The sequence below is a fragment of the Erigeron canadensis genome, chromosome 4, assembly GCF_010389155.1.
Source record: "Erigeron canadensis isolate Cc75 chromosome 4, C_canadensis_v1, whole genome shotgun sequence".
Classification (NCBI taxonomy): domain Eukaryota; kingdom Viridiplantae; phylum Streptophyta; class Magnoliopsida; order Asterales; family Asteraceae; genus Erigeron; species Erigeron canadensis.
The window spans coordinates 28,727,248-28,798,850 of NC_057764.1; the positions used below are offsets into that span (position 1 = coordinate 28,727,248).

Sequence of the window (71,603 nt, forward strand, 5' to 3'; positions counted from 1 at the left end):
AGACAACATATATATTGTTAACTGGTTGGTGGTAAAAAACAATATCCAGCTAGCTATGAATGAAGTATGAACATGCATAACTTGTAGTCTTGTAACTATTTTTCATTTTATGGTATTTTTTTTTTTCTTTTGACTTGGTAAAGAATCTTCTATAATACGGAGTAAAATCTATTCTCTCTGTCAGCTCGTGGATTGGACAAAACCAAACCACAAACAACTGTGTATTGTTTTAATTAAAGATATATTCCAACGTAACATTCATGGTGCAATCTATGAGACTATCATCATCCACTAGAATTTAAATATAGAAATGTACAACAACTAATAGTTGATTTTTTTCATCAGTTCAAACGTTACGCTTATGATGTTTATATATATATATAACTAAAGTTTAATCATAACAATATTCGTGCACATATGATAAAAGAATCTAAACCTCCACATAATTATTCGTGTACATATGATAAAAGAATCTAAACCTCCACATAATTGTATAAGAGATGTAATTTATGCCTTCACACAATTATAAACTTCAAAATTACACATAAGTTATTCAGAAAACAATCAAACAATAATTTTCATGTAAAGATTAATCATCGGTTGGACTTGATTTGAAAAGTTATCAAAGGTTCTCGCAAAAAAAAATTCTCAATATAACTTTTCAATATATATATATATGATTATATTAATATATTATATTAATTATTGGTTTATCTCTAATATGCTAGCTCATTTTCATTTTTAATATTACAAGAACATCTACTCGTATTTTTTTAACAGCTTCAGATATTAATTATGTATCTAACCAAGAAAATTTACGCGTTAATATCAACTATAAATGTATAGCATTTCCATGCACTTCCAATTCATCTATCAACTATTCATTTACATAGTATAAACAAAACAGTTTCTTAAATGGCTTATTACACAAATCATTTTGCTACAATCTTTTTCTTGCTCTTTCTTTCCTCGTTTACTATTAATAATACACCATGCAATGCAAAGTTATCTTCTACATACTACGACTCCACATGTCCGAATGCATTACGTACAATCAGGACCACAATCCGGACAGCCATTTCTCGTGAGCGTCGCATGGCAGCTTCCCTCCTTCGACTCCATTTCCATGACTGCTTTGTTCAGGTACTAAAATTAATCTAAACAAGTAATAGCTTCAAATGCAAAATTATTTAGTCCTTTTTTTTTTCGACATTTTTAAAGCATATACTAATTAAATTTTGTTGGATGGTGACTAGGGTTGTGATGCATCTATCTTGTTAGATGATAGTCCATCAATAGTAAGCGAAAAGAACGCATTGCCAAACAAGGGTTCGGCTAGAGGTTATGAAGTGATAGAGGCTGCTAAGTCTAAAGTTGAGAAACTATGTCCTGGAGTTGTATCGTGTGCAGACATACTAACCGTGGCTGCTCGTGATGCATCTGAAATGGTTGGTGGTCCATCGTGGTCGGTGAAGTTAGGAAGAAGAGATTCAACCACAGCTAGCCTTGTTTTAGCAAATACCGGCGCTTTACCTAGTTTTAAAGCTCCTCTAGAATCACTTATTTCATCCTTCAAAGATCATGGACTTAGTGCAAGGGACATGGTTGCATTATCAGGTATGTATATAGGAGTATATATCTAGCTATATGACTATATGTACAATTTAAGTATTGATCATGTCTCAATTTCTATAAAATTGATATATAAAAAGATGCTAATTAAAAAGATATAACCATTTGTAAGATCTTTTAACCTTGGGAGAATCCACCTGGGTTCGAGTCCCACTTCTCACATCTATGGGGTAGATTAATAGGGGTCTTTTGAAAGTCCTGGTTAATTTCTAGGTATGCGTGTAATTTAGGATTGAAGTAGGATAAAATGCCGTTAAAAAAAAGATATATATGGCCATATATGAATTAATTAGCTCAATATTCATTACATGTATGGATCATGCTAAAGTATACTAATCATATAATTATATGACACTTTACCTATATGTTAATATTGGTGAATATAATTTACAATGCAGGAGCTCATACTATTGGACAAGCGCAATGCTCATTATTTCGCGACAGGATATACAACAACGGGTCAGATATACATTCTGGATTTGCTAGTATGCGTAGACGTCGTTGTCCTATAAACGAAGGGAACAACAATCTGGCAGCATTAGATTTGGTGACACCGAATTCATTTGACAACAACTACTTCAAGAACTTGATACAGAAAAAGGGTCTTCTTGAATCGGATCAAGTTCTTTTCAGTGGTGGATCAACAGACAGCATTGTGAAGGAATATAGTAAGAATCCTTATAAATTCAAGTCGGATTTCGCAGCTGCAATGGTGAAGATGAGTGAGATCACGCCATTACTTGGCGATAAAGGAGTCATTCGAAAGATCTGTAGTGCTATTCCATAAGCTACCTTGAATTGAATATATGTGAATTCTTTCCTTTAAAAAAAATTATTTAGTAAACACATACATGTTTTATTCATTCAGTTAATTCTTCTCAAGTGTATACAGAGAATATATATTATATATGGAGGTTAGGTATAGTAAAATAACTATTAATGTAAAACATGTAAGACATAATCTGGACCATTAGATCATTTAATTAATTAAATTATTATTTATTAGTTTAAAACTGAATTTCGTTCACTAAAAAGTAAAATAAAAGGATATAATAGGTATTGTGCATAATATTTAAAATCACATTTGTTTATGCAACTTGATTCACGGCAAGCAAAAAACTAAATTAGATATATTAGATTCAACTAATCTGGATTCTGGATATATTCTTCTTCGATCTTTAATCGTGGATGCTCATTATGATAGATTTTGATACACAATATTCCTGGATAATATAATTTGATATATATTGATGCACTGAAACAAAAAATTACAAACTAAAATTGGATTAAATTTTGATGCACAATACTCCTAGATGATATAACTTGACATAGATTGATGCACTGCAACACAAAAACTACATACTAAAATTGCATTTACAGTAATATAAATATGCTAAAACTTGATGCACTGCAACACAAATTTACAAACTAAAATTGGAATTTCATTGATATAAATATCTAAAACTTGATGCACAAAAGCACGGAATACAATTAACACAATACTTGATGCACAACAAAATACTAGTCATAAAAATAATTTAAAAACTAATAAAATCATACCTTCTAATAACAACATTCCACAAAAACCAAACCTTTTACAATAACAATTTTCTTGCGATATTCATTATACTAAAGAAAATGAAAAATGCCGTTTGATGTTTCCAAAAAAAAGGTTAATGAGAAATCGAAAACGGGATCTTGTCGTAGCAAAATGTATTTATTTTACACCGGAGAACAAAAGCATGATGGTTGTTTTATATCACAACTGGCGGTTGAAATGGCCGGACAAATCGATAAACATATGAAGCATGACAAACGGTGACCATAAATCTTGTTGAACGCGTAACTGAATCGCAATCGAAGATTTTATTCGCGGTCGCCGTTGTCGATCATCAACAATCGACTTCTTTTATGTGTGAATTTTCAAGCCACCGCAAACACCATGTTTGTTTAAGCATAAGTCTACACCCGTGTAGGTATAACATTTATCCTTAAGTACTGGGGGTTAATCCTTGATCTATAAGGTGTAATGGGGGAGATTAGATTGTTGCTACTTTGGTTGGCGGTTCCCAAATGGTGACCACAAGATGTGACGCCACAAGCCAAAGTAGGCTAAGGATTGTGTGAGAGAGAGTAAAGAGAGGGAAGAGAGAGAAGTCCTCTAGCTTGGTGCTCATTGTCATCTATTTATAGGGAGTAGATTCTAGGGTTTGATGATTTTGGGTCATGGGCTTTCCATCCTTAGGCCTAAATCAAGCCCATGACTTATCATGGATGAGGTCATGTTCAGGTCTCAAGGTTTCAGGAGCCTCCACAGCTTAGGTCCGGAGGCTACGGCAGGAGCTTCCGCAGCTTAGGTTCAGAGGCTACATCAGGAGCCTCAATGGAGGAGGGTCCGGAGGCTATGTCAGGAGCCTCAATGTAGGAGGGTCCGGAGGCTATATCCGGAGCCTCTCAAGAGCAACCATGCTCAAGTCCGGAGGCTACGTCTGGGCTGGAGTCTAGTAGCATCCATAAGGTAGAAGAAAGATTGTTATCCCAAAGCTATTAGGGAGATGTACATCATCAAGCCTCCCAGCCTAGCGTTGCATTGCAAGTAATGGAGCGTTAGGCTAGTGTTCAAATCTTGAGGCTTTGTTGGGAGCCTCCATGGAGGAGGTTTCGGAGCCTATGCCAGGAGCCTCAATGTATGATGGTCCGGAGGCTATTTCAGGAGCCTTTATGGATCAATCCGAAGGCTATATCCGGAGCCTCTCAGGAGCAACCATGCTCAAGTCCGGAGGCTACGTCTCGGCTGGAGCCTAGTAGCCTCCATATGGTAGAAGAAAGATTATTATCCCAAAGCTATTAGGGAGATGCTACATCATCAATGTTTAAAGGCCAATGGTCTTTGACCTTTTTATTTTTATGGTTACCATGAAATCGAATTAGATGGAGTGTCGGGTGAGATTGTGAGAAACAGATTTTAGTCATGAGTTTGATGATGACATGAAATTGAAAGAGAATGAAAAAGGGGGCTAAGAATTTTTATGGATAAAAAGGGTAGGTGTGAGCTATAGATGAGAGATAGTATATGTATGATACCCTAAACACCCTTAGAATTATTTTAAACGCTCACAACACGTGTCAAGCTCATATTTTATCTTATTTATCTTAGGTTAATACTTGTTTTATTGTACCCCTCTCCTATATATATATATATATATATAGGTTAGGTATAGTAAAATAAATATTAATGTAAAACATGTAAGACATAATCTGGACCATTAGATCATTTAATTAATTAAATTATTATTTATTAGTTTAAAACTGAATTTCGTTCACTAAAAAGTAAAATAAAGGGATATAATAGGTATTGTGCATAATATTTAAAATCACATTTGTTTATGCAGCTTAATTCATGGCAAGCAAAAAACTAAATTAGATATATTGGATTCAACTAATCTGGATTCTGGATATATTCTTCTTCGATCTTTAATCGTGGATACTCATTATGATAGATTTTGATGCACAATATTCCTGGATAATATAATTTGATATATATTGATGCACTGAAACAAAAAATTACAAACTAAAATTGGATTAAATTTTGATGCACAATACTCCTAGATGATATAACTTGACATAGATTGATGCACTGCAACACAAAAACTACATACTAAAATTGCATTTAAAGTAATATAAATATGCTAAAACTTGATGCACTGCAACACAAATTTACAAACTAAAATTGGAATTTCATTGATATAAATATCTAAAACTTGATGCACAAAAGCACGAAATACAATTGACACAATACTTGATGCACAACAAAATACTAGTCATAAAAATAATTTAAAAACTCATAAAATCATACCTTCTAATAACAACATTCCACAAAAACCAAACCTTTTACAATAACAATTTTCTTGCGATATTCATTATACTAAAGAAAATGAAAAATGCCGTTTGATGTTTCAAAAAAAAAGGTTAATGATTAATCGAAAACGGGATCTTGTCGTAGCAAAATGTATTTATTTTACACCGGAGAACAAAAGCATGATGGTTGTTTTATATCACAACTGGCGGTTGAAATGGCCGGAAAAATCGATAAACATATGAAGCATGGCAAACGGTGACCATAAATCTCGTTGAACGCATAACTGAATCGCAATCGAAGATTTTATTTGCGGTCGCCGTTGTCGATCATCAACAATCGACTTCTTTTATGTGTGAATTTTTAAGCCACCGCAAACACCATGTTTAAAGGCCATCGGTCTTTGACCCTTTTATTTCTATGGTTACCATGAAATCGGATTAGATGGAGTGTCGGGTGAGATTGTGAGAAACAGATTTTAGTCATGAGTTAGATGATGACAGGAAATTGGAAGAGATTGAAAAAGGAGGCTAAGAATTTTTACGGATAAAAAGGGTAGGTTTGAGCTATAGATGAGAGATAGTAATATGTGTGATATCCTAAACACCCTTAGAATTATTTTAAATGCTCACAACACTTGTCAAGCTCATATTATATCTTATTTATCTTAGGTTAATACTTGTTTTATTGTACCCCTCTCCTATATATATATATATATATAGAGAGAGAGAGAGGTTAGGTATAGTAAAATAATTATTAATGTAAAACATGTAAGACATAATCTGGACCATTAGATCATTTAATTAAGTAAATTATTATTTATTAGTTTAAAACTGAATTTCGTTCACTAAAAAGTAAAATAAAGGGATATAATAGGTATTGTGCATAATATTTAAAATCACATTGTTTATGCAGCTTAATTCACGGCAAACAAAAAGCTAAATTAGATATATATTAGATTCAACTAATCTGGATTCTGGATATATTCTTCTTCGATTTTTAATCGTGGATACTCATTATGATAGATTTTGATACACAATATTCCTGGATAATATAATTTGATATATATTGATGCACTGAAACAAAAAATTACAAACTAAAATTGGATTAAATTTTGATGCACAATACTCCTAGATGATATAACTTGACATAGATTGATGCACCGCAACACAAAAACTACATACTAAAATTGCATTTACAGTAATATAAATATGCTAAAACTTGATGCACTGCAACACAAATTTACAAACTAAAATTGGAATTTCATTGATATAAATTTTTAAAACTTGATGCACAAAAGCACGAAATACGATTAACACAATACTTGATGCACAACAAAATACTAGTCATAAAAATAATTTAAAAACTAATAAAATCATATCTTCTAATAACAACATTCCACAAAAACCAAACCTTTTACAATAACAATTTTCTTGCGATATTCATTGTACTAAAGAAAATGAAAAATGCCGTTTGATGTTTCCAAAAAAAAGGTTAATGAGAAATCGAAAACGGGATCTTGTCGTCGCAAAATGTATTTATTTTACACCGGAGAACAAAAGCATGATGGTTGTTTTATATCACAACTGGCGGTTGAAATGGCCGGACAAATTGATAAACATATGAAGCATGGCAAACGGTGACCATAAATCTCGTTGAACGTGTAACTGAATCGCAATCGAAGATTTTATTCGCGGTCACCGTTGTCGATCATCAACAATCGACTTCTTTTATGTATGAATTTTTAAGCCACCGCAAACACCATGTTTAAAGGCCAATGGTCTTTGACCTTTTTATTTTTATGGTTACCATGAAATCGAATTAGATGGAGTGTCAGGTGAGATTGTGAGAAACAGATTTTAATCATGAGTTAGATGATGACAGGAAATTAAAAGAGAATGAAAAGGGGAGCTAAGAAGTTTTACGGATAAAAAGGGTAGGTGTGAGTTATAGATGAGGGATAGTAATATGTGTGATACCCTAAACACCCTTAGAATTATTTTAAATGCTCACAACACGTGTCAAGCTCATATTATATCTTATTTATCTTAGGTTAATACTTGTTTTATTGTACCCCTCTCCTATTATATTTATCGAATTACGTTTTATGGAGTAGTATTATATATATGTATCTATAAATGATAACCATGGATTTATTCAACCTTCGTAAGCTTTGAACATCTCTTAAGCATTTGAACATTTAAAGTTCAAAGTACCACCACACTGTGTGGAGGAGTTATGGTGGCCATGACAATCCCACAATTTATATAAAACTCTGTATTTTTAATACTATTTTTATGTTTTTATTCAATTTTAAGGTAATTAACAACCCTACACTAATATAATTGAATTTTGAGGTATAATTTACACTTATTAGTATCATGAGAACTGTTCGACAACACCTAAGTAAAAATCCTGGCTCCACCACTACCGCCACATCATCGTACATACGATCTATCTCTACAATTTTTTTTACAACAAAAAAACTGTCACATTACCTCTCTTAAATGATAACATTTAAATTATACTATATATAATACCCTCCATCCCATTTTAAATATCCTTGTTTGACATTTAAAGTTATTTTTTTCAAACTTTGACCATAATAATTTTTAGTTGTGTTATATAATAGTTGATATAAAATAAATGAACGAATTGTGTTTTTAATCATGTATTTTTTAATGATATAAATTTCATCAACTGTTATATATATAATACATATAAAGATATTTAGGATCAAAGTTAATGTAGACTGACTCTGAAAATCAAACTGGGACACTTAAAATGAGACGGATGTAGTAATTCATGAAAACCATTTTTAAAACAGTAGGAATCCTAGCTTTTTAAAACCCTCTTTAATTTAAAACTATTTTTAAAATTTGCCACATAGGATTTTATCCTATGTGTCATCTCTATAATTTTCCACAATATTTATTTATTTATGCAATAAAAAATATTAAATATATATTGGTATGTAAAAAATAAAATTATGAAATTATTAAAATTTCCTAAAAACCAACATTAGTTTCATATATAGATTACATAATTGTGTCGACACATCACACCATTGTCATATTTTTTCTTTAAAGTTGGTTTTTGATTTCACCTTCAAATTATTTTCGACTTTTAATATGAAAAGTAATTGAGTTGTTAATTTTTATGTGCTTTATACATCATTATATTTCTCAAAAAATTTATATGCTTTAATGTATTATTATATATTAGTTCATGTTCATTTTTATTCTTTTTACGTGGGTTATTTTAAATAGCCGCACATCATGCGGGTAAAAGACATAGTGTATATATATATATATGGATACAAAAATTGTCTGAAAAAGCTTCATAAGAATGGTGTTATATGTAAGCATTTCCTGCGAGATGAGACAGGGTAAGATGTACTTATTAAAGTATTACACTAGCTAAATTAATACGTAATTATTGTCACAATATTGCGCCATATTAAAGTATTACACTAGCTAAATTAATACGTAATTATTGTCACAATATTGCGCCAGCTTGTATTATTTGTTTTGGGTTTGCTAAATACAGTCCTTAGGGATGTGTTTAAGGTGCATAAATTGTTTTTACATATATCATAAAAATCAGGGACGGACTTTTAATATGGAAGGTACAAGTTTTTTTATGCACGTTAAATAGCATTTCCCATTTGTTTTTTAAAGGTGGATTTCACTGAAAAATTTGTATCGTGGTTCGACAGCGGGAGGTCTAACAGCTAATCATTAATCGACTCATATACTACATTGTAAAGCATTAGATATAGAGTAATAAAATTTAAAATTAGAAAAAATGTAAAATTATTATATTACCTTCTGGGGCGGCTTAGACATAGGCCGATCGAGACCCGGTTTTTTAGGGGGTTGATTTTTAATTTTTTTAATGTTTACATATTAAATATATATATATATATGTTTTTAACTAAATAAATCTTAACAATTATCCAAAAATTATATAATGAGACTTAACCAAAAAAGTCTCCACTTACATATCTTTTATGTTTAAAAAAATAAAAATATTATTACATCTCTTAAAAAAACCTAAACATGCGCTACTATATTGTGTGTTAAAGCCTTGGATTCTGCAATCAATTATCATTGTCACAATTCATAAAAGTGTAAAAGGTAACAAACAACATAGTCATGTCTTTTGAATCCAAACTGATAAAAAGTCATGTCTTTTGAATTCAAACTGATAAAACTTAGGATATTATTCAATATTATGACCGGACTTATTTTTAGATTTAATGTCATAAAAGTTTGATATTATTCAGTATTTTGCTAAGTTTATAGATAATAATACTTATCGTGATTTTTATATCTTAGTTTATATAATTATAATTGTTACACCTATCCCCCGTGTCTTTTTATTTCCTCGGCCGAGGTCCATAAATCCTCAAAGACAACACTGTTACCTTCCCTATCAAATGAAATTTTCTTTTGTTAATATTATTTCCCTATATTTAAAAGACATTCAATTAGTAAGAAAACAAAATTTAAATCAATAAATAGAAAACATATACTCCATCCGTCTCAATTTAAATGTCATATTTTGACTTTTAAAGTCTTTGCTTTGTAACTTTGACCATAAATTATTTCGTGTGTGGTATACAATTATTAATGTAAAATATATGGATAGATAGAGCTTTAGATGTATTTTTAATTGATATAACTTTTATTAGGTAATATATTATACAAACAAAAATATTTACGGTCAAAGTTAGAGATAAGAGATTCAGCAAGTCAAATTTGGACAGTTAAATTGGGACGGAGGAGGATAATTTAAATATATGAATATATAGGGGTGAGTACAGTTTGGTTTGGATCGGTTTTTTACTAAAATCGAGAACCAAAATGTTATAATTCGGTTTTTGAAAACTAAACCATTTGGTTTCGTTTTTTTGATTTGGGTCTATTTCGGTTTGATTTTTCGGTTTTAGTCGGTTTTTAACCGTTTGTGGGTTGGGGCAACTTGAGCTAGAAAAGTTTATAAGTTTATACCATATGATTACAATATAACTTTAATAACTCTTCCAAACAATATTAGTAATAACAACACTACAACAATAACAACAAATCCATTAAAATAAATAGTACAAACTTCATATATATAACTATTTGTATCTTTTACGCGAAGTTTCTACATGCAATTAATAAATCGAATCAATCTTGTCGTACTTTCACCTAAAACATACAAATGATATTATTTTATACACATAAAAAGGCAAATACATTAACATATTTACCAAAAGTAAGTAATATAATGATATAAATATAAAATAAAGTAAAGAATACATATTTTTTGTTCGGTTCGGTTTTCAGAAAACCGAAACCTAAAACCATTGGTTTTTTCGGTTTTAGGTTTTTTCAGTTTGGATTTTTTGGTTTTTATGGTTTTTACAATTTTTGGTTCGGTTTTTTCTCAGAATATAGTGAATTAAAACTTAAAAGAAGGAATACAAAAACTAAATGGGCCATGGAATTGAATGAATTAACCCACCCTCTCCTTACAATGCAAATATTTTTGATATATTGAGCGCTGACCTGTTGAATTTCTTTGGACATTGCCAACAAAAGGCATTATTGGTCCGTGTAAGGCCTTTGCCAATGGAGGACATCTTCATCCCTCTTCCTTATTGCCACATCAGCTTTTCGCTCTCCTAAATCACCTCTTTCTCAATCACTACCAACTCCACCTCTTCCTCAACTTTTATTTGAAAATTTAAAATTTTTTTTTTCTGTTTTTCTCTCGGCTAGACCCACACACCCCGCGCCTCCACTCGTCCCCCCTTCCACCCATCAACCTTGCCCCATCGACGAAGCCAACGACACACTCCTGCCAACGGATTCGTCATCGATGAGCTTCACGAAGCCTTTGTCGAAGAGCCATTGGCACCGGCTTAGGTGTACATGGATGGACAAACCCAAAGGCGTCATGTAATGTGTTTTGATAATAAAACACACTTCTACCAACTCACAAAACAACTCATTAGTTGTTTTAATCATGTAATGTGTTCTTTAATTATGTCTTTTAATCATGTAATGTGTTTTGATGATAAAATTTGTTTGATTGTTAAAAAAAATAGTCGTTAAGGACTAAAAATGACACTTGTAAGAACTACTTATGATAAAAATGGCTGATACAGGGACCTGTTTTGCCAACATTCCAAACTTACAACTAGCCGTTAAATTCAAAAAAAAAAAAAAAAGGGAGAGAAAAATACCCCGCTCCTCTCGTCCCTGCAGGGACTAACCAACCGGACGAACCCATCGAACGAGTGCTGGACGAGTCTCACCCAATGGCGTGGACTCGTCCCTAGATGTCGAACGAGCAAAGAACGAGTACCATTGGATAGCCTCTAAGTGTACATGGATGGACAAAACCAAAAGCGTCATAATGATATGATTATATGAACTTGTGTGTTGCTGTTTCCTAGGAAAGAAAACTTCCCATCCATATTGACTTTTGTATTTTATGGCGTTCATTACAAGATACTCATAAACTAATGGATTTAATTCTTGTTTTAGGTTTTTTAAAAAGATGGTTAGCTGGTCCGTACATACATCATTTTCTTTTGGGAAGTGATATATTCACAACCCAAATTTGCCATTTACAACAATGGTTTACTTCAGACAGTTGTACTATGTGCAGTAAATACGTGTAATTGTTATAAATGACAAATTTTTGTTGTGAATATATTATTTCCCTTTTCTTTTAGCTACATGCAATCAAACGTGTTTGTGTTATAATGTGTCTAGTACTAGTCAAACCGGGATTTAAACCATAATAAATAACACCCCCAACCCCATTTACGAGTTGATTTGTTTAATTTAAGTGGGATTTTTTTAATGAACTTAATATTTATATGGGAAATGCTAAATACAGCCTTAAGGGATGTATTTAACGTGCATAAAAAAATTTGTATCTTCCATATTAAAAGCCCGCTCCCTGATTTTAATGGTAAATGTACAAACAATTTATGCACCTTAAACACAGCCCATAGGACTGTATTTAACAAACCCCTATTTATATTTAACTTCAAATTGAATATATTACTACTGGTTTAACATAATTGCGATTTTATTAGGAAGAAGTCAAAGTTTTACCATATACCATCTTGAATAATTATTATTGCTTAGCCAGAACACTATTTTTATACCTTTAATATGTATATTTACTCTCTCTTTTCCAGAACATAATGAGGCACAAGCACCATGATTACATCAAGTAATTAGAACATATATTTGTTATAATGACCAAACTATTCTATATATCTTTTCTATCACGACAATATATAGGTACCCCGCGTGTTCAAATAAAAACTTTAGTAGTACTCAATCAACTTCTATATATTTCGAACACGAGTACACAACCTCGATAGAGTAAAAAAGAAACCAAACCTAATCAAGATCATTTCATTGGTTGACCCCACCTAGATTTGAAATCATGAAAATAATTAACTCTTCTAACAAAATATCCTAAAAATCCTCTTAATTATTGGATGAGGACATGTGAAAAAATCATGAGACAAGACTAGGAAAGAGAATTAATAAATATCACATGTCACCTTCTTGTAATATAAGGAGGATTTTTAGTTTAATCTTTAAAAGTATTGATTATTTTTCTTGCAATTAACATTCAATTTCTGAAACATACAAAACATAAAAACCAAATTAAAATATTAATTTGTATGTTGACTTGGTAACGTTTGATAATATTATTCCATAATCAACATCCTATTCTTTAAGGAGTGTTTGGTATGATGGAATGGAAAGAGGAGAAAGTGAATGAAAAAAACTTTCCTTGTTTGTTAACATTGAAGAAAGGGAATGAGAAAGGAAAAGTGAGAATCAATTCCATTCTCCTCATGGAGAAATTTTTTTTTCTCAAGATTTTATATGTAATAAATGCATTATTATTTAAAATTTTATTTTTTATATATTCATTCTCTGTGGGTACCAAACAACGGAATCCATTCTCTTTCCAAATACTCATTATCTTTCTCACTATTTCCATTTTCTATTATATTTCCATTCTCTATGATTCCTTCCTACCAAATCCCCCCTAAGAGTTAAAATCTTATTTACTTATCTTGTTTTGTCTCTTGCACCTTGTTAGAGTAGCTAGTGCCATAGTTATCAACTCATGATTTTCGACTCGACTCGAAATCTGGTTTTTTGACTCGTGACTTAAAACGTGACTCGAATCGTAAGAGTCAGGATATTTGATAATATATAATTTTATAATCATATAGAAGTATTTATTGTAAAATATAGTATTTTATTGATATATTCAGCTAAAAATAGAAAATCACTATTAAAATAATATCAATTTAATAGCAAATAAGAGTTAATTTATTTATAAAAAAAAGAATTTAAAAAAAAAAGGTTAAAGTTTGTGACTCGTGACTCGACTCGTGATTCGGAACATGGCTCGGTCCGACTCGCACAACAAAACACGAGTCATGTTACGAGTCTGGAGCAAACACGAGTCACTCACCGATTCGTCTCATTTTCACCTTGTTTTGACTCGATTCGTACGAGTCGACTCGTGACTCGTACGAGTTTGACAAGTATGGCTAGTGCCTAATTATATACTACGGATCAGTATTTTCTGTTAGAAATAACATGAGTTTGGTATTATGCTGAAATCGACTCCTGGAAAACAAATTTAGTGAGAGCTTTTGAATTACGAAATAGCAAATTAATTAAATTAGTCGGTTAAACCGAAACGTGAAACATATTAGTACCAAAAAAGAAACCGAACAGCAATAAGTCATCTGAGGTGAGATAAGTAAAACATCAAAACCATATGACACAATAAAACAACAATGATACACAATCACTTGTTTTTTTAGATGGTGGCTGGGTTAATTGCTTTTTTTTTTGACTTAGTCGTTGTTTTATGAAACAAATATTTCGAAAGCATGCAATATAATATACTCCGTATAATTTTCCTTCCTCTTTAAGTTGTTTTTTCAAGACTCACAAAACAACTCATTTATTTGTTTATGCACTTGTTTGACCAAAGTACTATTCGAGCTTGCATCTAAGACAAAACCAAACCATGCATGCAATTATGAATTATCGCTAATTACATAGACATATAGAAAATGTCAAAAAAGCACTCACGTTGACATTAGTAATTATATACAACATGTTCTGTTTAGCGAACAAGAATTCAAATATTTCAACCTACTACTATACACGTAAAGAAAAAGGTTAATTATAACAATATATATACATATATTCACCGGGTGAACTAGTCAACCCGGCCAGCCTCCTATGCATGTACTACGATTTAGCAAACAAAAGACAACTTACGCGTTATATATATATAAAACACAACACTATAAATATAGGTCCAACTTTCCTTTCTTTACAATCCATCCTCTTATCTTTTCATTTCATTTAATTAAGCAAACAAAGCAAACAAAAAAATGTCTTCCCAAAAGGTTTTTACAACAATCTTCTTCTTACTCTTTCTCTCAATTAGTATTACCGCACCATCTAAAGCACAATTATCCTCTACATTCTATGATGGTACATGTCCAAATGCATTACGTACAATCAGGACCTCGATTAGGACAGCCATATCTCGTGAGCGTCGTATGGCTGCTTCCATCCTTCGTCTACATTTTCACGACTGCTTTGTTCAGGTATAAATTCAAATATTTAATATATACAGAGTAAGAAAAAAAAAAAGCATATATAAGCTATAAATTTTTCGGATCGTTGAATACCATTTATAATTAGTACTGTACTTACTAATCTTTGGTGTTGTGGTTTGCAGGGTTGTGATGCATCAATCTTGCTAGACGACGGTCCTTCCATAGTAAGCGAAAAGAATGCATTGCCTAACGTAGGTTCGGTAAGAGGATATGAAGTGATAGAGGCTGCAAAGTCTGAAGTTGAGAAACTATGTCCCGGTGTTGTGTCTTGTGCTGACATACTTACCGTGGCTGCCCGTGATGCATCTGAAATGGTTGGTGGTCCGTCGTGGTCAGTGAAGCTAGGAAGAAGAGATTCAACCACAGCTAACATTGTTTTAGCAAATACCGGTTCTCTTCCCGGTTTTAAAGATCCCTTAGATACACTTATTTCAACCTTTGGCAATAATGGACTAAGCCCAAGAGACATGGTTGCATTATCAGGTACTATACTTAATCTAATTAATGATTTACAATTTGAAAAATATATAAGATCATGTTGATTAATGGTGGTGAAATGGTGATGAAAATGTAGGAGCGCATACTATTGGACAAGCACAATGTTTCTTGTTCCGCGACAGGATATACAACAACGGATCAGATATTGATGCTGGATTTGCTAGCACACGTAGACGTCGTTGCCCTACAATCGATGGCAATGGAAATCTTGCTGCATTAGATTTGGTGACACCCAATTCTTTTGACAACAATTACTTCAAGAACTTGATACAGAAAAAGGGTCTTCTTGAAACAGATCAAGTACTTTTCAGCGGTGGATCGACAGACAGCATTGTAAGAGAATATAGCAACAATCCAAACTTGTTTAAGTCGGATTTTGCAGCAGCCATGGTAAGGATGGGTGAAATCAGTCCATTAACCGGTCAGGAAGGAGTCATTCGGAGGATCTGTAGTGCTCTTACCAGCTAGTTGCTTGTTACGGAGATCGAATTGATTTAATTAGTTGGGTTTTCTTCATCTTTGTACGTAATCATATCTTCATTCTTTTATTTTACGATTTCATTTGTAATCATCATATCTTCATTCATTTATTCTAATCTTTTCAAGTGTAAAGTAATACATTATTTTGTTTATTTTGTAACCAATAAATGAAAACCATATATATACATACAATTATACTTTCATTCCTTATTAATGTACGTAGACGAGTTACATGACTTATATCAACTATTCCTCCATATCAACAATTATGAAAAGGCCTCTTGAAAGAAAAAAGATTTTCAATTCGTCCTTAGTTTAACCAATAACAAGCTTCAATTTAACTAAAACACCTCCACCATTTATATATTCATTGATTTTTTGACAACAATGATTATATAAAAAGAATAGTCCTATGTTGAAAATTACATAGGCAGTGACAGAGCCATGATTTCCATTCCGGGGTTGACGAATAATTTTAATCATAATTACAAGCGTAAAACTAAACTACAAAATTAAATTACATGGGGTTGCCAATTACCTTTAGACAAAAAAAATATAAATATAGTACAAGAAATATAGAATTTTATAAACATTGTGGGGTTGTCATGGCCATCCGTGGCCACCACATAGCTCTACAAAATAACTTTCCTTTTTTCATTTATAGCCAATCACACACACGTAACTCTCTCTCGATATCTTTCTCTCTTTCTTTCATTAGCATTCTGTAAATGGTCTCCGCTGCAACGCGCGGGTACCAAGCTAGTATAAATGTATATTGAGTTAAGTGCATGAAAATGTAATTAACTATGACCAAAACGTTATTGTGTGCATGAACTTACAAAACATCTATTATATGCATGAACTTTGTAAAAATGTTTAAGTTATGTAACTAAATATAATTGACCAATCAAAAATTTGCATATGGTAGCTCATATGAGGTGCCACGTACACATGTTACATGACTTGAACATTTTTATAAAATTCTTGCATACAATTAATAGAGGTTCTATTTAGACTAAGGAGTAATCCAGATTGCGGTTTTGATAATGGTATGGAGTAATCTAGTTTGGCCAGTTTAGGGATGCGCCAACCCAGTTGAGGTGAAAGATGAGTTATGTTCTATAATACAGGCCGTGAAGGTACCAAAATTTTGTTGTTGCAATAATAGAGTGGATTACAATATATCGATAGGACAGTGATTTTATATTGTTGTTGCATACAGAGGCATATGAATGAGAATCGAGATTGATTTATTCCACGGTGGTCCAAATCTGGATGGGTAGGGATTTGATCAAGAAAGAGCCGCCACACATGAATGTTAACTTCGTGGGAATTGGAGTAGAGACAGTTGTAAGGGGTGATGAGCTGGTCGAGGTGTGGTTTTTGTCGATGAGTCTACGAATAATGTGTTCAAGTTGAGAGCCGGCCATAACACAAGACCACTGATGAGCAGTAGTATGGAGATTGACACCGTACGTCAGTCCGCCTATTGCATTGGGACCTAAATCAGATGGTCAGGGTTATTAATAGGTACAGAGGGAATGTTAAACGGCCCATTAGAAGGCAAGTTGGATGACTCTTTAGTTTGTAGATTTCATAACATATATTGCATAGGGAATTGAGTGGTATGGTAGGCAAAGTTAAAAGGAAAATGACTACAATGGTCAATCAGAGTATATGTTCAAATACGGACACCTACAAAAAATAATTACCACAATGGTCATGTATTCCTTACCACCTATTTATCTTATGATGCATTCTTGAGTTATATTTTTAATAAAAAGGGGAAGAAAGGATAAGAAATAAGATGAAAAGTGTATTCTTGAATTTTTTTTCCAAAGAAAAGAAATGAGAAGATAATAAATTAGGCACTTTTTGATCCAAAATTTCCAGCCCAATTTGGGCAGATTCCCCTGGAAAGGAAAACTTTTTATGACCAACTACTATTCTAGCCTTTGACCATAACCTTCAATATAGTATTATAGAGGATAATTTTGTAAAAGTATCACTTTTTCCTTTTCTTCCTCATAAACTCAAGAATGCATTTTCTTTACTATTATTTTTTTCTTTTCTATCACTATCTAATCATCTCTTTTCTTTTCTCTTTTTTTTTTAAAACTCGAAAATGAAGTGTTAGTAAGAAATAATAATAACTAATAAGATTATGCCAAGTGTTTTTTTTTTTTTTTTTTTTTTGTGTGTGTAGGCTTCATATATTGTACTAGCTTGTTTTTATGGATCACTTTAATAAAAAAATGGATAAAATTTTGTATAAGGTTTATCAATAGATTTATTTAAATAACTGCTTCCCATAAAAATTCATCAAACGTTAACAAATTTATGAATAATTATAATGGAAACAAATTGTATTACTAAATATAGTACTCATATTCTTGTTCTCTTTGTTATAAAATCTATCTCGAACTATTTAATATAGAAAGAATAGATAGATGCACTACTATGTATATCTAAAGAGAAAAAGTTTAAAAGTAGTTTGAGATAAATCTCTTATATAAATAAAACAAAATTCATCAGTACTTTATAAGGAATGCTTATTTGTCATTGCAAGACTTTTTTATATTAATTAATTCCTTCTTATCTTCCCGATTTATGATATCATTATATGTAAAGTTTAAATTATTTTCTAATTAATTTATGATTTATTTCTTTTTTAGCCTATGTCTTATGTAAGTTAAATGTAATTATTTAGTTTTTTTTTTTTTGAAAGGACTATATGTCAATTTTTAAAAATAGTGTTATCATATCTTTTCGTCTTAATATTATCAATCAGCCCATGTACATTATATAAAAGACAATTGTTATGACAACATCATTTTTTTAATAAGCCCAGATTGAACGCGGGTTAATAAGCTAGTTTATATTTAAAATAAAAACAAACTTAATAATATAATTTGTTTCCGTTATAGTTATTTATAAAATTTGTTAACTTTGATTAATTTTTATAGGAAGCAATTATTTAAATAAATCTATTGATTAACATTATACAAAATTTTCTTCATTTTTTATTAAAAAAGTGACCTATAAAAATAAACTAGTACAATATATGAAGCTTAAAAAAAACACTTGGCATAATCTTATTAGTTATTATATTTTCTACTAAGATAATTAAGTGGTAAGAGCATTAGTAGTGGTTCACACCACCACACCAGGTGGTGTGACGTATCATCGCCAAATCAGCACCACATAAAACTACTCAACAACCACACCACATCCGTAACAATAAATCCTACCACACCATATATCTTCAATATTAAAGAAATATATAACAATATTAAAAAACATAAACAATTGAACTATTGAAGAAATTGAGTGAAGGCCACCACCACCCCATGTTTTCTCGCCATCCATCGCTCCACTTTGGAATTTCCACACCGCATCCACACAAGAGTTGTAATGGGACGACCCCAGGTGGTCAAGGTCGTTCTCTTCCACGCCGGCAACCTCTTAACCATTACAAACCCTCTAAGGAACACATGACCGTTGTGATAATTTTCTTTGTAAGTGTCCATATTCGGACATACATTCTTAAATTTGACCACTGTAGTAATTTTCCCAAGTTAAAAAGGGTGTTAAGAAACCTCTAAATTTTTAATTATCACCCATCTATTTTTTCAACATATACCAAATTGAAATTAAAAATATCAATAAATGAACGGGTATTTGAGATTACTTGAAACTTTAAGTTTTTAGGTTCAAAACAGTGAACAAATAAATGCCATATCACTTGATACGTGGTTATTAAAATGACCGTCTTATAACCTATTTTTTAGACATCAAATTGCTTTTCTTCAATATTGTTGTGGCCATACCTTGTAAGAAAGTTTATTATTAAAATCTCTAAAGCAATACTTTTCCCTCTTTATGGAGAGAAGAAACGGTACATATACGAGTATAATAATACACTAGTTTGAAAAAGTACCACAAGCCACCCACATGCTGTCTTCCACCATATATAGAACAAACCAAACCATGCATGCATTTACAAACGTAGACCTAGAAAATGTCAAAAACTAAACAAATCCTCCATATTACATTATATTACTATATTTATATATGTATACAACATGTTTTTTAATATCCACAAAAAATAATATATTCCGACCTACACTTAATTAAGAAGATAATTATGACTAATTCTATGGTTTTCAATCACAAAAGTAACAACTAAAAAGAGTTTATACAAATGTAACACAATACATAATATGATAATATATATATATATATATATATATATAGAAAAGAATAATATGCATATGTGTAGTATACATACACTCGTACCATCACAAGGTGAACAAGTTAGACCAGCCCCCTATGCATGTACTATATTGTTTAATTAGCAAATTTGCAAAGAAAAGACAACTTACGCGTCATAACTTTTAACACTATAAATATATGTTACTTCCCATTCTTTACAATCTATCTTTTCATCTGATTCCATTTTAACGAAATGTCTTCCCAAAATGTTTTTACAACAATCTTCTTCTTACTCTTTCTCTCTATGAGTATTACTACACCATCTGAAGCACAACTATCCTCAACTTTCTATGATGGTACGTGTCCGAATGCATTACGTACGATCAGGACCTCGATCAGGACAGCCATATCTCGTGAGCGTCGCATGGCAGCTTCCATCCTTCGTCTACATTTTCATGACTGCTTTGTTCAGGTTTATATTTAGTAATAAAATAATCATATATAGCTATATATAACTAATCATACCGGGTCTTTGAATAACATTTATAGAAAAGTACTTACTATTCTTTGGTGTTGTGGTTTGCAGGGTTGTGATGCATCAATCTTGCTAGACGACGGTCCTTCCATAGTAAGCGAAAAGAATGCATTGCCTAACGTAGGTTCGGTAAGAGGATATGAAGTGATAGAGGCTGCAAAGTCTGAAGTTGAGAAACTATGTCCCGGTGTTGTGTCTTGTGCTGACATACTTACCGTGGCTGCCCGTGATGCATCTGAAATGGTTGGTGGTCCGTCGTGGTCAGTGAAGCTAGGAAGAAGAGATTCAACCACAGCTAACATTGGTTTAGCAAATACCGGTTCTCTTCCCGGTTTTAAAGATCCCTTAGATACACTTATTTCAACCTTTGGCAATAATGGACTAAGCCCAAGAGACATGGTTGCATTATCAGGTACTATACTTAATCTAAGTAGTTGATATTTATATCCATGAATTATCAATGATTTACAATTTGAAAATCTATAAGATTAGGTTTATTAATTGGTTGTGAAACGGTGATGAAAATGCAGGAGCTCATACTATTGGACAAGCGCAATGCTTCTTGTTCCGTGACAGGATATACAACAACGGATCAGATATTGATGCTGGATTTGCTAGCACCCGCAGACGTCGTTGCCCAACAACCGATGGCAATGGAAATCTTGCTGCATTGGATCTAGTGACACCCAATTCGTTTGACAACAACTACTTCAAGAACTTGATACAAAAGAAGGGTCTTCTTGAAACAGATCAAGTACTTTTAAGTGGTGGATCAACAGATGACATTGTTAGAGAATATAGCAACAATCCTAACAAGTTCAAGTCGGATTTCGCAGCAGCCATGGTAAAGATGGGTGAAATCAGCCCGTTGATCGGTCAACAAGGAGTCATACGGAGGATCTGTAGTGCTCTTCCCTAGCTAGCTAGTTACTTCTTACGAAGATTGAATTGATTTAGTTGTTTTTTTCTTTTCTTGAAAAATTATACTTGTAATCATATCTTCATTCATTTATTTTAATAAGTGTAAAGCCGTTCATTATATGTTCTTGTTAAACAAATAAATAAAAACCATCATATTTGTTCTATTCATTATATCATGTAGACATGAGCTACGCATTAAATTGTAGACTGGCAGCTAAACAAGCCACTGATGCCCAGGTATGATTATCGAATGAAGAATATAATTTATATAAAGAATCACACTTTATTGATATATATACAATCACTGTATATTTTGTTACACGGTTGGATTATAAACCGAATGAGTTCTACTTCTATTTATACTAATTACTTTTGGCGGTTATTCCCTAACCATCACGTTGCTTCGCGAACGGGTATGTCTTCTTGAAGAGTCATGTCTCTTTGTTGTGTGAGGCCTAAAACTGCCGCCTCTTTTCATGAACAAACGTCTCTTTTCCTCTTTGTCCTAATGACACTTTAAACCCATCGAGTCTTAAACTAATTATATTCCAACATTCTCCCCCCTAATTGTTTAAGACTTGCTCTTCTTCAGACATTCATCCGTCTTTGCTTCACGCCTATTTGCTTGCTAGACCCAAATCTTCTCGACTTGTAGTACAAACTTTGTCTTCCATAAATCTTTGATGACGTCACACCATCTTTTGTTTCTTCACGCGAATTTGCTTCACACAAGTCTGCGTCACACAAACTTGCTTTGTAGTTTCTCACCACTTGGCATCACACCATTTCTTTTGATCAATCACTGACCTTGTTCATCACGAACCATCCTTCACGGTAAACTTTGGTTATATCACACAACCTTTAATTCTTTCACAGAATTTTGATCCATCACGGATTGAAATCGCATCACACGAGTTTCCTTATAATTCAATCACTGAATTAACTACACCCTTCACAGGTTATCTCCCGCATCACACGGTCGTTGTCTTGATCCATTCACTGAATCCTTGCTTGCACCCATCACAGGTTACTTATCCGCATCACACGGCTTTGTCTTGATCGCGTCACACGATCAAGCTTTTAAACTTTCTAGTTTTCGTTAGTAAGGCACATCAGAAGTGCCGGTTCATCATCAGTGTCTATGGAAAGTCCTGCAAATCCCTTCTCTTTCTTGCTTGAACATTCATAAGCATAGTGCCCAGGTTTTCCACACTTGTAGCAATCTACTTGCGACTTATCAACATTCCTTCGCGGTTTGTTGTCGTTTCCTTCCGAATCTTCCGAGTTGTGTCCTTCGCCTTTATATTTCCCTCTGCCTCGTCCTCTCGACGAATCTTGTCCACGTTGCCCAAAATGCTTTCCTTGATTAAAATTATTGTTGTGACGTGTCAACAATAACTTGTTTTGATTGTCGCTTTCTTTATTCTTTTTAAACTTTGTTCTCTCCTCGAAAGCCTTCAATCTTCCTATCGCATCATCTAGCGTCATTTCGTCAAGATCGCAGTGTTGCTCGATGGATGCAACAATTTGTATAAACCTATCTGGTACGGAATTCAGAAGTTTTCGTACGAGACTTGGTTGATCAAATATTGAACCCAAATTCGCTGCCTTAGTGACAATCCCATTTATCTTCGCGGTAAATGCATCAATTGTCTCTTCCTCGTTCATTTGCAACATCTCAAACTCCGATTTGAGTGTTTGCAATCTTGACTTTTGTACTCGATCTTCTCCAACGTATCTTGTCTTAAGCGCATCCCACACTTCTTTTGCGGTCTTACACCTTGCAACTTGTAAAACTAGATCTTCTGACAACGCTTGAAATATATACGCCATCGCGGCCTTGTTTTTCTTTACATCGGTTTCAGTGCCTGGTTCTATAATTTCCCATATACCATTTGCTTCTAAAATAGTTTTGAAACGAATAGCCCAAACAGGATAATTTGTAGAATTTAAAACCGGACATTGAAAGTGTGTCAATAATCCCCCAAGTGCATTATTGTTGTTATCGCTTGAACCCGATATGTTTTCTATGTTTTTTTCTAAATACTTAAAAGTCTAATATGATTTCTATCTAAAATCAATATCAATGTTAAAATGCAAAAGTCTTAAATTTTCAATCTATTCTTCTCTTGATATATAACTTTTGCAATATAGTAAAAGAATTTAAATAGAACCTGTATTATTTGACTTTTTCTTTGTGTTCCAGATTGTACTCACAATCCCTTTTGAGTTTCGAGCGGCACAAAACACCCCTTTTCCTTCTTCAATCCCTTCGTACAACAACAATATCAACAATCGACCTTCCCTTATTTTTGATTATCACAATCAAATAACCCACAATAATTTTGTTCCTGGTCTTCTTCTTTAAGGAAAAAAAAAACCGCTGCCCTGTTCTTGTTTGCAATCGAGTCACTCGATTTCGTTTGGTATGATCGACTCACTCGATCTTTAATCGTCTTTGGATCGATCTGTAAAAAGTCTCTGGTTGTTTATCACAAACACCAGCCCTTTGTATCGATTTACTTCCCAAAATCACCGACTCTGGTTTCTGGTTTTTCTCGCACGGAAAGATCAACCACTGATCTTTTTTTTTCGATCCAATCTGCAACAATTCCTCAAGTCGAATTCTAACCTTTGCTCTGATGTCACTGATGCCCAGGTATGATTATCGAATGAAGAATATGATTTATATAAAGAATCACACTTTATTGATATATATACAATCACTGTATATTTTGTTACACGGTTGGTTTATAAACCGAATGAGTTCTACTTCTATTTATACTAATTACTTTTGACGGTTATTCCCTAACCATCACGTTGCTTCGCGAACGGGTATGTCTTCTTGAAGAGTCATGTCTCTTTGTTGTGTGAGGCCTAAAACTGCCGCCTCTTTTCATGAACAAACGTCTCTTTTCCTCTTTGTCCTAATGACACTTTAAACCCATCGAGTCTTAAACTAATTATATTCCAACAGCCACCATTTTGAGACTCGAAATAGATGAAGTGTACAAATTCCAAATATTGTATGTACTTAAAATACTTGTTTAAGCCATATTGAATTCTAAAATTTTGAGTTTTGACTATATTATTTTCGATTATCATATGTGCAAGGATGACTCAATTGCTTTTATGGAGCAGAAGTCTTAGGGCATCTGAGAGCCTAAATCGACTAAAAGTTATAAATATATGTTTGGCCCTTATGGAAATTTTAGGCTTATAAACTTAGTACCGGGTAGTAGTTTTCTGGTTGTTTCTCCATCAGTCAGATTTACAAAAAAATCACAAGACAGTTTTACAGCACTTTATTCTGCATAATCTATAAATTATTTAAGAAAAACAAACTTCCGGCATGCAAAAAATTTAAAATAAGGAATATATATGTTTATTGGATGATTTTTTATTTTAGGAGCTAAGGGATATTCGTTTGGCAATTCATATGTTTTCGGAATTCTGGGCAAGATCCATTTATGGCCGATTAAGGAGGCCAGGTACATGTAAAAATGGGCTTGGCCCAGCCCACTTTTTACATGCTAAAAGTATTGACCCGTTTATAAATTTAATTCCAATCCAAACTTGTTTATTTCCATGTCGTCTATATTTTCATGTCGCGGATCGTGTCAGGTGATTAGCTAACCTAATTAATAAGGGGATGAAAAACAGATTTAACTAAAATTAATCAACTTAATTAACACAAATCCATAATTGACAGCTAAGATTAGAAGATAGCTTCGGACATGATAACGAAAAGCAGTTCGAAGAGTCCTACAAACAAAAATCAAAGTTATATTCATAGTAATACATTATTTACACGTGTCATAACATACCTCCACGTGTCAACCCCAAAACACAACCAACTCTACATGCATACCGTCACCTAAACTTGGATATACAAAAACAAACACAAATGCATTCACAATGCAAAAATATAGTCCGATTAATTAATTATGGGGTGGTTCAAGGCTAGTGGCAAGAAATGGTTGACAGAAGGCTACAAAAAAGTGATGGGTGGTTTCGTGAACACAAAACAACAAAGGTTTGGGATAATTGAAGGTCATCCAGCGGCTCAAGACATTGCTCAGGCAAATGTTGGAGCACGTCATACCTTAAAAGAAAACATTAATGCTCTCAAGAAAGAGTTCAAAATCTATAGATGGAGCCCTGATAATCCCTCAGAAAAGCCCTTTCTCAAATCTTACTTTATTGATCTTACCACTTGTGGACCTATGGTATGTACGTATAATATGCAAGAGTAATTTTTTTATTTTGTATATTTAACAATAACTTATAGGGGTTAAGTGCTACGAAATACAATTAACTATAACCGAATGTCTATAGTATGTACAAACTATCAGAAACTATATTGTATGCATGAACTTATTAAAAATGTTTAAATTATGTAACTAACCATTGTCAGCCAATCAAAAACTTGTACGTGGTATACTCATATGAGGTGCCACGTATACTATTTATATGATTTGAATATTTTTACTAAGTTCGATGAGGTTCTCATCTTTTGTGCACAGTATAGACATTCGGTCATAGTTAACTACATTTCGTAGCACTTAATCCAACTTCTAGCTAGTATATATATAGATTTGGACATGCCTGCTAGACCAAGAGCTCATCGACATGTTTAGTACATATATATATAATAGTTACATATCACATGTATGTCAAGCTTTTAGCAAGATGCTTACAAATATAAACATTTCGTGTATATTTAATTATTTATTGATCATATGAATTTTTGTTGAATTAATTGTTAAGAATATTGTGTAGAAATAATTAGGAGTAAAAGATATATTAATGTACCGTAGTATGTGTTTTGGTTGTTTTATGGTTAGAAATTGTATAGGCTAATTAATTTTTGAAATTGGTATAAGGTATTGGATGCACTACAAAAGATAAAAGCAGAAGATGATTCAACATTGAGTTATAGGAGGTCATGTAGAGAAGGAATATGTGGGTCTTGTGCCATGAACATTGATGGGACTAATACAGTTGCATGTTTAAAACCAATTGATACAGACACAAGTAAGGCTACATATATTACTCCTTTGCCACATATGTATGTTATCAAAGATCTTGTGGTTGATCTCACCAATTTCTACCAACAATACAAGTAAGATTTATTACTATTTTTTCTTCAATTTTTGGATTTTAGTAATGAATTATATATGGAATATTGAGGATGTTGTGATGGATTCTTATAGGTCGATTGAGCCGTGGTTAAAGACGAAAAAGCCACCACCAGATGGAAAGGAATATAGGCAGTCACCAGCACAAAGAAAGAAGCTAGATGGTTTATATGAATGTATATTGTGTGCTTGTTGTACTACATCTTGTCCTTCTTACTGGTGGAACCCGGAAGAGTTTGATGGACCCGCAGCATTGCTACATGCTCATCGTTGGATTTCGGATAGGTAAGCTTTTAAGGGAGGCCCGACCCCTCAGTAGTGTAGTTTTATCCATATATAACATAGTAAGTGGTATAGAATTGTCAATTGTAGGCTTGTAGCATATTTGATGTTGATTATATTGGTTGGTTTTTATTTCCTTGATAGCCGAGACGACTACACAGAGGAGAGATTGCAGGCATTAACAGAGAACGACAAACGTTTGTACCGGTGTAGAATCATAAAGAATTGTACTGCAACATGTCCGAAAAGCTTAAATCCAGCTCGTGCAATTCGTCAAATGGATGCCATGAAGTCCAAGAACCCGATTTCTGCCAGCATAGCAAGTACAGCATGATCTTGTGGTTTCTAAGTGGCAGCTTAATGCACGAACTCAGAATTAATGTATTTGATAGTTCTAGTTGAATGCACAAATTTTATGGACCTCCTAGTAGTGATATTGAGTTGTGTTTGTTCATATGCTCCGAACTCACTTTTGGAAAACAATATAAATGGACTAATATAAAAGCTCTGATATTCTCTCTCATTATCTGTCTGAAAACTTTTGATCAGACCATATTCACTCGTAATGATTTTGATTATTTATTTGTTTATTTTTGAATACAAGCAGAATTGAAACTGGTGTAATGGTTTCTTTCAATTTTGGTTTTGATTTATTAGTCCACCTCAAACTCGATTAAGCAATTAAATTTTGAGATGACTTGATGGAAATAACTTCTAGCTGATATCTTAATTATATAATCCAAATACACATATTTTTTAAATACAACCATTGGATACCGATACTCTCTCGATTGCATCACCATGCCGATTTTCTTTTGTCAATGTCACATAATGCCGATTTTCTTACGTCAATGTCACATGCCAAATTTGCAAAAAGCAAAGAGGCAACGATATACGAGTAATATATACAATTTTTCATCGAAAAAATCATAGTTTTTTAAGTTTTGTGGTGTTTTTAGTGTTTGTGGAGAGATTTTTTTTTGTAAAATTAGGAACCAGACTTGTATTTATGACAAAATTAGCGTTTTAAATGGTGGACTTTTATTTTTTGGCAAAAGTAGTGACAAACGGTGAACTTACATTGAGTGGATGCCACCTGTTGTGTGAGTCTAAAGTAAAAAAAATCATACAAATTCAGTGTTTAAAACGTCACTCTTGCCATGAAAATACAAATCCGGCGTTTGAAATGTCGGTCTTTCTACTTTTACAAAAAAAAATTCACACAAACACCATAAACACCACAAAGCCTAAAAAACTACCCGTACAAAATTTTCCATTTTCATCCGAGAATAAAAAGAAGAATTCTCAATTAAGTGTGTGACTAAAGGAAAAAACAAAAATATAGGGGTTAGATTGTCACTACACAAAACAACATCCATCTATTTTGTTATGTAATCCCCCGCCGGGAAATCCATTCACCATCAATGGCGGCGACGGCGGAATCCGATCACCCACGTCTCATTCTCCACAACTTTCTCTCCCCTGATCTCTGTAAGGTTTGTCACTTCCATTACCCAGTAGTTTCATATGTATATATACTTATACTTGTAAAATATATGATTCTATATATGAACAGGAACTTGAATTTATACATAAAAGTTGCAGCACAATTGGATACAGACAAAATGTGTTTTCAACCACACTTTCTCATCTTATTGCCACCAATTCTTCTCATTTAATACTTCCCTTTATTCCCATTAGAGGTAAATCAATTATTTCTTTTTTTTATTATTATTATTTTTTAATATTTTTGAAGTAATGGGTTTGATATTGTGAATAACAGAGAAGCTTAAAGAGAAAGTGGAAGAATTTTTCGGTTGCGAGTATGAGCTTTTTGTCGAATTCACCGGGTTGATCAGGTTCGATTTTTATCTACTTATTTCTAAGGTTGTGCAATTGTACAAAATTATGTTGTAGCTTTATCGAAAATTTGGGAGTTCGGTTAATCAGTTTGGTATCATTGTTAGTTGGTCTTGGACAGGTTTGGTTCTAAAAAAACCATATCATGAACCAAAGTTAAATGTTGACTAGTGATTTTAGCTCAGTTTTTTTTATACCGAAACTATGAACATAGTTTGATAATAGTAGGAAGTAAAAAATGGTTTGTACACGACTGCACACACTAAAAACCGAATTTTTTTTATATCATATTGCCTTCGTCTCCCCATTTTTGCACACTCTTTGTCCCGAAACAGCATTAGGATTTATACCATATGTAATATAGTGATTTGTGACTTTTAGTATAATTACTAGTAATAAAAATTGTGCACTCGTGATGTTGTCGCAGCCAACTGCTAAGGTGATAGTTGGTGGTGGTGGCGGCGTTTGAGAGGGGTGATGTGTTACCTTTTTACTGGATTAGGATAAGGGGTGATTTTTTTGCTACCCATTTTTTTTCATTAGTTTCTTTATTGCTTATGATTATTTCTCAAATTTCAGTTGGACCAAAGGTGCAAGCATCGGCTGGCATAGTGATGATAACAGGCCATATCTCAAGCAACGTGACTATGCGGTAGGAGTTTGATTATTCTACTAGATATAGTTAGTTTGATTCATTTGCTCTCCGAGTAATATGTTTGTTTGCTCTATGTTTAAGGCAGTGTGTTATTTGAATAGTTACGGTGTGGATTTTGGTGGCGGTCTTTTTCACTTCCAGGACGGTGAACCTACAACCTTCGTCCCTATGGCTGGTGTAAGTTGTACTTTTTCATATTCTGTTTATTTTTATCAAAATACAAGTGTTTTCTGTTGGATAATCTTACACTTTTACCTGATTATCGCTAATGTCTCTCTTATAATCTTGGTACCTTATTAGGATGCTCTAATATACACTGCTGACAGTCGGAACATTCACTCCGTGGAAGAGGTATCTCACTTTATTAACTAGAAACACGAACTTATAAAATGGGATAAAACTCATTTAAGCTACAAAACTTCTTTTCTATGTTGACTGCAGATAACAGATGGAGAAAGGCTCACCCTTACGTTGTGGTTTAGCCGTGATAAATCTCATGATGAAGATATCAAGCTCATTTCATTTCTAAGTAAGCGGCAGTTTGATATTTCTGACACCAGTTCAAATCGATACCTGCCATCGCCAGCCTCACAAAACATGTACTGGTTTCCGCCTGAACATTCTTCAACTTATGAGTCAGGATTTGATATACGTTGTGCGAGACTACATGTTTTAGGATATGAACTTTATTCTGCAAATGCAAGGTCCATTGCCGATGAACATTCATCATGGGATATCTCTGACATTCTTCTTGAATCGCTACGTTTGGCACGAGGAAATGACTTATTTGACAAAGAATATGTCCATGTATCACATGCGCTTCAGGTGCCATTTCATTTCAAAGTTCCCTTATAAAAGTTTTGGTTGAGTTCGAAACTTTGAGATTTACTTATCGGCTGACATATATTATAGGATCACAAAAGACAGAATTTTAATTGCATTAAAACTTTTGAGATTTTGCTGTTTAAGTGCTTATTTTTTAGTTTTCCAATCTCGCATTTAGTAATAAAATATGGTATGTAATCTGAATATTCTTTTCTTTATTATTATTTTTTTTATGAACAACCCTAATATTCTTATTTGATTCTCTGCTTTTGGATGTGGAACAGGTGGTTCAGTTTTACCATTGGAAGGCAACCGAATTGCAAATATCGAATTCCAAAATGGATACCGTTAAAGTGATACCAATATCTGCATCACAGGAGGATGACATTTCCCGTTTGAAGCTTCAAGCTATAAAGGATCAACATTTAGCAGAAGCTATATTCCTGTATGGAACTCGTGGTGAGAGTGTGGAGCATGATTGGGTGAGTTTTTCTAACATTATTGATTTATGGGAGGCATATACGAGTAAGTTGTGGCATAATATGGTTTTGAGCTTACCACATTGGATAGAAAATCAATCTATTTTCTATGAACCCAATGGCGGAGCTTGAACTATTATGGTTTTCTCTTTATTAATTTTGTGTTTGATATTTAATTAGACAATATTTGTATTAGACAATCTTTATATGGAACTTAATCATTATAAATATTCAGTCCAACCCCGAATTTGGAGGCACTGGATGAGAAAATGGACGGTCCGATTTTACAATGGAACTTTTTAGTATCTAACCCAGATATAGACTAGGTTCATTGAGTATCAAGTTTGTGTTTCATTTAGTCAATATTGTCTCTTACTAGCTCAAATAATTGATGGACACCTTGTGAAAATAGACAGATATTTTAGGTTTAGTGAAAGTGACTTTTTGCTAGCAACCAAAAAAGGTTTGGTTGGACACCTTGATTAATAAATACTCATTGAAACTAGAAGCTAAAGGTTTGGCAACCGTTTTTGTGGCCTAAAGAGAAGTTATGAAAATGGGTCTTATCGACTAGAAATTTTACATATTAATACTCAACTATATTGAAGTTTAGACGCATATTATAATTATTTTCTTACAACTTGCCTAAGACAGAAAAAGAGGTCCTCAAAGGGGACTTAATTCCTTTTGGGTTGGAAACAGGCTTTCCATACATATACATGGGCATAAAAATGCGGCTTTAAAAATCACGAGCCTTAAAGCGCTAGCTTTGGTAGCTTACCCTTTAGACATCCCTGAGTCCACAATGTTCAAGTTTATTATGAAATGCACTTAAACCAAGCAAAACGCAAAGAGTAAAAACCACCTCCAAGGCTCCAAGGTGGCTTAGGTTCGAATATGGCTAGGTGTAATCTTGGAATTGGCCATGGAAAGGTTTCTGATTAGGGAAACCCACATCAGTATTTAAAACCCTGAGAGTAAAATGATAAGGAGCATACAAAGGTTCAAATCTGAGTAACCGTGCTTGGGGATTATATAATGGCGTTTATTGTCCGGGACCACTTTCAAACTTGAAGATTGAGATGTTAAATCAGAAACAGGACATGTTGCTTTTAGTATCTAACCCAACATGCATACCAGGTTCATTCTGTCCATAATTGCATACTAGGTTCACTCAGTCCTTATATGCTTACAGGTTCCATAGGCATCTTTTATTCCATAGGCATCTTCTAATAATTCAATCAATTCATACCCAATTTATTTCCTAGATCCCAATTAATCCATGTCCTTATCCAATGACCTCTTGGTCTGACCTTCTGCCAGAGATTCTGGATAAAATCTCCAGAAAATTTGATTTTTATGAAGATTTTGTCAACTTTCTTTGTGTTTGTAGTTCATGGAAGTCTTCTGTCACCAGAACCAGAAACTTCATTCAGTGTCTTCCTTCTCGGTTTCCAGCTTTGATGCTTGCAGAATCCAATACAGAAGACGAAGCGCATGATTGTTGCCGGTTCTTTCTTTTTTCTAACGGCGGAACCGTGCGTAAACATCGACTACCGGAGGCTCGCTGGCAGCGATGTATATCAGCTAATGGGTGGTTGTTGACCACTGGTGAAGAAGAGTTTACTGCCAGGCTTATACACCCACTTTCACGTACTCAAATCGAACTCCCACAACTTTATATGTTTGAAGAGTTATACTTCGATCAAGACGAATGGATTTACTATCGGTTTGCCATGAGGAAAGCGGTTTTTACATCATCAAACCCATTATTAAAGGACTCCTCCTTTCGGGTTATTATAATATGGGGGACAACTATAGGGTTTTGCAGACTGGGGGACGTTTCATGGTCTCAAATTACCGGTTGGGAAGGACATCCTTTGGATATCACATATCATAAAACACGAAAGCGCCTCTATGTAGTGGCCACTATGGGATCACTCTATGAGTGCGAAATTCTCAACGATGTATCGAGTCCTTTAAATTTGTGTCGCTTGTCACAATTCCCAGGAAAAGAGTTTGGTCGTTCCAACCTTCCATGGGCATATGTACTCGAATGGGGCTACAACAGTTTGCTACTTGTTACTCGTGAACGACATTATTTCAAAAAACATGATGATGAGTGTGCATTTCAGTGTTTTGTGTTCAATTTAGATGATGGAAAATGGTTGAAACTTGTGAATTTGGGCAATAAGGCGATCTTTCTGGGATTCAATTCATCATTCATGATTGATGCGGGTGGAGGGGTGAAGCCGAATTGTATATACTTTACAAATGATCTTTATGAACCATATCATGGTCTGCTGGATGGCGGCGGAGTAGATGTTGGCATCTATCATCTTTCTGATGGTAGGATTGAAGCCATCTTTGATTCACCAGAATCGGTTTTTCGTAATAGTCCAGCATTATGGCTGCAAACAAGCACACTGCATTCGGTTAAGGAAATTTAGTTAGCTATGCTACTTGTATGGTCACGAAATACAGATGCTATAAATAATCGATACTCTAAGTACTTATGATGTTATAAATGCAAGGTCTTTATTATCTGTTGTAATTACTGGTTTTAGAGGGTCACAAGTTAGGGATGCCACTGAATATTTTTGGTGTAAACGATTTAAGTCGTTATATGTTGAGTGATCAATGATAAGAGGGATGTCCCTCTACGTCTAGTTCTAGATTTCTAAATCTCGTGGAAGATTTTGTTAATTTACATAGGCATGCTAGGGAGTCGATTTTTAAGCCATAGATTATGGACACCCTGTTTTTTTCCCTATGGGTTATGACATATAACTCTGTAGCTGCATGCTTAGAGCCAGGGATGAGCATATGACCTGACAACCCGAGATTTGGTCCAGGCCCACCCAAACCTGACCAGAAGCGATCTATCGGTCCATATAGTGATGGTCACTCGTGTGTTGTTTATTTTTTATTTTTTTCAGAACGTTTGCATAACCACTACTACTTAATAACAACTTTGTTTGAGCGTACGAGCTACCCTTACCAAGAAATTATGACGAAAAAGTGCAAATGAAGTAGAACATGAAAATCGTAAAGGTTTGTGGAATATCTTCTTTGATTTTCTTTTTTCTAAGTATAGACTAGAGATTAAGAGTACTAAATGTTTAATTTTATGCAGCATCAAAATGAAAATTGAAATATTAGTCGCACTATTTTTACTTTAAAACCATTCTCACCGAAAAATCATATATATAGTCATTTTTTTCTTTAGTTCTATTTTTTAAATGTCTTTCTATTTGATGGTCACATAAGACAACCATGATACTTTAATTACTTATGGTTTTTCTTTGACAATATTGACAACACTGGAAGGTTTTGCTTGGAGTTCGATTCTATTTGTTCAACAATGTGAGGTAGGACTCTTTAACATAATTCAAAGTGTATGTGGAATTGTGGATTCTTTTAGCTAATTTACAAGCCTAACTCAACTAAATCCAAAGAGACTGCAGTTTCATATACTATCCAACTACAACTACAAAAATCAGTGTCCAAAAGTCTCAAGTCTAAACAACAATTTAATAGATCATTTTCGTTGAAGATAATAAATTACAACATTAATCTCTAGCTATAGGTAAAAGAGGAATAAGAGGGTGTTTGACCTAATTATTTTCTTGTTTGACTTACTTTTGTTAAGCTCCTTTTTATTTATTTTTTTTCAATTTCGGACGTAGCGTATAAACTTATTTTTCAACTTTTAAGTCAGAAAGCAAATCAAGATTGTAAAGTTTTATAATAAGCCAGAACAAAACTAAAACTTTTAAGTCAGAAAGCAAATCAAGATTGTAAAGTTTTATAATAAGCCAGAACAAAACTAACTAATAAAGTATTTTAGCCTTTGGTTCTTTATGACCTTCGTAGTGGTTTTGGCCTTGAGTAGCGGTAGGCCTAAACGGAAGGGGAATGTTACTCTAGCGTTAGACCCCAAAATACTTTGTCTGTTGGAGGACATGACCAATGAGAGTTTATTTAGAGGACTAAGATTAGTTTAGTGAATTCGAGATTTATATGAGAGGACTATGATTAGTTTAGCTAAACGACCTAATTTACTTTGTTTTATAGGTTGTTTAGTACCCGTTTTCTTTCTTGGGTCATCGGGCCCCAGAGATTCTTAGTTAATCTCTATTTATATGTATGTATGCATAGTTATATTCATATCACATGTTTGGTTTCTTGCAGAATATTAGGTTTATTATGTTTTTACACTTTTGTTATTTAATATGTTAAATATGGTTGCTTATGTTGTGTAAGTGCAAGAGATTGTATCGTTGTGTAAAAGAGAGTGAGAATTTATAGTTTGGTCGCATTTTTAAAAATGTTACTCGTACAACAATGTGTTTATAATATAGTGAATTAAGAATATAAAATGAAACATCTTTCCAAATTAGGTCACACTACCTAACTCGAACGAACCGGCCGCGCTGTCCACCACACCACATGCTTGTCATGCCCGATAAAACATCGATATCCTCTAACATGATATTTACATGTACATTAACATGATGCATATCTATTGATATATTAATCAATTATCATTTTTATTATTGCAACTTTTTTGACTGATGTTCATTATCATACGAAATCGTTTAGTAAATTTAATTAACTAATTAATGTATTATATCTTTTCAAAAAAAATTAATGTATTATATGATATTATTGGCTGTTCAATTGGATGTTGACCATAAATGGAAAGCAACCAAACATGACTACTGCACTCTCAGCAGCTAGCCATTATTTACACTTCACTTGTGTATTTTACAATTACTTTTTAAGAATCAAGCCACGGTCTTGTTGCAAGAATGTGTGTCATGAAATGCGTAAGAAAAAGGTGACGTGGAATTGTTGTTGATATAACCACGAAGAGGTTCTTGTAATCTTGTCGTATGAGGAGTTATTGTATATCCTAGCAACTAATTAAAAAACGATATGTTATATATATAATTTTGAGAAAATGATCTGTACTGCAGATTTTACTTAAGTTTAGGTACTGCCACTTTAAAAAAAAGTTACAAATTAAACTTTTGAATTTGATAAACATACATAGCCCATAAATTTTATATAACCTCCCCTAAATTTTACATAATCCTGTTGTCCAAAAGATAGATATATAGAATGTTTCAAAATCCTGTTATGATTATTGGAAAAATGAAATTAGCAACCAAAGATGACTGCACTTTCAGCAGCCATTATTCATACTTCACTAGTAGTGTACGTATTTATAATTAAATTTTTACAAAAAAAAAAGTCATCAAATTCGGTCTGAAAAACGTGAATCCCATCTAAAAAAATTCTTATACACACTTATATAGTTATATATATACATACACTCTTTCCTTCCACACTCCAATTCAATCCCACAAATTTGTATATGTATATATATATACAAATATTATGGCCACTTGGTCGGACCTTCTTCCAGAGATTCTAAATCAAATCGCATCAAAGCTCGATTTTTACGAAGACTTCATAAACTTTCATTGTGTTTGTAGTTCATGGAGATCATCATCCTCTGCCTCCACAACTACAAACTTCAACAATATTCGACATCGACTTCCATCTCGATTTCCAATGCTAATGTTAGCAGAATCATCAAAAATAATAGAAGAAGTCGATGATTCACAAGATTGCCGAAGTTTCTTCCTTCTTTCAAACCGAATGGTTCGTAAAGTTGAACTACCCGAAGCTAGATGGAAACTCTGTATTTCAGCCCATGGGTGGTTATTAACAACTGGAGAAACCGAATTTTCGGCTAAACTTTTACACCCGATTTCTCATACTCAAATTGACCTTCCACAACTTTACATGTTTGATAATTATGAAATGTATTTTGATGATCAACGTGATCAATGGATGTATTATGGACATTTTATGAGAAGAGTTGTTTTCACATCACCAAACCCTTTATCAAATGACCCATTTTTTCGGGTTATTATTATTTGGGGTGAAACTATTGGGTTTTGTAAACTAGGAGATGTTTTTTGGACTCGAATTAACGGTTGGGATGGAAATTTATTTGATATTACTTATCATAATATGCGAAAAAATCTTTATGTTATGGACACATTGGGCACAATTTACAAATGTGACATTTTTAATAATGTAATACCACGTTTATGTCGTGTGACAACGTTTCCGGGTAAGGAAATGGGATGTTTGTGTCTTCCGTCGGCTTATTTACTCGAATGGGATCGCGATAATTTGTTAATGGTTACACGTGAACGTAAGTATTACAAAAAACAAGATAATGGGTATGGATGCTACGGACCATATAGTACAAGGGCTTTTCAATGTTTTGTGTTCAATTTGGAAGATGGCAAGTGGTCAAAGATTGGGAGTTTAGGTGACAAAGCGGTTTTCTTGGGGTTCAATTCGTCTTTCGCGATAAAGGCTGGGGGTGGAATGAATCCGGATTGTATTTAATTTACAGATGATCATTACGAACCTTACCTTGACTTGCCGAATGGAGGTGGAGGAGACGTCGGAGTTTATCGTATGTTTGATGGTAGTATCCAAACGATGTTTGATTCTCAGGAATCGATTTTTCGTGGTAGTCCTCCTCTATGGCTTCAAGCAAGCACTATGCCTGCTGCTCAAGTATACTAGGAGAATAATGAATTCAAGTATTGTTAATTAGTAGTAATAGATTTTTAATAAGCTTATTTCCTAAATGTATCTATATAATGAAGTATTGTTAATGTACTCATTCGATGAATGCAGGAAATTTGTTAATTAATTTGAAAGTTCCACTTTTGACTGCTTTTTTTTTAATACTAATTTGACTAATTAACTACTGCATGTATTCGAAATGAGAATTGATATTCGTACCACAAAACTTGGTATATATATTTATCATATATTACAGTTATTAAGTACTGCATCTCACCGGAGTCATTTGACGTCATACACCGCGGAGACTTGTCGACTGCTTGACATAAGTATTAGCCCGCACTGTATTATATCCAATTATCCATTACTATTATTATTTCAAAATGGGCCTGGCCCTCTTTAAAAATAAATAAATATTAGCCCAGTGTTAATTATTAGGCTAAAGTTTGGGTACAATTCAATTTGCTTCTTCGGATAATTAGATGAAAAAAGCCCATCCACCTAGACCACCTATTTTTTTTCAACATTCGTGTCACGGAACGGCTAGTCGTTACGTTAATACGGGCAGACAGTAGCGACCGATCCACGAAGTCAGGGACCACAAGGGAGGGAAAACTCACCAGTTTAACCGCTACAGAAGGCACGACGTTAAATTGGAGGTAAAACCTCGCCTGCTTAGACTCGAACTCTGGTATCCCCGGATCCAAACTTTATTGCAGGACTTTGGAATGCCGCTATAGTTTATTTTCATTACGATCAATGGAGTCGATAATTAACTAGCTCTACATTTACTTCAGGGAAACAAAAACATCTGCGCATGTTTAGCTTATTAAATTATGGGTATACATTTAGTCCTCTTTTTTTTCTTTCTATTAAGTGTTGAGTGTATTAAGTGGTTGAATGTATAAATAATGTTTGTATCTATTAAGTAAAATATAGGTACTTCTCGGTTATTTTTGTTTATCAAGTCGAAAAAGAAACATGAAAATTGAATGAACGATTAAGGTCTTAATTGTTATATTTATTATGTAAAAAAGAAACAAGATAAAAAAAAAACTAAAATAAAAGTTCAGTTATATTAAACAAGATACTAAATAACGAATAGGAAGTTAGAAACACAAAAATGGACCAGATTAGTAAACATACAAACATTTCTTGTAAGAAGTAGCGAAGTATACACTAGCCAACTGAAAAAAGCTAGGATGCTGAACTAAATTAACAAACTAGTAAATTACCAGATAAGCATAATTATAGATTTGAAAGTAAACTAATAAAAGTATAAGATAAATTGAAATATATAAAATTATGGTTCGTATCAGTTTGAATGGTTCGGTTTTTCAAATGAAACCGAAAACCGAACAGAAATGTTCGGTTTTTAAATCCAAAACCGAATCCATTGGATTTTTGATTGGTTTGGTTTTCTGGTTTTGTTTTTATCGGATTTTTTCGATTTTTGAGTTATTGGTTCGATTTTTACTCACCTCTACAATCAACCACAATCCTTCCGAATAAAAAAAAATTATTTATTTATTTTTTTCCAAACCTCTACTTGAACAGTAAACACTTAGCCTGTTTCTTACATTAGCTATTATATCCTCAAAATTATGGAACATGATTTTAACTACATATATCTTCAAAAGTACATATAAAAATCAAACATTAAATCAATGAAAATATACATACAATAAGGTGGGTGCACCAACTCTTTCGTATACATATGATCTAATACTAATTACATATTATATCATACTTTTCTTTTAATTAAATAACCCCATTAAAATCAGGCCAACCACAATCCTAATGGAATCAAAGTTGGTCTACCACAGGAACAACAAATCTCATAGTTTTTATGTTACAAAAATATGTACTACTGTCTCTTATGTTTGTACTTATATATACCAATCAAACTATCAAAGCAAAGTGAAGTCGACAATTTTGGGCTGAAAAGCATGAACAACCATAGTTGAAATCGTCTATATCTTTGTTTTCTCTTTGTTATATATGTATAATAATAATCTTTGATCAACGAAACAGCCGGTCACTTTCATGGAGTCGTTGTTTTGTTTTTTAAATGGAAGCTTAACCGCCCTGAATGACTCGAGTATTCATCATCCGAATGGAAATCCAAATCGGCTTTGGTTCTACGTTGTCCATACCTCTCTGATAAACAAAAGTTTTGGTACCGGATTCGTGAAACTTTAACTTCCGTAGAGAAAATCGCCTTCACGGGCCTATGATCAGATAAACGGGTTTCACTTCTTGCATATAGAAGTTGCTTTAGTCCTTCCCCTGTCCAAATTATCCTATCACACCTATATAAACAAAACCAATTTTTTTAATAAAACCATGCAAGATTTTTTTTTTTATTTTTTCAAAGTTTTCTCTAGTGTGAATTTGCAAAACAGAAAATATTTCGATATAAAGCTCAAGAGAAAAAATTACCAGGCAGGAGCACGTTTCTTTTTGCCTTTGGTACCAAGATTACCACAACCATAGTATTCATCACAATTAAGGTGGTATTTGTAAGTAGGAGCAAAATTGATTGTTCCTTCATGCCAAATTTCAAATGCTTGACCATCCATGAGTTCCATTCGAAGCTTTTAGTAATTCCAAGGCAAAACGAAAAAAAATTAATCCAAGTTGAATTATAGGAAATTTTAGATTCGAAATAATTAAATATGGGATTCCAATAGATTACGAATTAAACTACTGCTTGGTTCACCGAATTTAAAAGAATTTGATGAAAAGAAATTCAAAATCATATTTTGCCATAGTAAGTTAACACATGGAAATTTCTAATTCTTCACCATATTTCTTTAAAATTTTTGAACCAAACACACCCCTAATTAAGGATGCGTTTAGTTCCAAAAAACAGTTCTTGTTTTTCATTTCCATTTTTTAAGAAAACATAGAAAATATAAAAGATGTTCAAATCTTAGTTTTCCAAAAATGTTTTTCAAGAAAACAGAAAACATTGTTTTTTATTTTTCTATGGGAAACTAGAAAACACTTTTTTATTGTTTTCCACTTTTCATTTTCCATTTTCTTAAATTTAAAAAACATCATATTATATTAACTACCCTACGCCCTGATCCTGGCCCCCGTCACCCCCAACCTCCCACTTAACCATGTATATTCGAATATGTTTTTTAAAATAAAAATAGTATTTCTAGTTTTTGAACGCGTTTTTAAAATTTTCATTTGTTTTTTAGAGATGGAAAACTCTTTTTATTTTCTAGAATATTAGAAATAGAAAATTAGAAAACATTTTCATGAATTAAACACACCCTAAGTGTTTAAATATTTCCAAAAGAGACTATACTTAAGCTTAATTAGTCCTACGATTACCATCGAGGTAATGTCATTTTTATAGTTACCTGATCATTCTCAAGTAGAGTATTCCAATCCTTCCTTTTCACTAGCAATCTAGTCTCCCTCTCCGGCAAGGAAATCCGATAATTGAGATCTCCAAGCAACACGACTCGACTGTCATTATAAAATATGTTTTGGTTAACTTTAAACACATATAAATTATGAATACACACCTTTTTTAGCCACATTTATGAAATCAGCCTCATAATCATCAAGGTAACCAGATGTTTGAGAACATCTAAAGTAAAAAGTTTTGAGGTGACCGGAAAAATGATACAATTAATTAAATACTTCAGTTAAATCGTTTATATCTAAGTAAAAAAAAAAATCAATATTACCAAATAACATAAAGCTTTTCTATTTACCAGTTTATTTATTAAATTTCAAACATAAAAAAGTTCAAATAAAAGCATACCTTTCATGAGTAATTAAAAAAGTTTGAATAATATTGTACATTTCTAGAATTCTAGGTAGCAGACGGAGACGGTAAATATAATATAAACATGTGAAAATACTATTTTGAACGGAAAACACTAATTACCAACCCCTATCCTATATCTCACTGACTCACAGGTAATTGGATAATATTGTCTCTTCTTAGTTACCAACTAATTAATCAGCTAGTCAATCTATTTACGCACATTTTTTTAGTTGAAGGCTTTATCTCGAAAAGCAATATTCTGTATCAATCAAGCAATCATCTCGTTGGGGCGGTTGTATATTAATTACGAGTAACTAATTAAACAAATGACTACCGACTTTGGCTTTTTGTCAAACAACCTAAAATATTATTATACTTTTAACGAAAAAGTAACAATGCGTTTTACAATTGAAAATCTTTTTAAATCTAGATTTGACTTGACCATTGAAAGAAAATGATGTTTTGAACAAAAAAAATCCTCTTAAAAAATTACTAATCTTTCTAATATCACAATAAAATGGAAATGTAACACACTAATCTCTTGAATACATACAGGTAAATATATCAAGTTCCTAAATATCTAATGTCACAATATATTATCTATAGTCCGTTATAAAACAAACTCAATATTCATCCTTTAAATTTAAAAACATGATATATTTAATTTATCATCCATCATAATATATCATTATTTTCATTTTATAAATTGTGACTAAAATGTCCTTAAAAAAATTCTAACCCTATATCTCCCTCATGTAGAAACAAATAGAAAAAAACACTAATCCACAATTCGTCCATTTCTCCCCCTTTCACATTCCACCACAAAAGTTTATCACATCACCTACCGCAATGAAATTATTTTTACGTTAATAATTAATACCGTCACCGTCTCACCGTCATTGCATTGCGCGGGCACCAATCTAATTCTTAAAAATGAGAATCACTCGCAAGAATGGTACAATTTTCCCAACATCTAGAAAGAATTTAGTTATAATTTAATATTAATAGAATTATCGATGTCATGATTTTCCAAAGTATTGATAACTGGAAAATATTAATCCTCTAAACATATATGACATATGAATTTTACTAACTTTTTTTTAATCTCATCTTTTAATTTTGTTATATGTTCTTGTAGTTAGGAGTATCAGTTAAGAAGATGTATCATTTCCTTATCATTGGGAATTGGGCATTCATAAGACTAAACTAGAAACAAAAAAAGATTAAAGGGGCTTATGTCAGGTTAGATCTTCCACATTCATTTCTTAGTTCCTAGATAGGCCAGTCAACCGAGTTTCATACGAATAAAGCCAGATATTCGCCTAGCAATTTGTCTTTAAGGCCCCTATGGATCAAAAGGTCCTTAAATCTGCCCCTAGTAGTCGGACATGTACACGTCAACTAGGCCGATTTTATCCCTAGCACTCGAATCAATACTTGGATCCGACCCTTTATACGTGACAGACTGACAATGTAATAAACTTTACCCGACTCAAGGTCTGATTCCCGAGAGTGATTCCGTACCAAAACCTTGTATTCGGCTATATATATACCTAGCAACAAGTGACTAACTCACACCCAAGCCCTTTGAACCCAAGTATGCATCAAGCAAATGGGTCGGGGTCTTGTTCGTGTTTATGGGCAATTCAATTATCCCTTACGTAGGCCCTTGTTCAATCCTCACTTGCATACACGAACCAAATATATATATATATATATATATATTATCATGGACGGAGGCAACTTGGGGGCAGTGGGGTCATCTGTTCCCACTCTAATTTTAGTACAATGTAATTTTTCATAACTTAAATGGTATATTTGTAATTATTTTCTAAAAGTAAGAAATAAATACAAATGTTATCTTCATTTTCATAAGCGTATTCTATGGAAGTTATTGGGCATCGAAACATTAATTTTGAGATAGATCTTTTCATTATGAGAATAAAAAACTTGAATAGTTTTTATTTTTATTAAAAAAAATGAATAAAGGTTTAAAAAAAAAGTTTTCTCTATTTGAATATATAAATGTGTAATACATTAATAGTGTAGCTATTTGTGAAAAAACTATTTTCCTTTCAAATTATTATATATATATATATATCATAAACAACTAATAATGATAATCATTATAGTTATGTAGAATTTTTCAAGCTAACTATTTCCTAAAAAGGTATATTTTTTTGGTTTCGTACATTATGATTGAATATGTTTTAATTTAATAAGACTTTTTCCGACACGTGTGATGTTTATTTATTTTTTTAAAAATTGTATTTTTAAATATGAGTGTTACACCCAGTGTGGAGAATAAATTTATTTAAGGGTCCATTTTTTTTCTCAAGCTAGGGTCTTTTTTTTTAACATTCTCGGATATGACTCTTCTAATTATAACAAACAATTTTTAAAAATTGCCCCTTACATCAAAATTTCTGGCTTCGTCCTTGTATATTATATATGTTGATACTTACTGGGTCGGAAGGTTTATGGGATGGTTTGGGTTTAGTCCCAACTGAATATAAATAATTATTTTAATAAATTTTTAAAAAATAACGGTTAGTTAAAAAAGCTTAGTATAAATCGAGGTTTTAGATGTAAACTAAATGATATAAATTAAATAAAATTTGACCTAGATGAGAAAAAAATTACAAGTATCAAATCCAGTTCCAGTACTATCTCGATCATGGTGCCGGGAAATGGTAGTCTGTCTCTAGTGGGATCGCATCGATGCCCACTTTTAATTAGTATTAGAATCGGGACTGATACGGTACTGGAAAAACCTCGCAAACACTAAAACATATCGATATGGTTGCGGCCCGTACTAATATTGGTTCAAATTGGGTCGGAATCAATATTGTATCGGGTACTTTTACGTCTGATTTTGAGGGGGAGGGGAGATCCTATCCCAATATTTATTTTGCTAGGCTCATAGCAAACAACGAAAAATATCAATATGGTTGCGGGCACTAGGGGTGTTCATTATTTGGTTTCATTCGGAAAACCGCCCAATCCAATTGGATTTGGGTTAACTGGGCTTGGGTTGTTTGGATTTGGTTGGTTAATTGGTTATAACCGAATAAAAGTATCGGGTATTGGATTGGTTTTGGGTAAAAAAATAAAATTTGGGGCCCAAACCGAAACCCGATAAGTTAATATTGATGAACTTGGTTATATATATCGCGTAGTCAAAATGCAAGTATTCTAGAATAATTGTAGTATGATATCATGAAGACAACACCATCACTATATTTATGTAGTTAATTTACTTAAGATATGTTACAAATTTAGTTCTAACTTACTATCCATGATAAGTCGTTATATATGTTTAGTTTAATTTTTGAATCATTTTACATATTCGGATTTATTGGGCCCCAATCCATTTAAACCGAATGTTTTTTGGGTGGTTTGGATCGGGTGTTTACATTTTTGGATTGGGTATTGGTTGGTTAAATTTTTATTTAAGACCCGATTAAACCAAACCGACTAACCTTATTAAACCGAAACCCGACCGTTTGAACACCCCTAGTTGCGGCCACGTATTTATACCGGTTCATATTGTATTAGAACCGGTACCAAGTTTTAATTAGTGGCTTTTGATTCTATCAATACCAAAACCGGGAAGTTTTTTCCCCTTTGTACCTGTTTGGTGGTTATCTAAAAGTTACAATCTTTTTTTTGTCATGAATGTTAGAGTAAGATACTTTTGTTTCTTCCTCTGTAATTTTCTGTATAAATGATAATTAATCATAAAGAAAAAACTATAATCATAAAGGTAGTTTTATATCATCCATCGACTACATACGATAGAGACAAGAAAACAACTTAAAAAATTCAATAAACTGTGGACCCGTTGATTTTTATTATGTCACATTCGTTTTCTTTTTGTTTACTACCGGGAACTTAACTCATTATTTGTTAATTAATCCCACTAGTTGGTTTAAAATATAAAAGCAAATACGAAATGCAGATTGGCCACATTATTAGCAAATTATATACTCATAACAGAAAGCAACTTATTAACTTTTCTAAATCGATATTCGTTTGTATATACAAATTAATGAATCTACGTATTATTTGTAATTCCTAATCGCTTGTTCTAGTGGTATTCTAGGTTTTTCTAGTGTTTAAAGATAATGATGGTTTATATATCCATAACAAAAACAAACATATTAAACAGTTTAAAAGTATAGTTAAAGACGTACTCGTGATCTAAAATTTTTCTTGGTAGATCAAGGGAAGGCCCCATGGCAGTCGGAAAACTTGTTCTAGACAATATCTCCGCGGCATTGGCGTTTCTTACTCTCTCGTCTCCCTCTCTTCCTCCGGATGCTAGATGGCTACATACAAAGCAAAAACTTGTCTCATGAAATTGGAATCGAACCGACACTGAGCCCTGTAGATGACAAGATTACCACATGAGAAAATTTAAAGATATGTGTCATATATATGCGTTCGATTGTCATTATCTACAATTGGGGATCAAGAGCATGCATATATACTCTTTTACATTTGATGTTTTTGAAGTGTGAACTCATCGTGTAAAATGAAAATCTTTGTACCCAACTACACAGTGACAGAACTAGGATTTCATATTAATCGGGTCAATTGTTTGATTGGAAGAGACTGATTCAAGAACAAATACTGATTTAACCTAGCTTTGTGAAAACAGTTGTTTTAATTGGACTACATACATGGTTATAATGATAGATAAAGACGACAACAAGTTATAAGAAAAAGACAGATAATTTTATATTTAAGCAAAGGTTAATTACATACCTCTTTAAAGCAAAAATAGTTTAATTACCTTGTTTCCAAGGCATCCCATGACACCGCAACCAACGCAAGAAACGCTAGGATTTCTGAAGAAAGGATGAAGATCACTGCGAACCCAAACGGATATCATTATCCCAACCATTTGTTTACTGATTAAACACCGAAACTCTGGTTGGATCATGCTACTTTCAATCTTTGATTTGTTGCTTTTTGCCGCAGCACGGAAAAAACTTTGTTTCTTGTCATCCAAGTTATCATTTTTGTAGCTTCGGTTGTTTGAGTTCTTGTTTAGAGTTTTTCTTATCAGTGAGTTCCATTTCATCGATATTTTCTTCTTCTCCGAACCAAGAACATTGGAAGCTCTTAGAGGAACCACTTCTTGAAATCTTAAAACATGTAGGAAGTTTGCAATTTTTAGAGAATTTCTTAGCTAGCTCCATAAGCATATATTTTACTTAAAAAATTAATTATCTTTTGTAAAATAATCCAAACTAGCTAGCTAGTATAAATAAATTATTACCCAAAGACATAGACATCGCACGGAGTATTGCATGTATCTAACAAATCGTCGATATTTAAATCTTCACTAGGTGAAACACCACCAACGTTCCATGTACTCACGAAGACCCTACATATTATATATAAAAGTCACAAACTTATGAAAACACAAAGAAATGTTTAATGTATGTTATGTGTGTAACTAGCTAAAGGTATATATCTTACTTGAACTTTTGTGTATGATGATGATTACTCAAAATTATCTTAGGACTCGAGACAGGTTCGAGATCCAATATTGGTAGATTAACAAAAGAATAGGTGTCGTTTCCAGGAAAATCCGCGACGAAGTTGTTAGATCCTAATGTTTTCCTTAGTAGCTTGCTAGCTACTAATCTTGGCCACATAATCTTAAACACAAGATAAGAATAATGTCAGCAAACCTTGTACGCATGTATAGATCGATGCATGTTATCATGTTATGTGTGTCTAACAATATATAGAGATAGATAGAGTTAGAGGGAGGGACTCACTTCTCCTCGCATGGTATGAAAGGAAAATGATGGTGGCCAAGTGAGAGTATAGAGAAACCCCCTCGCAAAGAGAATATCCAAAGAGATATAAAGAGATGAGGGGAAGAAATAAGGCGAGGTTTCGAAATTATAAACTACATTTTAATTTGATTCTCACATTAAAAAGTACTTTTTTAATTATTCAATTCAATTATATGACTTAGAAAAAGGGGGAAAGGCCAATGGGTTGATATCATCTCGGACCTCCAATTTAGGTTTATGTTTATTGGGCAATCAGGGTTCGAATCCAAGGAGACGTAGGTTTTACCGGGTCCAGGAGTTTTCCTTGTGATCTACCGCAATGGCATCCTACCCGGTGAGTGTAGAGACCATATATAAGATGAACAGGCTCTGATCAAAAAATGAATGTTCAAAAAAAGAAGAAAGGGGGAAAGTTGGGACTATACTCTATAGAAACAACAAAATGAGGAATGAGGTAATACGAATCATATGATAATACGGCTTAAATTTGTTATTTTGCGTTAAAACGCCCTCTGATTAGGATATGATGATATGGCTTTTGTTTACTTGATTTTGCGATAAAAACGCTCTCTAATTAATTTAAACTAGCCACACATTCGCACGATACGACAGTTAGTGTTGGTGACAGTAACGGTAATAGCAATGGGTGATGATGGCGACAGATGGTACAGTAGGGACAATAACAGTGTGGTTATTACTGTAAAAGTAATTGATATAAAAGGAGATAGTTTAGTATTTTTAAGAGTTGAAAAATATATGTTGTAAATAATTTCATTGGAATCGAATACCCCGGATATATTAGGTGGTTATATTCAAATTAGTAAATAAAAGAAAGAAATAATTTGGGTATATATGAAATTTAAAATATTGAGTAGTATAGATATATATAAAGTTAACTTTATCATGGATAATATATAACTATAGAATTCAAGAAAAAACTGTATCAATTATATTTTTATAAATTGTGTATTCTTGTTTCTTCGGGTGAACACATTAAATAATATTTTAAACTTGGATACTAGCTAGTGTCTATCTAATAAGCATGTACGTCGACATTAGGATATCCGATACCGTTATGTACTCCGTATAAAGGTACAAATTAAAGATTATCTCTAATTAACTCAACAATATTCAAATTGAATGCTAGTTATCAGAAACACTAGCTAGCTAGTAAAATCTTTTGTTTCATTTGTATTTTCTATACAACCATTGTCTATCACTGCTGCCAACAATCAAACACCGCAAGAGACCGATCAACGTATGTAGTTAACTAGGGGACAATAAATATTGGTTCTTTTCTTTGGTTTGCATCAGCTCTTTGGCTTCATTGTATCTTTTGTATCGGCAAGCATCAACATATTCCATCGGCTATATATATCGGCCATATTTGGCCGATCCTTGTGAACGTTGGGAGCGTGCTATGTGACCGTTTGTTTTTTTTAGTTGTGGCAAAAAGCATCCCACCGAAACATAATTTTTTTATTTGGGGTTTTCGATTTTGAGGCAAATACTATGGTTTCTTGGCTTCCATTGTTGGAAATGACTAGCCAATGCTCCTAACGTAACAACACCCTTTGCCGGTGAGATCCGAAATTCCTTTTTGAGGTTTCCGGTAGTCGCCGGCCAAAACATTCACTTTTATCATTGGCTACTTTTCTTTGGGGTTTCTGGTAACTGCTACAGTTGTATATGCTTTTTCGGTGAACTCCTTTTTTGGGGTTTCTGGTTTCCGTTGCTGCATGTTTTCTGGCTACTCCTTTTTGGGGTTTCTGGTGATGTTTCTTCGATTTTCTGGTGAATCCTTTTTGAGATTGGTCGACAAGAGCCAAAAACAAGCCAAAGAACCACACTTTGGCTCTACACCTTTGCCCCTTACATTGTACTATACCTAGCTACTTATCTTATATACTAAATAAATAGACGAATTAAATGTTGATTTAGTTTTTGTATTATGTTATTTATCTTCTCTCGTATTTGATCCTAGCGTGTTAAATTGTAAATTTGTAATATCAACGAGTAAGATTGATATATTGTAAAAAAAAAAAAATAGAAAAGTGCGTATGTACTTACATCAGGCAGAGAGAGAAAGTGCCGCCGTATAATATTAATATTGTTATATTGGCGAATAGGAAGGTATCTGTTTTCTAATGTTGATGAGACTGGATTTTAGTGCTTGTTTATGTTGACTTGAGACATAAACATTAATTTTACTTAATTGTACCAAAAACATGTGAATTTTAAATAGAAAGCATCTATGGCCCAATGGGAGGCCTCTTATCTGTGCTGCGTTGTTGAGAGACCATTGGAGTTTTGAGGCCACAAAGAACCAAAATGTCCATTACTCGTATACAGTATAATTTAGGCATTGATTTATATTAAAATTTACGTTCGGGGTATTTCTTTCACCATAAAGACTTCGTATCTTTTTTGTAACAATAAGTCGATTAGTATTTGATATTAAGATGCACTTTACTTTTATATAGTAAATTCGATTTTTCATGTACTTTAGACCGAGAGATATAAATTATAAGCCAACGGTATAGGTGATTCAAATGATAAACTCCCAAAACATATTATTCTAAAAGTCCAACCCATAATTTAAAGTAAAATCAGAAAAGACTTAACTAATTGATCTTGCATTCATTGTATAAAGACATCATAATATGTATCTATATTAATCTTTTTCCGGCTCATTTTAAATGGTTGTATATAATGTAAGAAAAAAAATATATAACATTAATAGTCTACAAAAGGATAATAGTTTGAATAATTAAAGCTGCTTGAAGATGACAAGTTTTTGCTATGACGTCATATGTAAACATTTATTTGTAAAGGATTTGTTCGTAAAATCATGAGTGGCTAATCTTTTCTGCACCAAACTTACTTGTCACAAAATCGACTGATAAATATTGTTAACAAATTAGCCATTATTGAAAAAATTAAACAAAAAAATCTTTGGTCATACAATTGATCGAGCTTTTTAATTACTATCTATGATTAGTTTAATCCTTGAGGAGAGACTGTTGCCCCTCGGCTACCGTTGAGAAAACGCAGAGTCAATCCCCTGTATTGATAGATTTGTAATATATTGGGATAATACAGAAATAGGATACGGGAAAAGATTATATAAGAACCCGCAAATAAAAAAAAACTCAATAATCATTTTTAACCACACATTCTTTCTTTCTTTCTTTCTCTTCAATTAAATAATAAAATTCACCCAAATCATTCAAAATGTTTTATCTCACAAACCGTAAATCGTTAGACGAAACAAAAAACATGGGTAGTCTTAGAATTTCGTCATCTTTCCTTAGAGATCAAATTCGATATACTTTTAACTACTTTTTAATTTTCATTTTAATTTCCTCTTGTACTTGTGTACCTAAACATGTGTAGGATTATTGTTTTCACATAATTACTAAATGAACATATGTACATAACAATGAAGGTTAAGGGCGGAAACCGTCAATCCATAGCGGAGCCATGGTAGCCAAAGGCGGAGCCATAGTGGCTAAGGGCGGAGCCCGTTAGGTAGATCACTCATCACCAGCCATCCCCTATGACCTATCACCCTCTATGACCTATCACACTATGACATATCACCCTCAATGACCTATCACCCCCACCAGCTTTGGTTTATGAATATCCTTAATGGCGAAGCCCGCTCCGAATCATAATTTTTGTTCAACCTACACATGTGTAAATTATGTATAAGTACCAAAAAGAAAACGAAAATTAAAAAATCGTCAAAAGTATATCGAAATGGATCTTTAATGGAAGATGGTGAAATTTTAAGACGACCCATGCTTTTTGTTTCGTCCAACGATTTATGGTTTGTGAGATATAGCATTTTGAATGAATTGGGTGAATTTTCTTATTTAATTGAAGAGGGAGAAAGAGAGAAAAAATGTGTGGTCTATAGTGGTTTTGAGTTCTTTTTTTCTTATGAATTCTCAAAATAACTCACCCCTATGTGTATATATGTATATATATATCTACCAATAAACTAAAACAGGATTGAGGTATTCTTGATGTGACATGTGGTACATTACTTCATCGACACATGTCAGTTTTTATTTTATTTTTAAATTTTTTTTTCCTAATTTTAGTCATATTTTAATTATAGATTTCCGTATTAATTATCAAATATAAATCCACTTACCATATAAATCGTTTGGGTAAATTAAAATCTTATCTATAAGTTATGAATATTAAATATAAATTATAAGAATATATGTATCCATTCTTGATTCGAACAGTACGTTTACTAATATTTTTGATGCATCTGTATTGTATAAACATTATTTAATGTGATCCTTGATGCATATATTTATTTGGTCGACTAATTTTGTATTTTGTATTTTTTTTCAGTAGGCTAGCCTAAGTATTTAATTTGTTAATAACTATTATAATGAACTTTATATTAGATTTGCTAGCTCTTTTTTTTCCTTAATACGAGTAATATTTTTCTATTGCAATCAAAACCATAACCTTTATATTTTGATTTTGTTTATAATGTCATTAAATCATCAACTTATAGTTAACGATGCATACATGATTACTTTATATATCGTATTATATGTTCCGTACATCGTATGAATATTAAAACTAGTTACTCGTATAACATTCAATTCACCATTAATTAAAAAAATTTCTAAAACTTTTATTTTTTAAATAATGCTACTAGCTACAGTAACTTAATTTTATATATGATAATTAGGTTAAAGTTACTAGATATAGATATTATTACTATATTTTCAGGAATTTATTACCATGTAATGATATTTTACAGAATGGTGACTTAGAGCCTCCCCAATGGTTACCACTCATCCACCAAAGATTAGTTCATGTCAACGCTACATCAGCAAAAAACACTCCAAAGATTAATCCCCTCAAAATGTACCCAATGGACTCATCCACAAAAGACTAGTCTTGGACCCACCAATTATTTAATTCTACCCATTTATCCAAACTTTACACTTTTAACCCTCTAAAATTATAACAAACTAAAACATACACAAATAAAAAACACTTCATTAAAAATAAAAACATTACACAATTTATTTATAAAAACACATTACAATACTTCAAATAAAGAAAACACACATTAAAATAAAAACATTAACAATAGTTTATTATAAAAAACACACATTAAGCTGGGAGGCGCCATACATGCTCCGTAAGATCATGACGAAGAGCATGATGCACAGTGCGATCTCGAAGCTCCTTGCCGGTATGTTGGTGAAGTGCAATCCTTTCCTCGAACGTACGCTCCGGTAAAACGATTGGATCAATGTCGTCTCCATCCTCAAGTGAGCTTATGGCGTACCCCGCGTCTTCAACCTTCATGTTATGCAATATAACACATGCGTACATTGTTCGAGTGATCCGATTCACGCTTTTTGATCTTGCTGGTTGGGTTAGAATGTGCCATGAGTTTTGAAGCCCTCCAAAGGCACGCTCGACATCCTTCCGGGCACTTTCTTGAAACTTTTTAAATTTTTTTCGCTTCTCATCTTGAGGGCATGAATATGCCTTTACAAAAGTCGACCATTCGGGATAAATGCCGTCTGCAAGATACTAACCCTTTTTGTAGTGAGTGCCATTAACAGTGAACGAGCTATCTGGTGCACGATCTTCAATGATTTCCCTAAATAAAGGCGACTGGTTCTGAACATTTATATCGTTGTTCGAACCAGTTGTGCCGAAAAAAGCATGCCAGATCCACCTATCGTATGAAGCTACTGCTTCAAGCATGATGGTTGGATGACCGTGATCACCACACGTAAACTGACCTTGCCATGCCTTGGGGCAGTTCTTTCAAGGCCAGTGCATGCAATCAATGCTTCCAAGCATGTCTGGGAAGCCATGAAGCTCTTCATGTCGAGCGTACAAGTGTTGTATGTCCTTCGGTGTTGGTCTACGCAAGTATTCATCCCTGTAAAGTTCAAACACAAACTTACAATAATAGTCTAGATAACACCTTGCTGTTTCTTCACCCATCTGTGAAATACTCGTCAAGCGAGTCGGGATTGTAGCCATACGCCAATTGACGTATGGCGCATACACACTTTTGGATGGTGCTGAAACCAGGCTTTCCTCGGGCATCAAGCTGCTTGTCTTGCATTCTTTTAAAATGCAAAGGCACAGGACTTGGATTGCGAGATGGGTATGATATTATGTCGTTGACAATGCGCATGAACATAGGTCTAGACATACGAAATCGTCGCTTAAAGCTCTTCAACGAATACTTTGGGTTTTCGTTAAAGTAAGCTGCCATTAGGCGCTCGTCAGCACCATATCGATCTCTTTCGACGATGTTACGGGGTATGTATGGTCTTGATGATTCACCTTGTTCAACCAAATCAACACATTCGGCCATAATACCAAAAAGCTCTTCATCATCGTCTCCCGTAGGAAATAAATCGGGTCTCGTGTACGTTGATAAACTTGAATGAAACTGGTTGTTCATGATGATTTATGTATACGAAAGTGTGTTTTGGTATAATATAGCTGAATATATGCAAGAGTGGTGTCAAATGGTGGTTCACTTGAAGTGTATATATAGCCATTTTGAAAAACTAGCCGTTAAGGACTAAAGTTGTCACTTTTTTGAACCTGTTTTGAACTATATAGCCGTTTAGGGGCTAATCTTGCCAAATTGTGAAACTTATTTTTGTCTCATTCCCTTTTGAAATCCAACCGTTACATTCAAAAAAAAAACAACAAAGAAGACTAGTCCCTGGAGGAACGAACGAGGCGGACGAGCGTGCTGGACGAGAAAGGAACGAGTCCCACCCAACGGTGTGGACTCATCCCTGCAAGTCAAACAAGGCCAGGGACGAACCACTGGCTACCCTCTTAGTCGCTATATATAGTTGATGATATATAGCTTTCGTTTTTGTAAAAGACTTTTAAGTCCTCTCATACGTATGGTAATAAGAGGTAGTTTCTAGTTAATATATACATTATCTATGATGTCTTTTGAACTTAAAAGAAGTTATAAAAGCGCAAGTGTAAGTATAGTACATGTATATATGTTGGATTGCGTTTATACCTCATCTTTTGTCATACATATCTTGTTCTTTTATATGATATATCTTAGTGCATGCATTAAATTACCATGCAACTTGCTCAATGAAACAGTAATATAAATCTATATACTAATATACATATGATTACATCAAATATAACCACGTACATGCATGGGTCCTGAATCACCATCCAGTAATTAAAAAGTGTATTATATATAGAGAGTTTAGTAATCTGATTAACTTCCTAATTAATTGCGTTTAATTTGTTGACATGTAATTGACAAATGGTTGTATTATATATGATCATTTGATCATTTTCATGACATGTATACATAGAAGCATGCAGAAGGCATATGATATTAAAATGCGTGCACTACATATAATCATGCATTTATTCAAACGCAACATTTTTTTGTAGTGGTGTAAATCATAGTTGTCTGAATCGAAATCTGATTTTTCGACTCGTGACTTAAATCGTAAAAGTCATAATATTTTAAATGTATATTTTTATAATTATCTCCAAGTATTTATTGTAGACATATTGTAATGTATTAATATATTAAGCTAAAAATAAAAATACTATTAAAATCAAATTAAATTTGATAGCATATAAAAGAGTTATGTTTTAAAAAAATTTAAAAATTAAAAAAATAAAAAAATTATTTTGTTACTCGTGACTCGACTCGTGACTCGGACATGACTCGGACCGACTCGCACTACAAATAAACATGAGACATGTTACGAGTCTGGAGTAAATTTAGTCATTCCATTGAGTAGCCTCGTTTTCCCTTTGTTTTGACTCGACTCGTACGAGTTTGACAGGTGTAAACCAAAATAAGTTTTAAAATTACAAACCATATATAAATGATTAGATTATATACTTTAAAGGAAATAGATTATATATATGTTGATCTACAAAATTTACATGTCATTTTTTTTAACAGTTAGTCGGTATTCGATATCATTAACACTTCACCGTATAATGGTGAAACCCTGCACGTACTTTAGACTACGAGATGTAGACCATAAGCTGTTACATGTGATTCAAGGAAAAAACCCACAGGTTTGTCACTCTAAAAGTCGAACCCAAAACCTGCTAAAAAAACCAGGAATGCATCTGCCAGTTGAGCTACCTTCATTTACTCTTGTCATGTTTATTTTGGTCTTCAGCTTGAACTCATGTCCCATTTTACGCATATGCATTTCGGGAAAATAAAACCATAATAAAACACAAAGGCATTTTGTTGTTTTTTCTAGCATACGAATTGAATATACGACACAGTTAGTACTTTCAGGTTTCCTTCTTCTTCTTTTTTTCATTCCTTGGGTAAAAATTGGTCAGAGTTATAATTTGCTTCATTTAACGAGAAAATTAAACCACCGGTGTAATCGTCGATCAATTTGTCATATATACTTAGGTTCAATAGTAGTTGCGCGCATGTCTGATGTCAGTTAATTGATTTTTTTTAAGCTAAAGTTTTAATTTAAACAAATCAAAGTTGGAAAACATATATTATCGATACTTATAAAGGGCAAGGGTATAGTGTCAATGTCTTGGCAAATTTTGAACTAATAGGAGTGTGACATGTGCACATGTAAAAATTTTTGCCGATTCTAGCCAATTCTTTGTCAAATTTGATGGTTTAGTTGCCAAAACTAGCCATAAAAAAGACAGAACAAAAACAAAAGGTGAATTTTTGCTTTATAAACTTTTTGCCAATGCTTGCCACAATCGGTCAATTTTAACCGATCCAACTTGTCAAAAAAAGCCAAAATAATTTGCCAATACATATGCTATATATAGTTTGTCAAATTGCCAAAACTTGTCAAAACCACTTGCCGATGAAATTTGTCGATTACACTCTTGCCCCTCATATAATTTTGTAATCGGTCGCTCAACTTAGGCCGTTGAAAGAATTAAAGGTAAACTTAATGTCTATATGATATGATATGATATGAAATAGGAGTAAACAAGTAGTCTTTCACTTTGAGGTACAACTTTGCTTTGTCGTCCTTAATGACAAAGACAACCACTAAGCTACTATATTTGAGCAACATTCCACTTATATACTTCCCCTGCCACACGACACTTAGTGACCTTTTTGATTAAAAGACGGCACAAAAATCATATTTGAATCTTTTGTGTCGATAACTTGATTACTTTTCGATCTGCCTTACAAGACGCATTGAATTATTTTCAAATTAGAAACCCATATCTAGGATGATATATCTCGCTAAAATCGCCAACTGTGGAAAGTATGTTGTTCACAATCGTTTTCATGATGACCATTGGCGACCACTGAAAGTGGGGCCCACACACGAAATAAAATGAAATAGAAAATCATAAAATAATTGGAAAATGTATTTTAATTTTCTTTTTTTAATAAAAAATCAATAATTATATAATTTAATTTTCTTTATATGAAAAATATAGCATTAATACTTTATATATATATATATTGTTGGTAGAGCATAGAGAAAATATTATGATTCATTTTTAATCTCCTATCATTCAAAATAAATTCAATACACAATCTTAACCATTAAAAATAACAAACGCAATTTAGGAAAGATGGTGTCATATTAAATGATGGTTTTTAAATAATGAAATTCAAAAAACAAATTAAAGAAGTAGCATCATATATTGACATGTTACGAGATTTCTCATGTTTTAACAACTTTTGTACATATTATAACCATAAATTGACATCCAAAGAGGTTAAATATATATAATTTTTATTGACCATTTAAAAAAATTGGGGTTGTGTTTTTTCAAGTTCATATACTTCTTTCAACTTCTAATAAAATATTTTATTAACCATTTTAACTTTTAAAAATATTATTTATTATTAAAAAAAACTAAAACTTTAAAACTTAATATCCAGTATTTGTCTATTTTGTTTACAGGTCAAATAACTACAAGTGTTTTTATGTTGTATTATTAGGATTGGAGTTATGTACATCATTATTGTTCATAAATCATGTAACTATACATTTCAAAGGTCATTTGGACATATCCCTATCATTTAAAAAATTAAATCATCATAACGCCGAATAAAAGAGTTAATACTTAGTAGAGTTGTTATTATTTATAATATACGGAGTACCTTTTTTCTCAAGTTATAAATAGTACTTTTTTTCAATTAGAGTTTTTCTAGGCTATACAAAGAATTACATAAAAAACCTCTATTTTTCACCAATTTTCATTCTATATATAATATACCAAAAAAAACACAAGTATCAAATATTCAATTGTAAACATTGTTTAAGATTTGGGGTGACGATGGGCCGGGTTCTGATTAAAAATATCTATTTTAAACCCGAAGTGATATCAAAATGGGTTAAAAATATCAATTCGGACCTGTCAATTCATCAATCCAAACCCATCCACCAATCTTCAAAAAGTTGGATTCACGGGTTGAGTTTTGAGTTGGCGAGTTGATATCGGGTCAAACTAATCATATGGGTTATCATTTCGTGGGTTGGTTGATTGATTTCAGGTCAAATGGATTGTGCATTAACGGGTTGGCAAGTTAAAGGTTTGGTGGGTCAACCTATTAAACATCGTTATATAAATTTAATTTTTTCTTGAGTTCGCGTGTCGATCTACATCTACCCCTTCCGAAAAATCAAGTTAGTGAGTTGGTTTTCAGCCAAGTGGGTCTACTGGGTCGCTAATAATTAGGTTATATGCGTAGACAGGTTGACCTAACAAGTCAATAAATCAATTCGAACCAGATTTGAGAAAAATTAGGTTAATGGGTTGACGGCTTAACTGGTCAAAAAAAACCTAACCTAAACTTGGTTTGTTTTTTACACGGTCACCGACCGAGTATTAATCTAGTTTTAATTGGCGACAACATTGTCGTCGGCTCGTCGTCAACTAATAATTTGATTTTCTTTATAAAAAAAGTTAATAATAATTTAATTTACGAGCCAAAATCAACTTATTTTTCTTGTAGTGCAACTTAAGATCTTGCAGTTCTTATGGTTATCGAATTTTCATGTAAAATGGATCGGTTGAACATTAAAATATTCTAGCTACTTATTTATTTTTTACTTTTTCTCCTTTTTGATCTCTGATAGTATAGTGTTGTGGTTAACAAAACATGCATGTATAAAATTAGTTATCAAATATCCGAAGAAATAACAAAATATTGATATTCATGTTTAAGACTTTAATCTTTGAAGTTGGGTGTCTTTGCACTTGAAATAAACTAAATCCGGCGTCGATCAAGGGCAAATTAGTGGCGATATTACGTAATATTATAACACATGCATGCATATCGATCTGAACTTGAGGGAAACTATATAAATTTGTATCCTAATTACAATTCTATAATAATAGTTAAGAACTTGTGAAACTAATTAACTTAAGATAATATGACGAATAAAGAAATTTATAGCTAGCTAGATTGGTCCCAATAAATTCATTGGGTGTTCATATATTCCACCAATAATACAGTGGTTGTTCGTTATAAAGATAATGTTAAATTCAACTTGTATTGAATTTAAATTATTTTATTTGTACTAAAAATCAAGCTTATTAGTTAGTGATTAAATTACAAAAGCTCATTCTTTCTTATTTTTTATGTTATATAATTTCTGACTAAAATTATATCAATGAAAATGTATTTAATATTAAAAAGATGTTGATTAATTAGTGATGGAAAATATTAATTTGTACACTAATTTCTATAATAACCAAAATTTTGTTATAAAACTAGCTATATTTGGTCACTATTTCGGTAAGAGACATTTGACGTGCTCACTATAGCACCTAGCTTCATAGAGTTTAATTGAGAAAAAACTAGATATATGTTCGTGCAATGCAGAGGTGTTGGAGTAGCAATGGCGGGGTGATGGTGGTGACGGTGATGGGGGCGACGATGATGATGGATGTAAAAGAATTTGATGTTAAAGGTGGTATTGTAATTATTTTAAGTGTTATGGGATATATATTGTAAATTACTTTTCATTAGTGAATAAAGGATAAAATTATTTTTTGTATTTCAAAGGCAAAAGTTTAAGGAAAAAAAAATAATTTATTTTGATAGATAGTATAGATTAAATAAGACTACTTTTTGGTTGATTACACTTTTTAATGAGCAGATTAAATGAAAATTTTTTTAGTAGTGACTAAAAAAGTTATTTGTGATCAAATTATAATTATCGTTAAAAAATGATCACTAAAAACCTTTTTTTCCTGTATTGATTTAAATTATCTACCAATAAACTAAAACAGGATTGTAGCTTCTTTTGATCGACATGTGTTGCTATATTAAAACGACAAGTGTCGTCTTTTTTTTTAAAAAAAACTATACTTAATGTTTCCCTATTTTATCCGAATTTAAACTATGAATCCTCCTCCATAACATGGATATATTTATTCTATTTGAAGATATCTATAAGATACATATATAATTAAATATAGTATTTATATGAATCTTTGATAATCCTCTTCCATATATTTTGATACAAATCCTTTTTCGTTTCCTATTTTTGATAATTTAAAATTTCTAATCTACCAATATTTTTGATAATTTAAATTTTATAATCTACCAATAAAATAAAAAAGGATTGGCATGTTTTGGCGTCCTTTTTATTTATTTATTTTTTTTAGTTGCATATAATTTCTATTTCCTTATTAGACTTAGAATTAAACTCTAACTCTTAACTCTTAACTTATATAAAACCTTATTTAATTGATCATTTTCTCATTAATAAAATTTCTTTTTTTCTTTCTCAATCTTCAACTCTTATTACTGATATTAATTATAATACATTACTAGCTAATCAACCCGCATATTATGCGGATAGCTGAATAAAATTTGGTGTTAAAAATCATAATATATAAATCACATTTGTTATATTAAAAATCTAATGATAAATTGATTATTCAATTCTCATATTTCTAACTCCAAAATAGTATTACAATAATAAATTTTAATCTACAAATTTATTTTCTATTTTAATATTAACCCTTTTGATAACACTTAACATTTTACTTAAGTTACAATGACATCAAAAGTAAAATTATATAATTTAAAAAAGATACTATGAAAAATTTAATTAATTATACGGGTTTTGTTTTTTAGTTTTTATTTCTCCTAAATAATTAAGTAAAATAAAAATTTTCCATATATATCTACTAAAATTATGTTAAAATCATTATATCTTGAAATAAGTTTGAAATTATTTTGTTTTGTCTATTTTTTTTATGATGTCATAAAAAATTAAGATAATATATTAACATGTTATGAAAAATTCTTTCTAAAAAGCATGACATCATCACAATCTTCTTTTATTAATATAAGAGATTAACATGAAGACTTCAAAAATTTGAGTTTACAATCTGAAATCACAAAGCTATTTGTTATCATCCACTATGCTTACAAGTTATGATTTTGATGTGGTTTTAAAACTTTAAAGTAAATCCAAAACTCTAACAAAACATATATTATATTAATCATTACTGTTTATTACAGTATAACTTATCTTCGATCATCAATTTACTTTAGCCATAATTTATTTCATACCCACAAATCATGTATGAGACATATTCGAACTTCTTTATAATACAATCTATATAACTACCGTACATCGTACGGGTATTAGGACTAGTAATACATATATATTCATATCTTTTTTCTGACCGGCCATTCATGTTATATTTAAGAGAAAATTACATTTTTGGTACCTCAACTTGGCAACTTTTGCACTTTTAGTCTTCAACTCAAAAAATTGCAGCTTTCATACCTAAAGTTTTGTGTTTTTTTTTCCAGTTTTGGTACCACGTTCATACGGCGTTAAATTTTGATGTTAACCCCCTCACGTGACAAACACGTGAGGGGTATTTTAGTCTTTTAACCCTCCCCTTTTTTTGATAAAATTACAGTTTTGATACCTCAAGTTGTCAAATCTTTCACTTTTGGTACCTCAAGTAGACAACATTTTTTTTATTACACTCTATAATTTTCATCTCATACATTAGCATCTATCAAATAACACACACTTAAAAATCAACACACATTCATATGAATCCATGTATACCTATATATCTTTATAACATACCAAATCCAATACATAAACATGCATAAATAGATTCAGATCTCTTATATGAATCATACACCACCAGAAAAGGTTGTCGACTATCTCCCTCCCCACCATGCACCAGATTCCGATCTAATCTCGTCTGTAGCAAATATATTCATCTGTAGCAAATTCCGTTAAGATCTCGTTTGTAGCAGATTCCGATCAAGTGTCGTTTGTAGCATATTCGAATAGAAGAAGATGGTAATTTAGGGTGAGAGGATTCAAATCTCTTATATCAATCATACACCACCAGAGAGGATTTTCCCGTGACATGAGTTTTTTCCGGCAATCGATCCACCAATGCATTCAGTTCCTCCACCATCAACCGTAATTACACCAACAACATATAATATTTCAAGAATAGATACACACCATTGAGAGTTTTTTTGGGAGTCGTTAAAAAAAATAAAAAATAATGTGTATTGATTTTTGAGTGTGTGTTCTTTGATAGGTGCTAATGTGTTAGATGAAAATTGGAGAGTGTAATAAAAATATATTGTCTACTTGAGGTACCAAAAGTGAAAAAATTGACAACTTGAGGTATCAAAACTGTAATTTTCTCAGAAAAAAGGGGGTCAAAGACTAATACCTCTCACGTGTTTGTCATGTGAGGGCGTTAACGACAAGATTCAACGCCGTATGAACGTGGTACCAAAACTAAAAAATACACGGAACTTTAGGTATGAAAGCTGCAATTTTTTGAATTGAAGACTAAAAGTGCAAAAGTTGTCAAATTAAGGTACCAAAAATGTAATTTTCTCTATATTTAATGAACCGTATATATAACTGATATAGTATCAACTAGATTAAAAGTCCGTGTTAATGTGAGTATACTGCGTATATATAAGGCATGTTATATATTGTTTTATATTACGATATGATATGATATTATATGTTAAGAGATGATAATATTACCATTTTTTCATATTTTATATTAAGTACGTATTTGAGCCGTCATAAAACACGGATTATATTGTATGCCTTTACATATTTATATATTGACATTTTATAACTGGGTCCATTTAACACATGCAAATAATTTTATTTTATCTTTGTAGTAACAAGTATCATACTCGTTTTCCGAGTGAATAACCAATAGCTTACTCGCTTTGTGAGTACAAAGTCAAAGCGATAAATATTTGCGGCCATTGGGTTTTTTAACCAGAGATTAGTCCCATGACATCAACTAAAAGTATGTTATTAGTTAAAGTTATACGAAGTAATAGGACACTTACGCGTATTTTCCAATTAAGAAGGTGGTATGGTGAGAAAGGTTTTTCAAGACCTGCTTAGTGTGGGACTTTTTCGTTGTGCGATTAACACACATCATACGCGTCTGAGGTAAAATTCACTTGTCAAAAAAATAGGTCAATTTAATAGTTTTTTTTTCTTTTTAAATGGACATCAATTTTTATATATTTATTTTATTAGGGAACGGACAATAACTTTAAGACAAACAAAAATAATAAATAAACCAATCAAAATAAAACGAAACTTAATAAACAAATCGATATTATCAAGCTCCAATTACAAACTAAGTTTTATATCAAGCATATCCGAAACGGTACCAAGCCAGGCTGCATCTGTATCCACTACCGCATACGATTAAGTTACATACATATTAAAATACAAGTATATAATATAATATAATATAATATAAGTATATAATAATACATAAAATTACAAGTATATAATATACTCGTAATATATAGTGTCATCAATTATAATATCGTGCAAATCGGTTAGGAGTTTATGGAAATTAATTTTCAGCCACATAAAGAGATTTGACCAATGCCAAGTTGTGTGCATGCAGACAATGACCCCACAATAGTTTATGTTCGCTAATTATGCCTTTTGATTGGCTGATATAAGCATTGTGAAAATAGGCCAATGGCAGGTCTTCTATTGATGCATGTAGCAATAATCTTTTTAGAAAAAAGAATACAATAAAATATAGGTTTTGTCGATGGTTAAATATAAGTATTGATTTATTATATTATTTTTTTAAAAATTACAGAGTAATAGCTTGAGTGATGTGCTATAAAAAAAGCGCTCTCTCAAAAACTTATAAATTTAAAGTATTACGGTATTAAAAATAAATGTCAATTACATAAAAAGGTTCACAACGCCCTCGAAAGCATCCGTTATCCATCCGTTCTCTGATGGAGAACGAGTACACACCGCTAAGTGTGACTCATCCATCTTTCATTTCCGCTTGTCTGTCCCCTCAGGGACGAAGCTCGTCTATGTTTTTATTCTTTATTTTTTTTAGGTATTTTATATATGTGTTATGTATGTATATATCGGTGTGTAGTGATGGCTGTGAAACAAAAGGCATAGCCATTTTTTTCGGCGAGTTATACTTGTGTGGTGGGAGGCTGTGAAGGGAAAAAAAACGAAGAAGTCAAGAAGATGCAATTGGTGTACTTATTATATTTATATAGTTTATTTATTATTATTATGAGTTTTTAACTTTCACCCCTATAGTTATATGTAATTCTAAAAATCACCTTAGAATAAATATATTTTCTATATTATTTATATTATTAATAATTATTATTATTATTATTATTATTTATTTTCTATATTACTATTATTAGTATTATTATTATTATTGGGTTAAAAGTATAAAATTAAATGAATGGTAGACTAGTCCTGACATTGTGAGTATTTTGAGGAATTAGTCATTGGTTAGTCACTAAGCTGATGTGGTGATGATAGAAACTAGTACTTAGAGGATGAGTGAAGGACGTTGTAAATGCTATAAGTACATGCAACAAAAGTGAATGGCTAATTAATTGACATTTTTTCAAGCCTTGATAGTTGATACTCAAATTAAATAATGAAATTCCTCAAGTTACTCTACTTGACTCCTCAAATTATTATTTTTTGAGGAATAACTTAAAAAATCTTCACCCTCAATTTAAGTGCAATCTGTTTTTATCTATTCACTTTAAAATTAAATAAGTTTGAGATACAAATAATCAATATAAATAAGTTCTCATACTTCTTACATATAATTGACGACTTGGATAAAGGGAAAATGAATGGACACTCGTATCTATTTGACTATTTCAATTAAGTCAATACATAGCTATAGTACATCACTAAACAAACGTGCAATTAACAAGTGTCTTTGAAAACATAGTCGTCTAGATAATAACTATACCGGATCAAAATTTGAATATTCCTACCAACATAGAAATTATAGTATAGTTGCATTTCAACAAAAAGTTAGAATATTCCTACAAACTATTTTTGTAAATTAAGGTTTCTTTTTTATATATATATATTAGCTAATTATCCCGGGTTAAACCCGGGTATTTCTAAACAAGTTTCGTAAATACATGTTTATTATCATAATGAAACATAAAAAAAACGTAAGTAAAAATGTCTATATTATAAAGGCAAGTAAGCAATGTTATTATACATTATGTTTATTTTACATTAGGCTTAAAAGATTTAAAAACTTTTAAATGAAGGGACTAAAAATTTTAATTTAAAAGATGATGTCATAAATTAATTATATAAAAAATAAATATTTAATAAGAAAAAGTCTAATGATGTCAAATAAGATTTTTTTAAAAACATATTATGTCATCACAATCTTACTTTATTTATATAAGAGATTTAGAGATGTTTGGATTTTAGAGTAAGTATTATCATATAATTTACATTGCAGTAACATTATTTTGGTTTTTGAATCAACATCTACATCTTTTTCATTACGATTAGTTCAATAACAACAATCGAGCTACTTTTTTTTTTTTTTTTTAATTTATATGGTTATTAAATAGGCCCCAAATTTAATCTCTAACTCATTTGAATTCTCCAAAAACTTTAAACCAAAATTAATCTCAGCTCGTTTGGTTCTTCAAAAACCTTAAACCGCTAATGCTAACTCGACTCTTATTTAACGGTAGAAAATTGTGACTATATTTCTGTTAGCAGCATAGTCTAGACAAACTTAACTGTTGATTCATTCAACTATCCCATTGAGTATATGGTCAAACTTGGAACAACAATAATATAATAAATAATCCGCCACAAATTAATCCCATTGTAGTAGCATGTTTCCGCAATGGTGGCCATATAGTGACAGATCATTAGAAAAAAGAAAATAAATATAATTTTTCATTATTATTTTTAAGAGTGTTCTTGTACAATTAAAAGGTAACATTTAACAATGATTTTATATATAGGAATGATGATGCGCTATAGATATTACTCTTTCTGTTTCATATTAAGTGTCCTATTTTGAATTTTTGAGTATTTTTCTTTTAACTTTAACCTTAAATATTTTTGTGTATATTATATAACACTTAAAATAACATATATTAATTGATTGAGTTTTAAATATAATTTTTATTGATATAATTTTTATTAATTAATATATAACACAAAAAAAGATATTTTCAATCAAATTCGGGAGAAAAAGATTTGACCAGTCAAAATAAGACAATTAAAATGGGACAGAGAGAGTATAATCTTGATCTTAACTCTTAAGAGTATGTTTAACCTCACTGCATTCGCTTATTTTTTTTATTTTTTTTTTGCGTTATTATCGCTTTCTCATAATAATCACCTTTTTTTTCTCGTCAATCCTTCATTACCTTCAAATTTAATTTCCGTCCATGACTCACAATGTCCCACAATATTCTCAACTGTCTCTCTTAAAAAAACAATTTCGCCATCAATTTCACTCCCTTTAAAAAAAATTCTCGTCAATTCTTCATTACCATCAATTTCACTCCCCTTAAAAAAATTTAAAAACAAAAAAGAAGAAAAAACAACATTTTCACTCATATAAATCATACCCTCCGTTCTATATTAAGTGTTCAATTTTGACTTGTCAAGTCTTCTGCTTGAAACTATGACCATAAATATCTTTTTTGTGTTATATAATAGTTTACGAAAGTTATATCAATGAAAAGTACATTGAAAACTCAATCCGTCCATATATTTTATATGAAGTGTTGTATAATATAGACAAATATTTTTGTGGTCAAAGTTTTAAACAAAAAATTTGACAAGTCAAAATTTTAACATTTAATATGAGACGGATGGAATATTATTTAAAGCTATTATAATCATGTGTCATGTATATAAATAGCATGCGATTAATAGTTCGACCTTCACTTCTTGTAAAATGACCGGAGTTTTACTGAAAAAAGACTACTTTGATTAACAATGTGTACATCTCATCTCTCTCATACCTTTAAAAAAAGTAGAATAATGTGTCATATAATTAGCAATCCCAATACAAATTTGCTTGGAGACGTATCTTCTTAACATTATATGATATCCAGAATATTCAAGTTGAAATAAGATTCAACGCTTGTAAACTATTTCTCATGTCGTTTGCAGACGGGATACCACATAAAAGTAACATTAATACATATATCATCTTTATAAACAACACAAAAGGTCCCCATATGTACCTGCTGCGTGAATCACATTCACAATAAACTTCTATTGTTAGTTAGTGCTTTCCATTTTATTAATGGACATACATACTTTTCTTCTTCCTTCTTTCGGTTTTCTTGGTTATAAATATATTATTCATAGTATTTAAAAACAACTCATAATTGATCTAAACCTCTTATATAGAAAAACAATCGCAAATATATTGTTTGACTTGTTCTGGTCATCTAGCTATATGTCCATTATATTGCCTACGTACGTCTAGTCACAACAACGACAACCATAAAGATTCTTCTACGAGTATCTCTTTATTTTTCATTTCCTTATTTTCGCAATTTATACAAACGTGTATACAAGGTTCAATAATTTAATCTAAAAAGTTTAATGAATTAATCTTTTTCACACTTGTATATATATATATGTACTACAACACAACAAGTCAATACTAAAAAAACAAAAACAAAAACAAAACAAAAAATGAGAAAAGAAAAAAAGAACAAAGTACAGAAAATGTGACAATTAGATAGTCATATCCCTACCTATTAATTGTTATTAGGACTGTTTCTAAAGAAATATTGGCACCTCAACGGCAACGTTAATATCTATGAAGCCTTCTTCAAGTTATATCAACGTTAAAATGTGTATAAGATCTTTACATTTAAGAATGCGAAGAAACTCATTTGTTTGTAACAAATTTAACACTTATACATGCGCCAAAGAAAGTTCATGCTTACATGTCTATAAAAGTATATAAATATAAATTATTTACAATTAAAATTGTGAAGTCAATTTGTAACAGCAGCAATAAGTCTCTCATGCAAGCTGGAACGTTAAAATAAACTTTCATTCAAATATTTTTCTTTCCTAAAAGAATAATATAACAACTTACATTATATATCTTTTCGATTATTAAACCACTTGTGAGATCTAACTAACATAAAAGTCATCGGTGTTATCGGTAGAACATATTACACTTACCGAATTGCGCAAACAATATGTTAATCCAACTTCAAGATTTTCATATTTTAGAATAAATTTGGCGGCCAGTTCTCTATATTGAAGCTCCTTTCATCCCATATTCCGAAAGTTAAACTAAAGTAAAGCTAAACTTTCGAAGCAAAGAGTTTGTAGTCGGATCCGAGTTTGAAGATATATACCTTTTAATGTTGAGATTAAGAATATGCTCCCCAGCTTGATCGCTGATTTACTCTTAAGTATTGCTTTCATCCTTCAGTCATGTCATCAATCGAACGTTATTTCTTGATTGGTTCAAACAATTAACTGCCCACAAGGTCACAAATTGGGCTTTAATAATATGAACGTGACCATTATACTATAAGCTTTGGTTGGATAAGAAAATCTCAAAGTCCAACAACTTAAACCATTACAGCCCAAATTGTAAAAAGACATTTTTAATCATAAAAAATAAGAAATAACCTTTTGTTTTAAAGACAACTATACAACAATCCACATAAATTTTATCTATACTAGTATATAAAAATACGAATTTTTTAAAATTTATTCATAACTAGAAAATGTGATTTTCATTTTCAATATTAAAACAGTTTAGGGGGAGTTTAGTTAGGGGAAAAGATTTATTGTTTTCCAAAAAAACATAAAAAAAAAAACAAAAAAAGCGTAATCAAATTATAATTTTCAAAAAACTTTTCAAAATATACCAAATTTTATGTAAATAAAAATTTAATGTTTTTATTATCTAAATCTATAAATATACCTTTATTAGATTAAACTTATGTGATGCATGGACCGACTGACATTGTATATAAAACAATTTATTTATGAATATTTGACCAACTGTCGATTAAAACTAATGTAAATAATAAGATTTTGATATATCAATATCTAATATATGTTAGATATGTTAAAATGTAACTAATGAAATATAGCCTTTATTATAAATAAATCATAAAAAATCTTCTTTAATGATCTATATTGTTAAATATAATGTAATAAACAACTCATTTGAAACTAATGATTTACATTGGATTATTAAAATTCAAAGTTTAAATTATATAAACATCATTTTATATAGACAATTTCAGACTATGATGTATAAATTTTTGTAAAAAAAAACTTATTTCAAGATATAGTTGATTATATAAGATATTGAAAGATAATTTTAATTAATAATGTAGTCACATAATTAATATATACATGCAAATCTGGTTACTAACGATAGAATGTAATATAAATATTAAATATACTGATAAAAATATATACAACATATATAAATATAAATATAAATTAAAAATATTATAATATGATTTATAATTTATAAATGAATATTATTTATCAATATTAATTCATTAAATATAAATCAAAAATAAAATATCTTTATCTTTGCCTAAGTATATATATCTTGAAAAAATAGAAATATATTTATCAATCCGTTATTTAAGAAATCCATAGACATTTACATTAAATATTAGATACACATTAGTATCATTAAATATTAAATTATATATTAAATGTGAAATATTAAATTAAATTATAAATGCAAATTAAGCTAGCTCAACTAATAGATGCATTTTTGTTTTTCTCCACATGTCTTGGATTCGACTCTTTGGACTTTTGGAGTGACAAGTCTGTGGATTTTTTCTCAATCACCTGTAACGGCTTGTAGTCTACATCTCGTAGTCTAAAGTATGTGCAAGGCTTCACCATTATACGGTGAGATGTTCCCTGATGTTGAATTCCGACTAACCGTTACACAAAATAAATAAAACTTTAATGTTTTGATACATAGGTAATTTCATATCATTTCTTAGTTATATATATAGAAACATATGTATCATTACTAATAAAAAAAAAGAGTGAAATATAAGGTTGGTGTCCGTGAATCCATTATTGAATCTAAATTTCGTTTATCATTCTTAACCTTTTTTTTAAAAAAATTACATTGATGAATTCTTTTTTTTTTTTTTTAAATTTGTTTCATTAGTAATCTTAACAAGAAAAAAGAAAGAAGAAAAAACAGCGCCAAGCTCGAGCCGAGTCAAGCTGACACAGTGCCAAACTCGAGCTCGACTGAGCCTTTATTTTCAAGCTCGAAATCGAGCTCGCCTTATAAATCGACACTTTTGATCTAGACTCGGTTCGACTCGATTAAGTATTAAACTAAGTTTTGAATCAAATTAGTCCTATAAACTCGAAGGTTTTAAGCTCGGCTCGGTTGTATTGTAATGTTATAAAAAAAATGTATAATATTCAAGGGTAACATTGTAAATAAGAACAAGCTTGAATAAGCTCATGAGCTTTTCGAGTAGGCTATTTTGAAGCTCGAGCGCGACTTGACTCAGACCGAGTTGATTTTGAATAATTTACAAGTCGATTTCGAGTAGTTTACAAACTGTCTCGTCTCGTTTACACCGTGTTTTTTCTTTTTAATTTTAAGGAAGGAGTACAAAACTACAAATATCAAGAATCATCATGATCTACAAAATTTAACTTAAAATCACATGGTTTATCCCGTAATTTACTAAAAATAAGATAAAATTTAAGTTACTTTAGTGGACCCAACAAATCTCATTTTGGGGCAAATCAATTCACACTCACCCACCGGAGTTCATCTTTACAAAATCATGTCTTCATTCACTACCACCTTCACTCACCAATTTCCATGGATGCAGTAACATTTGGCGTCATTATTGCCATAATTATCCTTTTCTTTATCATTATTTGCTATATAACTTTGGAAGCCACTTGCAAACGCCGTTCTTCTTAAAAAAATATAAACCCCATTATAAAGATCCCAACTTTTTATCATAAAAAAAAGACCCATTAAAAAAAATCTCAATTTTATAAAAACGCATTAAAAAAATCTCATCCTTATAAAAAGCCATTTCAGTTTAATCAAATATAAGCTGAAAATGAGTGTAATTTATAGCATTAAGACCCAGATCTATATGAAATTAATTATAATAATAATCTTGGTTTTAGGGCTTAATTTGGAATTAAGTTTAGGACAACAATGTCATCAACAAGCTGATAAATCACATGATCATAACCATCATCATGATGATGGATGTCATCATCATCATCATGTGCATCAAAATTATGAATTTGGGATAAGAAAGTTGCCTGAAGAAGTGGCTGAAGATGAGGATCTTAGATTGGGATATGGGTCCCACCATCATGACCATGATCATGATCATGATGATCATCATGGTTCAGAGCTATCTGGTGTTGGTAATGTTGCTTTTTGTTAGTTATATATTGTGTATATTAGTTTTTAAGGGTAATGTAGGTGTATGGATTGGCTTATTGTATATGGGAATATTTAGAAAGTCGAAAAGCTCATTTTTATCGGTTTATGAGCTTATCCACCTGAGTTTATTGCATATCGAAGCTCGCAAGCTAAATTTTATTAGCTAGCGAGCCGGTATAATAAATGTTCATTGTTTCCTTGAAATTTGAATAAGCTGATAAGGTCACTTTGGATTGCTTATTTTAAAGTGCTTATTTATTGTGAAATAAGCAGATGGTTTCTGATAGAATGTTTGTTATTGCTTATGTGCTGGAAAAACAAGCAATAAGCAGATAAGAAGAAACTAAGTAATCCTAAACACCCAACAAGCGAATTTATTTTGTATGGTTATTGTAATAATGAATTAGTTATTTTTCTGATATTGTAAATATTTTTTACTGACAGCAGTTATATAAGCTTGTAATGTCATTCTAACTGGTGAACCAATTACATACATAGTAGCAAGAATAGAAACTTACCTGGATTAGA

At 31.9% G+C, this 71,603-nt stretch overlaps 10 protein-coding genes and 1 pseudogene across 11 annotated transcripts in view; 8 read left to right on the top strand and 3 right to left on the bottom strand.

Annotated features, from left to right (window-relative positions):
* The first annotated feature begins 915 nt into the window (after positions 1–915).
* Positions 916–2,419, top strand: LOC122597311 (lignin-forming anionic peroxidase-like). Its single transcript, XM_043769920.1, has 3 exons — positions 916–1,143; positions 1,257–1,617; positions 2,031–2,419. The coding sequence occupies exons 1-3, from the start codon at positions 916–918 to the stop codon at positions 2,417–2,419; spliced, it is 978 nt and encodes a 325-aa protein (XP_043625855.1).
* A 12,523-nt stretch (positions 2,420–14,942) lies between these two features.
* On the top strand, positions 14,943–16,305 carry LOC122597911 (lignin-forming anionic peroxidase-like). Its single transcript, XM_043770500.1, has 3 exons — positions 14,943–15,161; positions 15,296–15,656; positions 15,748–16,305. Exons 1-3 carry the CDS (start codon positions 14,943–14,945, stop codon positions 16,137–16,139), a joined length of 972 nt encoding a protein of 323 aa, XP_043626435.1. The 3' UTR covers positions 16,140–16,305.
* A 4,314-nt stretch (positions 16,306–20,619) lies between these two features.
* Positions 20,620–21,820, top strand: LOC122597974 (lignin-forming anionic peroxidase-like). The gene is made up of 3 exons (XM_043770571.1): positions 20,620–20,838; positions 20,953–21,313; positions 21,432–21,820. The coding sequence occupies exons 1-3, from the start codon at positions 20,620–20,622 to the stop codon at positions 21,818–21,820; spliced, it is 969 nt and encodes a 322-aa protein (XP_043626506.1).
* A 3,924-nt stretch (positions 21,821–25,744) lies between these two features.
* Positions 25,745–27,773, top strand: LOC122598252 (succinate dehydrogenase [ubiquinone] iron-sulfur subunit 3, mitochondrial). Its single transcript, XM_043770855.1, has 4 exons — positions 25,745–26,051; positions 26,709–26,947; positions 27,039–27,248; positions 27,390–27,773. Exons 1-4 carry the CDS (start codon positions 25,770–25,772, stop codon positions 27,577–27,579), a joined length of 921 nt encoding a protein of 306 aa, XP_043626790.1. The 5' UTR covers positions 25,745–25,769; the 3' UTR covers positions 27,580–27,773.
* A 761-nt stretch (positions 27,774–28,534) lies between these two features.
* LOC122597730 lies at positions 28,535–31,402 on the top strand. Of its 2 annotated transcripts, XM_043770296.1 has the most exons (9): positions 28,535–28,741; positions 28,822–28,948; positions 29,029–29,104; positions 29,685–29,757; positions 29,842–29,937; positions 30,061–30,111; positions 30,202–30,359; positions 30,465–30,585; positions 30,870–31,402. In XM_043770296.1, exons 1-9 carry the CDS (start codon positions 28,670–28,672, stop codon positions 31,194–31,196), a joined length of 1,101 nt encoding a protein of 366 aa, XP_043626231.1. In that variant the 5' UTR covers positions 28,535–28,669; the 3' UTR covers positions 31,197–31,402. The 2 variants fall into 2 exon arrangements, with proteins under 2 accessions (XP_043626231.1, XP_043626230.1); XM_043770295.1 differs by having other exon boundaries at positions 30,202–30,585.
* A 382-nt stretch (positions 31,403–31,784) lies between these two features.
* On the top strand, positions 31,785–33,749 carry LOC122596635 (putative F-box protein At5g55150). The gene has a single exon (XM_043769246.1). It carries the CDS (start codon positions 32,360–32,362, stop codon positions 33,512–33,514), a length of 1,155 nt encoding a protein of 384 aa, XP_043625181.1. The 5' UTR covers positions 31,785–32,359; the 3' UTR covers positions 33,515–33,749.
* Positions 33,750–36,470: 2,721 nt separating this feature from the next.
* LOC122597313 lies at positions 36,471–37,682 on the top strand (annotated as a pseudogene).
* Positions 37,683–39,662: 1,980 nt separating this feature from the next.
* Positions 39,663–47,285, bottom strand: LOC122598622 (type IV inositol polyphosphate 5-phosphatase 9). The gene is made up of 8 exons (XM_043771209.1): positions 47,274–47,285; positions 46,969–47,150; positions 46,766–46,873; positions 46,277–46,631; positions 45,675–45,865; positions 41,063–41,171; positions 40,128–40,282; positions 39,663–39,997 (listed from the first exon to the last, which is right to left on the bottom strand). The coding sequence occupies exons 1-8, from the start codon at positions 47,283–47,285 to the stop codon at positions 39,730–39,732; spliced, it is 1,380 nt and encodes a 459-aa protein (XP_043627144.1). The 3' UTR covers positions 39,663–39,729.
* Positions 47,286–52,445: 5,160 nt separating this feature from the next.
* On the bottom strand, positions 52,446–53,051 carry LOC122597314. Its single transcript, XM_043769921.1, has 2 exons — positions 52,880–53,051; positions 52,446–52,810 (listed from the first exon to the last, which is right to left on the bottom strand). Exons 1-2 carry the CDS (start codon positions 53,049–53,051, stop codon positions 52,446–52,448), a joined length of 537 nt encoding a protein of 178 aa, XP_043625856.1.
* A 63-nt stretch (positions 53,052–53,114) lies between these two features.
* LOC122597315 lies at positions 53,115–53,766 on the bottom strand. The gene is made up of 2 exons (XM_043769922.1): positions 53,294–53,766; positions 53,115–53,232 (listed from the first exon to the last, which is right to left on the bottom strand). The coding sequence occupies exons 1-2, from the start codon at positions 53,764–53,766 to the stop codon at positions 53,115–53,117; spliced, it is 591 nt and encodes a 196-aa protein (XP_043625857.1).
* Positions 53,767–70,421: 16,655 nt separating this feature from the next.
* Positions 70,422–71,603, top strand: part of LOC122595962 (IAA-alanine resistance protein 1) — a 4,645-nt gene continuing 3,463 nt past the window's right edge. Inside the window, exon 1 of the mRNA XM_043768448.1 lies at positions 70,422–71,056. Coding sequence (XP_043624383.1) covers positions 70,738–71,056 — 319 coding nt within the window. The 5' untranslated portion in view covers positions 70,422–70,737. The remainder of the gene's footprint in view (positions 71,057–71,603) is intronic.

What these genes read in the sequence shown, in the direction of transcription:
- LOC122597311 (XM_043769920.1), top strand. Translation starts at nt 916, where the DNA reads ATGGCTTATTACACAAATCATTTTGCTACAATCTTTTTCTTGCTCTTT. An exon ending in TCCATGACTGCTTTGTTCAG is followed by an intron (nt 1,144 to 1,256) that starts GTACTAAAATTA and finishes GATGGTGACTAG; the next exon opens with GGTTGTGATGCATCTATCTT. An exon ending in GGACATGGTTGCATTATCAG is followed by an intron (nt 1,618 to 2,030) that starts GTATGTATATAG and finishes TTTACAATGCAG; the next exon opens with GAGCTCATACTATTGGACAA.
- LOC122597911 (XM_043770500.1), top strand. Translation starts at nt 14,943, where the DNA reads ATGTCTTCCCAAAAGGTTTTTACAACAATCTTCTTCTTACTCTTTCTC. An exon ending in TTCACGACTGCTTTGTTCAG is followed by an intron (nt 15,162 to 15,295) that starts GTATAAATTCAA and finishes TGTGGTTTGCAG; the next exon opens with GGTTGTGATGCATCAATCTT. An exon ending in AGACATGGTTGCATTATCAG is followed by an intron (nt 15,657 to 15,747) that starts GTACTATACTTA and finishes ATGAAAATGTAG; the next exon opens with GAGCGCATACTATTGGACAA.
- LOC122597974 (XM_043770571.1), top strand. Translation starts at nt 20,620, where the DNA reads ATGTCTTCCCAAAATGTTTTTACAACAATCTTCTTCTTACTCTTTCTC. An exon ending in TTCATGACTGCTTTGTTCAG is followed by an intron (nt 20,839 to 20,952) that starts GTTTATATTTAG and finishes TGTGGTTTGCAG; the next exon opens with GGTTGTGATGCATCAATCTT. An exon ending in AGACATGGTTGCATTATCAG is followed by an intron (nt 21,314 to 21,431) that starts GTACTATACTTA and finishes ATGAAAATGCAG; the next exon opens with GAGCTCATACTATTGGACAA.
- LOC122598252 (XM_043770855.1), top strand. Translation starts at nt 25,770, where the DNA reads ATGGGGTGGTTCAAGGCTAGTGGCAAGAAATGGTTGACAGAAGGCTAC. An exon ending in AATTTCTACCAACAATACAA is followed by an intron (nt 26,948 to 27,038) that starts GTAAGATTTATT and finishes GGATTCTTATAG; the next exon opens with GTCGATTGAGCCGTGGTTAA. An exon ending in CATCGTTGGATTTCGGATAG is followed by an intron (nt 27,249 to 27,389) that starts GTAAGCTTTTAA and finishes TTTCCTTGATAG; the next exon opens with CCGAGACGACTACACAGAGG.
- LOC122597730 (XM_043770295.1), top strand. Translation starts at nt 28,670, where the DNA reads ATGGCGGCGACGGCGGAATCCGATCACCCACGTCTCATTCTCCACAAC. An exon ending in TCTCCCCTGATCTCTGTAAG is followed by an intron (nt 28,742 to 28,821) that starts GTTTGTCACTTC and finishes ATATATGAACAG; the next exon opens with GAACTTGAATTTATACATAA. An exon ending in CCTTCGTCCCTATGGCTGGT is followed by an intron (nt 29,938 to 30,060) that starts GTAAGTTGTACT and finishes GTACCTTATTAG; the next exon opens with GATGCTCTAATATACACTGC.
- LOC122596635 (XM_043769246.1), top strand. Translation starts at nt 32,360, where the DNA reads ATGACCTCTTGGTCTGACCTTCTGCCAGAGATTCTGGATAAAATCTCC.
- LOC122598622 (XM_043771209.1), bottom strand. An exon ending in TGCGATGTCTATGTCTTTGG is followed by an intron (nt 46,632 to 46,765) that starts GTAATAATTTAT and finishes ACATGTTTTAAG; the next exon opens with ATTTCAAGAAGTGGTTCCTC. An exon ending in TGGGATGCCTTGGAAACAAG is followed by an intron (nt 45,866 to 46,276) that starts GTAATTAAACTA and finishes TGTCATCTACAG; the next exon opens with GGCTCAGTGTCGGTTCGATT.
- LOC122597314 (XM_043769921.1), bottom strand. Translation starts at nt 53,051, where the DNA reads ATGCTTGAAGCAGTAGCTTCATACGATAGGTGGATCTGGCATGCTTTT. An exon ending in TGGCACTCACTACAAAAAGG is followed by an intron (nt 52,811 to 52,879) that starts GTTAGTATCTTG and finishes CATGCCCTCAAG; the next exon opens with ATGAGAAGCGAAAAAAATTT.
- LOC122597315 (XM_043769922.1), bottom strand. Translation starts at nt 53,766, where the DNA reads ATGAACAACCAGTTTCATTCAAGTTTATCAACGTACACGAGACCCGAT. An exon ending in GACGAGTATTTCACAGATGG is followed by an intron (nt 53,233 to 53,293) that starts GTGAAGAAACAG and finishes TGAACTTTACAG; the next exon opens with GGATGAATACTTGCGTAGAC.